The sequence below is a fragment of the Phoenix dactylifera genome, chromosome 17 (assembly GCF_051530095.1).
Source record: "Phoenix dactylifera cultivar Ajwa chromosome 17, Ajwa_hap1_PhDact_Kaust_v1.1, whole genome shotgun sequence".
Classification (NCBI taxonomy): Eukaryota; Viridiplantae; Streptophyta; class Magnoliopsida; order Arecales; family Arecaceae; genus Phoenix; species Phoenix dactylifera.
The window spans coordinates 2,436,406-2,508,494 of NC_143206.1; the positions used below are offsets into that span (position 1 = coordinate 2,436,406).

Consider the following 72,089-nt stretch of genomic DNA (forward strand, 5'->3'; position numbering starts at 1 on the left):
CTTGTCTTGGAGTCGACTCGAGCTGTCTGGGAGTCGACTCGAATCTCAGAGGCAGTAACATGGTTTTCTGTCTGTCGATGGTCGCACAGTCTCGGAGTCGACTCGCGTATTGCGGGAGTCGACTCGAATCTCAGAGTCCATAAAATGCTCTCTGACCTTTTCTTTGTGTACCTCTTGGAGTCGACTCTTACTACCCTGGAGTCGACTCGTTGAACATTGGAGTCGACTCGCGCACTTCAGGAGTCGACTCGTTGACAGGTTCTGAGATGAGGCTTTCTGTTCTTCTTTCTGTTCTCAGTCGGAGTCGACTCGTACTAGTCTGGAGTCGCCTCGAGCTCGTGCCAGTGAACTTGATACGCTTGGAGTCGACTCGTGATACTCGGGAGTCGACTCGAGTCTCAGACTTTGGTTCAGCAGACTTCTTAACTTATCCAAAATACTATGAACCAAATCTAGAGACACTTGGACAGAATTTTCACTGAAACACTCAATTGAATTCATTAGTAATCACAAGATATACTCAAATGCTTTGAGCTCATCAAAATCAAATGGGGTTTTAATCAATCACTCCACAACCCTCCCTCTTGGGTTGTCACCTTGGGCAACAAGGAGCTTTAGATATTCAATCTCTTTACATTCTGCATCTTATTCAAAAGTCACTTTCATTTGTTGCATACCTTGAATGTTTTATGTTTGATTCATGATCATTCTTGTCAATTTTTGAATTTAACTGTTTTACTTACAAAGCATGAATTGATATCAAGAGCCTTATATATATGAAAGAGAATGAATGTTCTTAAAGTTAAATCATTAAAGGTTACTCTATATAAATTTGACAAAAAACTTTTAGTATGCTTTTAATGTCTAATTGGTTTGAAACTGATATCAATTTAAGCACATTTTGGTATCAGACGTTGTGTTGAATATCTTTTGGAAGTTGGATTTCCATCTGTACTTAATTGATAAATCATTTGGTTTGAAACTGATTTCATTTATCTTAGTATCGAAAATTTACTTTGGAATCTACTAATGAGTTCTTATTGGCTTGAGCTTTAGAGTCTCAATCCTGTGCTAATTCATTTTTATATGTATCAAAAGGTGTTTCTCTTTAAATGAGTAAAAGAAAAACTTTAAAAGAGCTCTAAAAGAACTTTTAAAGCTTTGGATTTTATGTATGCTCTAAGATGTATTATAAATTGCATGAATTCATGTTTTGGTATCTATGCCCCAATGCTTTTATATCATGGAAGAACTTTAAAGTCATTAAGAATTAATGATTAACATGATCTTATGTTTTTCGAGTATATAAGTTTTGTTTTTTTATCTGCTCTTATACTATACTCTGAAAATTAATTAAATTGCTCTCATGTTGCTATATACTTAATATATTAGAAAAAAATAAATAAAAAAGCTTTAATATGTTATTAAAGATCTTTCAAAAAAAAAAGAGGTTGGATTTTTATTCGTGCTTTCTTTGAATATTATTCTTGATACTCCTTGAAATAACTTGAAAAAGATTCCATCTCCACTTGATTTGAAAACTATCTTTGGAATCTATATTTAGTGATCTCTTCTGGCTCGTATCTCAAATGTCTCATTCTTAAAGCCATACTTTTCAACCTTGATTTTGATGATATTTGTTACCCCTAAAATTATTTCAGATTTACTCTTTTTGAAAGAGAGGTAAAAGAACGTTAAAAGAATATTAAAATCATCAAATTTGATGTGATCTTATCATAATTTGTTCTGAAATTATCTTAATTGGCTCTAATCTATACTCATTATCTTGCCCTGATATTATTGCCTTGAGTTATATGATTCATATTCTTGCAATAATTTGACATGCATTGAATGAAATGTTGCTTTGTGCTTAATGTTTCATTATTTTGCAATATTTTTGATGCTGTCAAAAAGGGAGAGAAATATCTGAGTATATGCTCATAATGTTTTATGTTTTGAATTGAATATAAATCAGTTTAGATTGAAATGTGTTGATTATGTTAAGCTGATTAACTCTAAAGCATTATCATGAAGTATGTTCTTAAAGTTACATGTAATTACTTCATGAAACTTAGATATGCATTTGTCCTTAGACACATTTTATTTTTTCACTTGCATATACTTAAAGTTTTGTTATCATCAAAAAGGGGGAGATTGTTGACCCTAGAATTGATTTTGATGATCACAAAACTTTGTCGTATAATTTTTAATGTTTGTGTTGCAAGAAGAAAGATAATTTGTTTTGTAAGGAACATAGCAAGTTGGAAGAATACAAGAAGACCTCAAAAGTTCTCAAAAAAAGTTGGAACAAAGTTACACTTCATTGGCCCAAATTTCAAGTTCAAAGGATTCAAGTTGGAGGAGCAATTCAAAGAAAAATCCAAAGAAATAGTCTAGGGGATGACCAGGAGATGGCTCCTGTAGAGTGCGAGACGGCTCTTGAGAAGCATGAGATGGCTCCAGCGCGAGACGACTCCTGCAGAAGCGTGAGAAGGCTCCTGCAAAAGTGCGAGACGTCTCCTACAGGCGCGAGACGGTTCGCAGAAAGACAGAAACCTATTTTTTGGTGAATTCGTGCGCGAGACGACTCCAACTCTGCTGGAAGTGACAAAGGCTAGTTTTTTATGAAAAAGCTCGAGGGAAACCACTTTCTAACAGCTAGTTTTTGTCTCTAATGGCTAGAATCAAGTTCCTACCACATCAAAGGCTATAAATGCAAGGAAACTACCTCAGATTGAAGAGAGCTCAACTATCCAAACATCCAATTAATTAAAGAGCTCCAAAAACCAGAGCATAGTAGTAAGCAACCAAGTGAAAATCTTAAGAGTTTTATTGCAAGCATTCAACATCAAGTCCACAGCTCTGGAAGTTGGTGAAGCATCCACGACAACATTCAAACCACCAACAACTTTCTATTGCTCTCCTTATTCTGTTATATTTTTATTTATTAAGAATAGTATTTGTACTTTAATTCTTTCAATACTTATCTCGTAATAAATTTCAGTTGCTGAAACTTGGGGGATGGTTTGGCCCAAACCTTAATTGAACTTTGTGAAGATTTTGGTTGGTGAGCCTTTGGAAAAACCAATCGGATTGATTGTGAGCCCGAAAAACAATCGGTATAGAGTTTGGTTAGTAAGCCTGTGAAAACCAACTTGGGTTCGTTGTGATCCTGAGAAAACAGCGAGTTGGGTTGTGAACTCAAAAAAAACAACTATACTATAATCAGGAGGATTATAGTGAAATTCCCAAGAGAGCTTGAAGAGTGGACGTAGGTGCAGTTGGCGCCAAACCACTATACTTTCATGTGTTTGTAATGCTTCTTTAGCTTACTTGCCTATTCATTCAGTTGCAATTCTAGTTAAAATTGTTTAGCTAGTTCTAACTTGCTTCATCTTCATCTTGCTAACTTTGATTAGAATTATACTCTTGATTGTAAGTTAGTTCCTCTGTTTAGATTATCTCTCTGCTATGCTTAACTCCATAAGTTGAATTCTCTGCTGCATGTTCTAATAAGTTGCGTAAGAAGGCCAGAGAATTTTTTTTTTATTTTCCCTAATTCTAATTCTTCGGAGGGAAAAATTCAGAGATATTAAAAAAAAAACAATTGCTTAATTATAGTATTGATTTTGGGGTCTGTATATTTTGTGGTAATTGTGTCGAGTATTGTCCAACAAACTGTTTATTAATGACTGAAGAATATGAACTTTCTACTTCTGATCATCACGAATTGAATTATAATAAAATTGCTTTCTTATTATTGTGTTTGTGATGCTTCCTTTTATTGTTTGATTTCCTCACTTATTTATTTAGACAAATGTCTGATTGAATTGCTTACTTAACTCTTATTCACACATCCTTTAGTTACAAGTATATTCAAATTATTTAACGAAGTTTCACTTGATAAAACTGTATTTATTGTATTGAATTGCATACTTGGGCAAACTTAGACTAATCTTTTATTGAGCTCATTTATCTGCTGCCTAATAGTTTTAATTTTGATTAGATTACAATTAATCTGTTGTTAAGTTTTGACTCAAAAGTTTAGAAGTAATTAAAAATTTTAAAAGTCCAATTTACCCTCCCTCTTGGGCTGCCACCTAGCCAGCACTTCCCAAACAGCTGATCAATCTGGTTGGCATCCTACCTAGCCCCATCCAGGCGAAGGAGATAGCAGACTTGAAGTCCGTCAATGACCTCGATGTTGACTATGGTCGGCTAGAGCCTCACCGGGAGAGAGTCCACCCAAGCGTCCTCTACCACATCTACACTCCATCAATCACTTATCAGACCTAGAGTTAGCCAAGGTAATGGGCACATACCTACAGATCTCCTGCCAATGATATAAGCACCGCTGGCTACTATGAGGTATATCACCAGGCTGCCGCATATCGAGCAATCAACGTCTCTTTTCTCATAAGAAGAGACTGTACCCCAGTCCTCTCTCACGAGTCGGCTAATAGATCGTCTCCCAAGCTAGCAGGTGCACACTGCAACATCCCCCATGTGATCCCATAGGAAGTTTTGGAGCAGCTACTCGATCCTTTATAGCATAATTTTTGGCACTATAGTGTTGAACATGAGGTAGACTGGTATAGAGCTCAGAACCAATTTCGTTAGGATAAGTCTACCCATCATAAATAACAAGATCGCCCTCTAGCCCTGAATCAACCAGAACCCACGATGATATTCGACATTTCGCTCGTGTATGTTTCTCGGTCTCGGGCCACCACCGAGATTGACGAGATCTCCGGTATTAAAAACCGTGTCTGAGATGCCGCACAAGGGATCGGCGGAACTCGCTTGCCATCTGCGGATTCCTCTGCCTTTGAGCGGCCACGAGAGAAAGATGCAGAAAGAAGACGAAGCTGACGATACCCTCTTCTTGGACGAATCTTTCTTCGTCAATCGCGAGTAATAAAACCTTACTTTCTGGTTCCTTTTCCTTGATAATTTTTCTTTTTTAATTTATTCCACCGGAAAATGCTGAGTTTCTTTTATTTTTATTTTTATTTTTGCTTCTTCTCTGTTTTCATTTGGTTGCAGCTATGATCTCACCACTTTTACATTTGGGTCTCATGTTCTTAATCTCTTCTGCCTTCGTTCTGCTTCTAGTAAGTTTCTGTTCTTATAATTTTTTGCTTTGGAGTCATTTCTTGGAACTCTTATTTTTTGTAGTAGCATCGCGTTGGTTCGGCTTTGTTATTTGGGCCGTCAGAGGTCTAGTCTAATCTATTGGTTTAGTTATTGGCTTTTGTATAGCTATTCTATTTTGCATTGGAGTAGAGGTGGGAGTGGATTAAAAACCAATCAGTTTAAGAAGGTTTTCAAAATGTCGAAGAAGGATAAGAAATTTCTTGGTCAGTACTGTTCCTTGATTTTAGGGATTTGATTTGTTTCAATTTTTGCTTGGTTTGTTTAGGGCTTGGCTGTTCTATCCGGAAGTGTTTGTGTTGGATTTAGATTAGAAATGATCACTGTGATTTTCACACTTAGAGGTAGAGGACTTATCAAGTTAAGTTTTTGTTCATTTATGGTTAATGATCGTCAATTATAGGTATTTTGCTAGGTTATGCTTCCTCAAGTGGTATTTTATTCATGTTATCATTATGGGATAATATTGTTAATATGGTCCAATAATATTGTTCATCGGTTATTCTTTTAATTTCTGAATCGGTTGAAAAAAATCATCAAAACTTTTCGAATACCTTGTTTCTTATTTTTTTTCCTGTACACTGTGATGTTTCCAATATGTTTAATCGATTTCTCTCCACTTTAACTGATATTCTATTCAAAATCTCTAGGGTTTTTCTGATTTTTGAATTTTATATGCTGAAGCACCAAATTGCTTTTGCTTCTGCAATTGAGTTAAGTTCTTCTTTTCTTGACTCTAATTAGGCTGGTGTAATTTTAGAGATTTCTCATCTCAAGGAAGAGCAAGAACTAGGATGCTGTTTCTTGTTATGTTGTTGAGAATTGAGATCAACTATCACGTGATCTATCGTATGAAGGTTGTTTACTGTCAGCACACTCTTGATGAACTGAAAGGGACAACCAGACATCAGTTGTTTTCTGTCAGCAAAGGTTTACTATTAAAATGGAACCTTGCCCAAAGTTATTTTCCATGGATTCTGTAGCAACAAAAAGAATGTTTGTTCTTTGCTAATTGGCCACTTACCCTAATTGAGTTTCTGGAAGTATGGAACTGTGTCAGAAGTAGCTTTTCAGCCACACCACTAAGTAGGTGCATACGATAGCAGTTTGCATATGCTTAAAGAGGTGAACTGTATGAACAACTCGTATCCATCTGTAAATGGAGATTATTAACAGTATAGTTGACCTAGCATTCTGGGAGGAATCTAAGATGCTTCTTTCCCTTTTGCATGTTAGATGCAGTTTCTCAAATATTCAAGACTCATGGCTTTCTTCTAATGTGTTCCAACAATCTGCATGGCAGCTGACTACGATCTTACAGGCCAATTAGTATGGCCAGGTGCAGTGTTGTTGAACAATTACCTCTCAAAGAATGCTGAAATACTTGAAGGGCATTCAGTGATTGAACTAGGATCTGGAGTTGGTAAGCTAATGACTAACCATGTCTTCTTTCTTTGAAGTTCCCACTTAAAACCAAAAATGTCATTTTTGTCATTTTCCAGGTATTACTGGCATATTGTGCAGTCGATTCTGCCGAGAGGTTGTCTTAACTGATCATAATGAAGATGTTCTTGAGGCAAGGTCTAAGCACCATCTGACCAAATTCTCACTGTTATTTGCTTTGCGATACTTGGTATCTATTTTCAGAGTTCAAATAAGTTGTCGAAACACAATGACAAAAACTATGCTTAAATTTAGATGATAAGTCTCTACTGCAGAAATAGATTCTCTCAACCTTTTAATTTGCCAGAGTGGAAGCATTCAGTAAATGTTGCATTTATGAAAGTTCAAATAATCAGTCAATAACTAATAAAAGTGTACTATATATAGATTGCTAACATTTCAAAATATCTTCTGTGTTGAACACCTTACCAGGATTCACATTTTTATGTCCAGTGATATTGTTCTTGTGTATTCTTCATTACATCCTCTCCTTAAGTTCTTCTTGTGATTTTTATATTCTGATTGTCAATAACTGGTCTTATTCAGATCATGAAGAAAAACATAGAAATCCATTTATCTTCTTCAGAACCAAGTTCTCCAGGTACGAGGTTTTAAGCTTAAAATTGCTGCATATTTTATTGCTCGTAAGTTACAAATTTTGAACAGTTTTGGTTGCAATCAAGAGAATCTCCCAGAAGCATGGTCATCTTATAACCTGACAGGGTGATTGTAGCTGAAACTTGTTGTCTTGCAGGTTTGACAGCTGAGAAACTGGAGTGGGGAAATAGTGTTCAGATCAGTGAAATCTTACAAAAGCATCCGGGGGGATTTGATCTAGTTCTTGGAGCTGATATTTATATCCTGGTTTTTTTTTTCTTTTCATTTTCCCCCTTTAACTTTCACAAATTATATGCTTTTAGTCCTTGACATTGTGCAAGCTTTCAACAGTCCAGCATTCCTCTTCTTTTCAATACGGTGGAGAAGCTTCTCCATTTTCAGGAAGGCAAATGCAGATTCATACTGGCTTATGTGTCTCGAGCTAAGAGGTACATTTTTCAATTTCATTCTGCATCTTTAATGACCTTGCCATTTTTGATTTGCAGGAATTAGTATATATTTGTTTCTTGTTGCTAACAGTTATGTGTATGTTTCAATATATAGTTGCTACATGTTCAAAATTGTTTAAGCTTTTGGAAGGGCCATATATATAACTGTTCATTATCTATAGCATTTCTAATCTCTGAACTTTCAATAATATCTTCTGTTCTACCAATAGCTTAAATTCCTCAACTACTTGGACAAGATTTCATCTGTATGCAGGTAATTCATGTACTTTTGGGATTATAATGATCATATTCAGAGATTATGCAGTTGCAAACTGGACTGGTATCTAGCTTATCCTATTTAATTATTCAATACACTTCAAATTAAGTAGCATAGTGAATTGAAATTGAAGATCAAAAGATCTATATATTTCACTGAAAGGGATTTAACATTATTAAAGCATCTGTGGCATTGATCATTTCTAATGATGTTTGGTGGAATCTAGCTTGTTTGCTGGGGGCTTTATGAGATAGCAGATTGAGTTATTTATTTCATATTAAATCGACCAAGCTGAGCTTCTTACTCAACTAGCTCACTGTTTTCAACCTAGGATTTGCTTAATAGGATCTTTGTTTTCTGATAGCTAGTTATTAGTTAATTTAGGAATCTGTAGAAGAAAAGGGTGAAGTTACTTAGTTTATTGGTATGCTATCGGTAGGGCTGTTAACGAGCCGAGCCGAGCCCGAGCCAAATTTTAGGCTCGGGCTCGGTAGGCACAACAAAGGCTCGGGCTCGGGCTCGTAAAGCCCATTTGCCCGAACCCGAGCGTGAGCCCGAGCTCTGGGATGGCGACCAGGGGATGGGGATGGGCGGGCGGGAGAGAGAAGAAAAAAAGAAAGAAATAAAGAAGAAGAGAAGAATGAAGGGAAGAAGGAAAGAAAGAAAAAAAAGGACTCACCTCGTCGCGTGCGGCAGCCGCGGCCGGCTTCGGCCGCGAGCGCCGCCGGCACGGCGTCGGCCACAAGCATGGCTGAAGATGCCATTACATCCTACCATGGCTAGGCTGAGGGGTGCGGGAGATGGGAGAGTGCAGTGCTACAGCTGTGACGCTGTTAAAGGGGCGGTGACGTCTTTTAAGGGGTGTTTGATTGCTTTTTGCTGCGGCGAGTAACAGTGGCATATCTTTTGCTTGAGGGAAGAGGGGGGAGCGCCAGAGTTTCCCATCGCTACACCAATATCGAAGCACTGGTCCTGTACGGCAACTGGGTGTGAGCTTTTAAAAGCTAGCAAGTGCGGGTGGGCCCGTGGGGGGAGGGAAGAGGGAAAAAAAGGCCAGGGAACGTCGTTCGATGCCCAGATCAACGCCGTGTTCGCGGCCATGTCTGCCCTCAAGTACAACGATGTTAAAGTCGTGGTCTCTGAGACGGGGTGGCCATCGAAGGGGGATGCGAACGAGACAGGGGCGGGGGTGGCGAACGCGGCGGCTTACAACGGCAATCTGGTGCGGCGTGTGTTGTTAGGGAACGCCGGGATGCCGCGGCGGCCGTAGGCGGACCTGGACGTCTGCCTGTTCGCCGTCTTCAACGAGGACCAGAAGCCGGAGCCCACCTCGGAGAGGAACCATGGCCTCTTCTACCCGGAAAACCAAATCCAAAGCCGTGCGGAACTGGCTCGGCCTGCTCCGTGCTTGATACCAGGCAGTGAAGTTGCGAGCCCAAATGGGCTTGTGAGCTGCTCGGGCTCGAGCTCGGGTTTAAATGAACTTCATTTTAGGCTCGGGCTCGAGCTCGTTTGACTAACGGGCCGAGCTCGAGCCGAGCTTTTACCAGGCCGAGCCCGAGCCAAGCCCGAGTAGCTCGGCCCGTTAACAGGCCTAGCTATCGGAAATTTTCTATAGGTACCGTCTAGAATTAGGTCAACAATTACGAATAAGATTACTTGGAAACCCTCTTTAGGAGGTTATTACAGTGATCTGATTAACATACGAAATCTAGAGGACGGACGAATGAAAAAGATATGGTGGAATTTTCCATCACAAAAGGGCTATGTAAAACAACTATTATAATAGAAATGTTATGGTATTTATCACACTGCGTTCTAGCTTACTGCCATATATAAAAATATCAAAGTTGAATCAAATCCTGATTCTGATTCCATTTAAACTCATACTATCCACTTGAAAAAGACTCTTATATCTATCCCAACTTTTGGATTTTTATGTGAAACAACTAAGCTCAATCACTTCCTCTCAAGGATCGTTTTACCAGTACCGAGGCTTGTACTGGTTGCTTGGCAGTATGGTTCGGTACGCCCCCATACTGTTTTGGGCCGGGCCCGTATTGACACAATAGAGAGGGTGGGGGAGAGGGAGAATGGGAGAGAGGAAAAGAGAGAGGGGGAATGAAGGAAGAGGGATGTTGCCCAAGGTGACAAGCCAAGAGGGGGGGTGAATTGGTTTTTCTAAATTTTTAATTCCTTAATTGAGTTAATTGATGAGTGAGTGATTTAGTTAATATTGATTGAGTGCGTGTAGTGAAGTTAGAACAATACACAATGCAAACACACAAAAAGTATAGTGGTTCGGTGCTCTCCTAAGCACCTACGTCCACTTCCCAAGCGATCCCTTGGAAATTCACTATAATCCCGTGGATTACAGTTGGATTGTTTTTCGGGCTCACAATCCAAAAATCTTTACACTTTGGTTTTCCAGGATCACCAAAAATCTATGTTGGTTTTACGGGCTCACCAACAAACCTTCACCGTTAGTTTTACGGGTTTACCAACAAACCTACACCGTTGGTTTTACGGGCTCACCAACAAACCTTACAAATTGATTAAGAAGAAGAAAGTTGAAACTCCTATATGAGCAAATATAACAATTATGAGCTACAAAGAAGAATTTAGAATATAGTTATCGCTTTGATAAGGCTCTTCTCTTCTTTGTCAAGATTGCTTCACTCTTCAAGAGTTGGTGGAGCTCTTAATGCCTCTTAGAATCTGCTCAACCACTTCCTTTTGGCTCTTTGAATAAAGCACTTGATTGAAGAAGGCTAGGGCTTGCTTTTTCTTGAATGAACTTTGATTTGTTTGCAAAAGATGCTTTTCTCTGATGAATAGTGTCACTTTAAATACTTTTCCACATATTTTGGTCACTTCCCATTGGTCAGATTTGAAAAACTATCCGTTACTAGCCATTGGGAGGTCAAAAAGTACTTCTGCAGAACTAGCTGTTATGCCTCTGCCCGTGCTGGGGTCAACCTAAACTTTCCTAGGGTCGACTCAACTTACTGTTCATCAGACTTGGGGTCGACCCAACTTCCACTGGAGTCGACCCCTGCTACAGTGGGGTCGGCCTTCTCAGGAATCACAGAACCTTATATTTTCGACTGTTCTCACTGGGGTCGACTCAAGCTTTCTTGGGGTCGACCCATACTACAGTGGGGTCGACTCAAACTCCATTGGGGTCGACCCTCTCAGGGATTCCAGAGACATGGTTTTTGAGCATATATCCTTGGGGTCGGCTCATGTTCAGATGGGGTCGGCTCCATTGGGGTCGGCTCAAGTATTCCTGGGGTCGGCTCAAGGAAGCTTGGGGTCGACCCTCTCAGTAAATTTCAGAGAGTTGTTTTCTTGAGGCTTGAAGCTGGGGTCGACTCAAGCATACATAGGGTCGACTCCACTTACTGTTCATCTATGCCATTTTTGCAGGGGTGTGCCAGATGGTTCCATGGTGTGCCAGGGTCGATATGTTGGGGTCGACTCAATCCATACTTTGCTGCATCTTAAGGTTAGATTAATCCATATAATCAATGAAATATATTTTAAGCAAGTTTGAGTGTATGCCACGGTAGAGCTACATACTCTTAACAATGAAAATCACTGTTTTGCCCTTAAGAGTATATTTCACTTGAAACCTTGCTGAATTAGAATTAAGAATTCTCTATCCCTTTTCTATTACAAATTTTATCTCGTTGTTAATTATTGGAAGACATCTTGATCTCATTCTCTTAATATATCGAGGGTGTCGTATTCATTAGTGATGTATCACGTTAAATTGTATCATTAATTTGATATTTTCTCAATGGTTGTGTCAGTCATCGAAATAACACTATCATCCTCAATCTTCCCCTTTTTGATGATTACAAAACATTGAGTATGAACAGATTGATACTTATATTAAAATTAGAAGTTTTGTTTTAGAAAGAGTTCAAGTTGCTGAATTTCAGCTTTTCAAATTTGAAAGTGAAGACTCCTCTTTCATCCAGATATTGCAAATTAGAACTTTTGATTTTCTTCCCCTTTCTTTTGTATTTTATTAAGGATGAAACTTCAAAAATTTGAGATAAAGTAAGAGTTTCAGGTTATATATCGAGACATGAGAAGTATGTGCCAAATTCAGAAATTTTGATTGAAAATTCAGACTTTCTTGTTTTAAAAATTTTCATTGTTACATATTGCTCTTCCCTTAAGTGAATATTATCTCTTCTTATAATTTCCAAACTTATTTCATTGTTACATATTGCTCTTCTTAAGTGAATATTATCTCTTCTATAATTTTCAAACTTGTTTCTCCCTCTATATTGCAACTTCTTTCTTTTCTTACTTCTCCCCCTTTTTGTTATCATCAAACGAGTGTATAGCAATAGACAAGTAGAAGCAGTAAATGATAAAAATTCAAATTTTACTGATCAAAATGGAACATTGTAGTACATTAATGCCAAAAGTACAATGTTCTTCAATTAAGGTGCAAAGTACATCAACCAAGTAAAATGCATATGAGAACTAGATAAATCCTAGGCACTAGTCATGATGGACTTCTGTAGTGCTAACATCGGGCCTAGGGGGAATCTAAGGGCTATGATCTAGTCCTCATCCTCCTAGCATAAGTGGCGAGGGGAGGTCGAGCCTGATGGGACTGAGTCTAGCATGGACCTCGATGAGCTGGGTGACTCTGTGCCGAAACCTCCGACTCAGCTGCTCGGGGCACAGATGGACCATGAGCCTCTCTCTCTCTCTGTAATGCTCTCACCTAGTCTCTGAGGTCTCTAATCTCAGCAGTCATAATATCCATCCTGCTCATCATCCCATCAGAGAGAGTCCTCACCTGAGCTGACACAAGCTCAGTCATCCTACTCCAAAACTCATCTGTACATCCCGTAGGTATGGATGATGAAGGTCCAGCCTCTGAAGGTGCTGTAGGATGATCCGCAGGTATCTCATGCTCAGGGACAGAGTCTCCAATCTCTGGTGTATCACCCTCCGGTGCATGTATCCCTACACCTCCACGCACCCACTGACCGTCCACCTTCTCATAACCCATGCGAACTAAGGACCGTGCAGTGTAAATGTCAGTAAATAGCAGATGCCTGGATATCTCTCCCTCCACAGATATGTCATGCTGTCGGAATATCGGGGTGAGTATCATACCGTAGGGCAAGAAAACTCTCGATTTGCAAATGGCCTCTCTCATCTGTCTGATCATCATAGCTGGAAGATTCAGGGGAATACCCTGAATGACATGCTCCATAATGACCATATCTCGCTTAGATATGTGATCAAATCTCCCACTCTTCGGAAACAAAATCCAATCTATGAAGTTGTGCAACAACCTCATCTTAGCTGATAGAGAGCTAGCTATTACATTTTCGGAGTAGTCAAAGTCATCTCTCTCAAAGATTATCTGTAGAGCCCTCAACTTGCTCTCTGGTCTTTTTGGTGTGGCTCCTTCGCAGGGGAGATGAAGCAACTCACTTAGGCTTTCTTCGGAGACACGAATCCGCACTCCTCGGACCTCAGACACAAGCCCTCCCGGTTCAACTTTTAGGAAGGCATAGAACTCACGAACTAAGCCCGGGTAGGTCACCAAATCTAGGAGCAAAGATACTCCCATCCTTGCCTTCGGATCCAACCACCCAACCGAAATCCTTCTTGATCCAAAAACTCAGAATGGATCCTTCTTCCCGTGGTTACCGGTCTTTCCGCATATTTAGCAAGTTGAACTGAAGAGGAAGGAGGTGGAGGAGGCTCTGCACGTGTCTCATCTTGTGGAGGCACTGTAGAAGAATCCCTAGCATGCCTATCAACAATGGTTGGCCGTGAGACTCTCCCGGATCGCTTAGCAACGGCTCGCTTGGGTCCCATTTTCATCAAGTCCTTCCTTAGGTCTTGATCTAACGGCTTAGAGAAGCAATCTAGTACTGTTTGGAGATGATTGGAAGGGATTGGAAAGTGGAAAATAGGGTTTTAGGAAGAGGACAAGGAGAAACAGTGCCCTAGAATGGCTCACGGGTCTCCTTTTAAAAACGGATCCCACCGTTGGGTCGACCCCAGATTTTTCTTGGGTCGACTCAAGGAGGGGTCGACCCCATTCTGGCTCGGGTCGGCCCCAGTTCAGGCCAAAAAAATTTTTTTTTAAATTTTTTTTTTAATTTCTCCTTTCTGATCCTTACCTAATCTTTGTGGGACATTGATATATGAGTAAGGAATCTATAAATGAATAATTTTACTCATGTTTCATGGGATTTTCAAAATGGAAGGAGAGTATCATGTGACAACTTGTTCTTTTCATTTGTTTTTAATCAAAGGGATCACATATACCTAATTCCCTCCTAAGCATACAGAATCTATCTTCACTTAGAGGTTTTGTGAATATGTCAGCTAATTGTTTCTCGGTACATATATGTTCAATACATACATTCCCATTTTGTACATGATCTCTAATGAAATGATACCTTATTTCAATATGTTTGGCTTTAGAATGCTGAACCGGATTTTTGGTAAGGTTAATGGCACTAGTATTATCACACTTTATAGGAATGTTATCTAATTTAATTCTATAGTCCTCTAGTTGTTGCTTGAGCCATAGTACTTGAGCACAGCAACTTCTGGCAGCTATATATTCGGCCTCAACCGTTGACAATGCTACTGAATTGTGCTTTTTGCTAAACCATGATACTAAGTTATTCCCTAAGAATTGACATGTTCCACTAGTGCTCTTCCTATCTAATTTGCATCCAGCAAAATCTGCATCAGAATATGCAAGCAAATCTAGACAGGAGTCTCTAGAGTACGATAATCCTATGTTTGTGGTTCCTCTCAAATATCTAAGAATTCTTTTGACAGCACTTAGATGTGACTCCTTAGGATCTGATTGGTATCTAGCACATATTCTCATACTAAATACTATGTCTGGCCTACTAGCAGTGAGGTAAAGCAAAGATCCAATTAAGCCTCTATAGAGCTTCATATCTACACTTTTTCCTTTTTTATCTTTGTCTAGCTTACTAGTGGGGTTCATTGGGGTGCCTATTTTTTTGTGATTTTCATTTCCAAACTTTTTTAATATTTTTTTTGTGTACTTAGTTTGATTAATAAAGATGCCTTCCTTAGTTTGCTTGATTTGCAATCCGAGAAAGAAATTCAGTTCTTCCATCATACTCATCTCGAATTCTCCTTGCATTAATTCAGCAAATTCTTTGCAAAGACTATCATTAGTGGCACCGAAAATTATGTCATCTATATATATTTGTACTACTAGCAAATTTTTGTCTTTTCTCTTGAGAAAAAGTGTTTTATCTACATTTTCTCTACTGAAATCATTATTTAACAGAAATTTGCTTAGTCGATCATATCATGCCCTAGGTGCTTATTTCAATCCATATAGTGCCTTATGTAATCTAAATACATGATCAGAGAATTCATGATTCTCAAAAGGGTTGCTGTACATACACTTCTTCTATATAACCATTTAAGAAGGCACTTTTTACATCTATTTGATATAATTTGAAATTCATGAAGCATGCAAAAGCTAGAAGTAATCTAATAGTTTCTAATCTAGCCATGGGTGCAAATGTTTCTTCAAAATCTATCCCTTCTTCTTGATTGTATCCCTTAGCAACAACTCTAGCTTTATTTCTTAAAACTACCCCATTTTCATCTAGTTTATTTCTAAAAACCCATTTTGTTCCAATTACAGAATTATGCTTTGGTCTCTCAGTTAATGTCCAAACATTGCTTCTTTTAAATTGATTTAATTCTTCTTGCATGACATTAATCCAATTTATGTCATTTTCAGCTTCTTTATAAGTCTTAGGTTCTATTTGTGAAACAAAAGCAAGATAGTCATTTAAATTTCTAAGAGAGGATTGAGTTCTTACACCTTAAGATGGATCACTAATGATTAAGTCTTTAGGGTGTCCATGTGCGTACCTTCATTCCTTTGGCAAGTCTTAAGATTGTGGTGGCACATGATCATCTTCCTTTTCTTGATTTGGCACGTCATTAAGATTCAATTTTTCAAACTCAATAATTCCTGCATCATCATCAAAAGTATTTTCTCTCCTAGGAGACTCACTATCAGACTCATCAAAAATGATATTGACTCTTCAACTACAAGAGTTCTTTTGTTGAACACTCTGTATGTCTTGCTAGATGTAGAGTATCCTAAGAAGATACCTTCATCTGACTTGGCATCAAATTTACTTAGATCCTCCTTACCATTGTTTAAAATGAAACATCTACATCCAAATACTCTAAGATATTTAGCAGTTGGTTTCTTATTCTTCCAAAGTTCATAAGGAGTTTTCTTGGTTATAGGTCGTATTAAAACACGATTTAGAATATGGCAAGCAGTACTTATAGCTTCAGCCCAAAAGTACTTTGGAAGATTTGACTCACACAACATCGTGCGTGCCATTTCTGCCAAGGTCTTATTTTTTTTTTCAACAACCCCATTTTGTTGAGGCGTTCTAGGTGCTGAAAATTGATGTGAGATACCATTTTCATTATAAAATTCTTCAAAGTGTTGATTTTCAAATTTAGTTCCATGATCACTTCGAATTGCAATTAAGGTGAGCTTCTTTTCAGTTATGATATTTTTATAATATTTCAAGAATGCTGAAAATGCTTCATTCTTATGTGCAAGAAATGAAACCCATGTATATCTTGAGAAATCATCTACTATAACTAGTCCATACTTTTTTCCTCCTAGACTTGCAGTTTTAGTAGGCCCAAATAGATCAATGTGTATGAGTTCAAAAGGCCTAGTGGAGTGGTTGATACCATATTCTTTGATTTGAAGGATGATTTTATTTGCTTTCCTAATGAGCATGGTCCACAGATTGTCTTTTTCAAAGATCAATTTTGGCACATCTTTTATCAAAGCTTTCTTGACTATTTTTGATATTAAGTCCATACTAGCATGTCCTAGTCTACGATGCCTAAGCCAACTTGTTTCACTTTTCCTTTCTTCATTAGTAATTAAGGATAATCCATTTTTCTTGCCTAAATCATGAAGATTTACCATATAAATATTTTCATGCCTATGTCCCATAAGTACAATGCTATTATCTTTAGGATTTGTAATTATGCATACTGAGGCTTCAAATGTGACTTTAAGACCTTTATCACAAAATTGACTTATGCTAAGTAAGTTATGTTTCAGACCATTAACTAATAAAACATTTTCTATAAAAGTGGATGGAGTAATATAAATTTTACCCTTTCCAATGATAAGTCCTTTTCCATTATCTCCATAGGTTACCACTCCACCCTCCTTAGATTCCAAAGTGACAAATTGTTCTACGTCACCTGTCATGTGTCTTGAGCAGCCGCTATCTAGATACCATCGTTTATCCCTCTTATTAGCTGTAAGACACTCTTGCAATTAAAATCAAGAATGTACTTTAGGTATCCAAACTATGTTGGGTCCTTTAGGGTTAGTACTTGATGTTCCTTTTGGAACCCAATTTTTTTTGGATTTTAGCTTACTATTATCACTCAATTTGTTATAGTTAGACTTTCTAAAATTACATTCATATGCTTTGTGTCCTATTTTATTGCAGCAATGACAAGTTATATTTTCATTTTTGGCTTTCACAAATATGTTCTTTAAGTATTTTTGCTTCCTATTTGTTTTATATTCTAACCCAGCTTTATCATATTTAGCTTTTTGACTATCAAGAATCATATTTAATTTAGTTGAGCTAAGTGTAAACTTGTCCACTAAGTGATGGGGACATCAGAGCCCTTCATCCAGATGATCCTGAGCCCCCGGATTGAGTCAGACCTATTTTATTTGCATATTTATTTGTCTATTTTTATTTCTGGGCTTGTTTGCATTTTAGGGCTTATTTGTGGGTTATTTGTGTTATTTGTGGGTTTATTAGGATTTATTTCTGTGTAAGGGGATTTATGCAAATTTTGTATTTTGGCCCTATATATAGGGACCTTTTTTTTCATGATGAGGGTTTAATGAAGAATTAAAGATTTCTTTTCCCCACGTTTTCCTCTTCTTCTCTTCTCCTCCCTTCTCCTTCTTCTCTTCTTCTTCCTCCTTCTCTTCCCCTCTTCTCCTGCTTCCATTTTAAATTTGGTCCGGCATCAACTTGGTATCAGAGCGAAGGCTTTGCCCCTGCTGCCAAAGCCACGATCCAGCATCGTCTTCCATCTTTCACACCACCGCCGAGTCTGTGAAGGCCCATATCGCCGCCCATCTGCATCCGACCCTCCCTCTGTCTCGGTCTGTGTTCTCATCAGATAAAAAAAAAGAAGAAAAAACAGAGAAGAAAACCCTCCTGTTTTCCAGAGGAGAAAAGCCCGACACCTCTAGCAGGCCTGCCTTTCCACTGCTCCTGTTGTTCCCTTGCCCGCTCGTGGCCGCCCCACCCGGAAGAGGCACGCTCGCGGCCGATTCACCACAGGAGACCACCGCGACCCACGGAGACCCGCAGCCCTTGGTCCGACGGAAAGCCCTTTCGGCCGCGACCTGCCGCCACCGTCTGTGGCCGGATACGGGAGAGGAGCGCCGCCACACCACCCTGCTCGCCTCCGCCAAGCAGTACCCTTCGCCGTGCTCCACCTCCTCTGTCTCACCGCCGGCCGCTGCTTCTCCTTCCACCGAGCACCCCACTTCCCCTTCCACTGAGCACCACCGGAATGTGCCCTTCCCCCGTTAGCAACGCCGCCAAGGATTCCAACCACGCGGTCCACAGTCGGCCGGAGAAGATCCCTCGCGCCACCGGCCGCCGCCCGTCGCCGCGGAACACGGAGCCGCAGCCGAGATCACCGCCCTCCGCCACGGCCATCGGAGCCCCGCCCCGCAGCCGCCGCCGCAAGGGTCGGAGAACCCTCCCGAACCGTCGGGAGGTTTAAAGTGCTTAACGGGTAAGCTTCACACCCGTTAGCCCACAACTCGATAACCCGGGTCCCAAAAAAAAAAAAAAAAAAAACCGTAGAATCACGTGAGTTGCACGTGTTAAAAAAAAAAAAAACTTACCTCTGTCCTGATGAAGAGGAAACCCTAAGGGGTTTCCGCCGCTGCCGCCATCGACGCCGCCGTCGCCGCCTCCTCGTCGCAGCGCCGCCATCTGCCACTGCCGCCGACACGCAGCGCCGCCCCGTGCTGCGACCGCCTCCACCGCAGCGCCGTCCTCTTCCTCCGTCGGCCGCCGCCCAAGACTCCCAACCGCTTCATCCGCCATCGGTTCCCTCGCCCTGCCTCCCTTCGGTCACTTCCTCGCCCCGCCTCCATCCGAGCCGCTTCCTGCCGCCGCTGAGATCCGCCATCGCCCGAGCCCCGTCTTCTCCCTCCCCACCGAGCCGCGCCGCCCGAGTCCAAGCCACCTCCTGCCGCCGCCGAAGCTCGCACGCCGCGCCACCACCGCCTCTGCCGCACCTTCACCGCCTCCGCCGTTGCGCCCGTGCCCTCTTCCTTCCGCCGCGCTCCACCAACTACATCTTCTCCCTTCCGCTGCCGTGCTCCAACCCATCCCCACTCCCTCATTCAATTTGAGGGCCCAACAGGCCCTTTCTTACACAGGCTCCATCACCCTCCCCTCAGCCGGGCCATACCACCCCACCCCACCCCACCCTCCTTTCTTCATTACACGGGCCCAACTGCAGCCACAGGCCCGCAGACCTTTCAGGCTCACCCTGTACAACTATTACAGGCCCACAGCAGCATTCTCTTAGTGTCCATTTCAACTGAACAGCTCGGATTCAACAATCAGCCCCCACTGAGTGTCGGCACTGTCATCGTCTCCACTGCTTGGGAAGCCACGAGCAAATGATTTTGGTCGACTACTTCACGACAGGTGATAGGTTTCCACTTTTTCTGGGCTTGTTCATTTAATTATGTTCTAGTTCTCTTGCATGATAGCCATATTTTGAAAACTTATATTGCTGTCACAATTCAGAACATTGAACTTTCACTTCCCAACCCGCCCTATTACCCATTAAATCTTGATATTAAATTAGCACACCTTAGTAACAGAACGTTTCTCAATATTATTCGATCAGATTACTTTAGGATCAGAACAACTGTACTACTTGATTGCAATCTAACTTCTTAAATTGAATAATCTTAATTCTTAATTCTAAATAACCGAAGTAAAAATCAGCAACATTTAAATTTTAAGTTATTATTGTGAAGACTTGCTGATTTCTGAAATCATAATAGATTGCATTAGTAGGTTGTCCTGCATCAAATTTGGTCCTACATCATAGTTATTAGGGTTTCATTAGTGACACTGCATTTCACATCATCACCTAGTGTCATCATTGCATGTCAACCTGTAGTGATATGGAGTACTATTTCAGTCAACCTAGAACCCCTGTAACTACCATGAATTCCGACATTTTGAGGTCTATCAAGGAACAGATCGTTGCCATGCGGGCTGGATACAAGGAATTCACACAAGAGATCCGTGAGCTCAGGCAAAATTCTAGGACCCCTACACCGCCAACCCCTGTTGCAGCCCAACCTAAAATCGGTTTGGTTGCACCACCTGTAATCCTTCCCCATTCTCTTGGGCACCAAACCCAATGCTCAATATGTCAACAATTCGACCACATAGCATCCCAATGTCCTATTAGGACCTACCTGATTACTGAACCAGAAGTTAGGAGCCAAGAGGTCGAATATGTTGAAGAAGTCTATGAACCAAATATAGAAGACTATGAAGAAGACTTTGAAGACGCACCTATAGAATTAGATTTTGTCCAAAATAATTTCCAAAGGGAGACTATTGATCTAAGTACAACCAAGTCATTTCACATCACTACTGTGGAAGAGGTAGTGACAGATATTGAGAGCCAGTCACCTGAATTGGCACTTGTAGCTAAAGATACCCATGTGGAGTCCAATCTTGAATATTCCCCTATAGTAGTTTTCCTTCTAGAGGAGTTTAATGATGTAGTCCCTGATGATCTTCCGGATGCACTTTCTCCGATGTGTGATGTCCAACACGCAATTGATCTAATTTTCGGAGTATTTCTGCCCAACCTTCCACATCATAGGCTCAACCCAAAGACATATGCTAGGACCTGGGATTTAATATTACCGACAGTTGAGTTTGCATATAATAGTTCGGTTCATAAGTCCATAGGCATAAATCCGTTTGAAGTGGTGCATGATTACAAACCTAGGCAACCCATAGACCTATTTTTCATGTCTCATCAGTATAGAGTCTTTGAGTCTGCACAATCAATTGGATCACATCCACATTCATTGCATCAAGAAATCAGCAATTTTAGTCACTTTAATAACTTAAAATATAAATCCCTTGCTGATTTACACAGACGTTATAAAGAGTTAAGTGAAAAAGATTACTTCATGATAAGAATTAGGCTTGAACGATTTTCTTCAAATACGTTTAAGAAATTGCAAACTTGTAGTGCAGAACCGTTCAAAATCTTAAAGAAAATCAGTTCGAATGCATATGTTGTGGATCTTCCTGATGACTATGGGATTAGTGCGATATTTAATATTGAAGATTTAGTCCCATACAAAAAGCTAATATTCATGCCTTCTGACCCCTTTAATGATATATCTACCCATGTTGGACACCCTGACCTCTTACCTGCTGTTGAGCCACCACCTCCCAAATCTCATGCACGCAGAGAACAAATAGAACATATATTGGATGAGCAGGTTATTTCAACCAGGAATGGTGGTTACCAACGTTACCTTGTTCGGTGGAAAGGTCGACCAAAGTCTGATGTGACGTGGATTTCCAGAGCACAGTTGCAGCGCCTTGACCCCGATCTTCTGGAGAAGTACGACAGCCGGCCAGACCTGTACTCGACGGGGTCGAGTTTTTCTCACCCGGGAGGAGTTGATGGGGACATCAGAGCCCTTCATCCAGATGATCCTGAGCCCCCGGATTGAGTCAGACCCATTTTATTTGCATATTTATTTGTCTATTTTTATTTTCGGGCTTGTTTGCATTTTAGGGCTTATTTGTGGGTTATTTGTGTTATTTGTGGGTTTATTAGGATTTATTTCTGTGTAAGGGGATTTATGCAAATTTTGTATTTTGGCCCTATATATAGGGACCTTTTTTTTCATGATGAGGGTTTAATGAAGAATTAAAGATTTCTTTCCCCCACGTTTTCCTCTTCTTCTCTTCTCCTCCCTTCTCCTTCTTCTCTTCTTCTTCCTCCTTCTCTTCCCCTCTTCTCCTGCTTCCATTTTAAATTTGGTCCGGCATCACTAAGGATTTGTATTTTTCTGCATCTTTTTTTAGTTTGACATTTTCAGCAATTAGACTTTTGGTTTCATTAGTGAACCTCCTACTTAATGTTTTATAGTCATTAATGAACCTCCTACTTAATGTTTTATAGTTAGTAGATAGTTTCAGCTTTTCTTTGATAAGAGATTGATTTTCATCTTTTAGAACTTTATTTTTATTGATTAGCTTCTTGTGTTCTTCCATGAGTTCTAAAAATGCATCGTGTAACTCTTCTACTATAAAATCACATTCAAGTTCACAATCTACCTCATCGTCATTGGCCATGTAGTAGATTTGGGCCATCTCTTGTTGATCTTCCTCTTCCGAACTTGACTCCTCACTTTCACTCCATTCAGCCATGAGATTCTTCTTTTTAAGTTTTTTTGCCATCTATTTCAATTCCGGACAATCTATCTTGAAATGCCCGGGTTTGTTACACTCATAGCAAATTGGCGTTCCCTTTCTTTTTCTCTGTCCTTTCCTTTTTTTCTTGCTCGAGCTACCTTTGAGGAAGGGCTTCCTTTTATGAAATTTCTTCTTTCCTCTCATAAATTTTCTGAATTTTCTTGCGAGCATAGCCATTCCTTCATCATATTCCTCCTCATCACCAGATTCTTCTGATTCAATTTTCTGTTTTGGAGTTGTAGACTTCAAGGCAATGATATTTTTTTTCTTGACCTCATCTTCTGAATTTTGCTTCATGGTCAACTCATGGGTCATGAGTGATCCTAGAAGTTCTTCCAATTGTAGTGTATTGAGGTCCTTTGCTTCTTGAATTGCAGTTATCTTGGCCTCTCAAACTCTTGGTAGAGACCTGAGAATTTTTCGCACTAGTTCAGAGTTAGTATAAGACTTTTCTAAACTCTTTAATCCATTTATGATTTCCGTGAATCGAGTGAACATTTTAGTTATGGACTCAGTGGATTCAATTTTAAACAATTCATACTTATGTCCTAATATATTTATTTTTGACTCTTTGACTTGATTAGTTCCTTCATGTGTGACCTCTAGTGTATCCCAAATTTTTTTCGCGGAGATGCATGTAGATATTCTATTAAATTCACTTACATCTAGTGAGCAGTAAAGTACATTATTGCTTTAGCATTTAATTGTGCTAGTCTTCTATCACTCTCATTCCAATCCATTTCTGGTTTAGGAATAATTGTGCCCTCTATACTAATTGTGAGTGTGTGTGGTCCTCTAGTTATGATATTCCACAAGTCATAGTCTAGAGCTTGAATGAATATCCTCATTCTAGCTTTCCAATATGTGTAATTAGTGCCATTAAACAGAGGAGGTCTATCTGTGGATTGCCCCTCGTTCATAGAACATCCTACTTGGGTTGTCATAATCTTTGACTCTTGATTGTGAGATCAACAAATACTATGAGAGCACCTTGCTCTGATACCACTTATTGCCTAAGGTGACAAGTCAAGAGGGGGGTGAATTGGTTTTTCTAAATTTTTAATTTCTTAATTGAGTTAATTGATGAGTGAGTGATTTAGTTAATATTGATTGAGTGCGTGTAGTGAAGTTAGAACAATACACAATGCAAACACACAAGAAGTATAGTGGTTCGGTGCTCTCCTAAGCATCTACGTCCACTCCCTAAGCGACCCTTTGGGAATTCACTATAATCCCGCGGATTACAGTTGGATTGTTTTTCGGGCTCACAATCCAAAAAGCTTTACACTTTGATTTTTCGGGATCACCAAAAATCTATGTTGGTTTTACAGGCTCACCAACAAACCTTCACCCTTAGTTTTACGGGCTCACCAACTAATCTACACCGTTGGTTTTACGGGCTCACCAACAAACCTTACAAATTGATTAAAAAGAAGAGAGTTGAAACTCATATATGAGCAAATATAACAATTATGAGCTACAAAGAAGAGTTTAGAATATAGTTATCGCTTTGATAAGGCTCTTCTCTTCTTTGTCAAGATTGTTTCACTCTTCAAGAGGTGGTGGAGCTCTTAATGCCTATTAGAATTTGCTCAACCACTTCTTTTTGGCTCTTTGAATGAAGCACTTGATTGAAGAAGGCTAGGGCTTGCTTTTTCTTGAATGAACTTTGATTTGTTTGCAAAAGATGCTTTTCTTTGATGAATAGTATCGCTTTAAATACTTTCCCACATTTTTTGATGGTGCAAACCTCAACGAACCTGCCATGAGACCCAACAACAATAGTTTGGAAAATCAATTCCCAGATAGTCCAAAAAGGATAAAAGGAAAGGAATATAGACCCCGTTGCTATAAAGAGCAAGAAACCTATGTTATCAAAGGATTATGAATATTAACCCCGTGACTATAGAGAGTCAGAAACCAATATTATCAAGGGTTGGAGGTTCAAGTGGTTGTACTTGAAACTACCGTAAGTTCTACACAAGAACAATAGAGAGAAAATTCTCACAAAAAGATTATATTTCGGAATTGCTTGATTACAAGTGAAAACACCAAGTATTTATAGGCAAAACAAGCCTTGGGTGCATTGAACCAACTAGAAAAATATTAAATGAAAGTTGGTAAAGATGAAAGGAATTAATACTACTTAAAGTCTTGGCAGCAATTAATTAACCTTGGAAAGTTGCAGCAAAACTCCCAACTATTTTGACTAGGTTCATCCTTCATTTGCAAGTCTCAAAAATGTCCTTCAGCCTTCCAAAAACCTATGATAAATGCACCATAAAGTGGAGTCCGAATTTGAAAGGATTAGACTCTTCTTTTCCATGTTTAAATAATTAATTGGGCTGGATATTGTCGAAATGGACTTGCCACATATTAACCATCTTCAAGTCCAAATCTTCATGTGGACTAGAACCTTCTCCTTGGGCTTGAGTTAATAAAGTTTGGACAGCTTCTTGAAGTTTCTTGGCCCGAGCTCTTGTAATTGGCCTAATTGGAATCTCCACATCATCTTGAGCATCTTTTTTGTCCTTGTCAAAGTCCTTGAGCTGGATCATATCATTCCCCTCTTCTTGAAAAGGATTCGTCCTCGAATCAAGATCTGCATAAAAGGGAGAAAGATCAGAAATATTAAAGGTAGAACTAATATCAAACTCACCTTTAAGATCAATCTTGTAAGCATTGTCATTGATCTTTTCCAGTACTTCATAAGGACCATTCCCACGTGGATTGAGCTTTGATTTTCGTTGGCTAGGGAATCTCTCTTTGTGAAAATGTACCCAAACCAAGTCTTCTGATTGAAAAATGACTTCCTTTCTTCCTTTATTGGCATGGGCTGCAGCTTGCTCATTTCGTTTAAGGATATGTTGGTGTGCTTCTTCATGGATTTTCTTCACCTTTTCAGCTTTCTTCTTCCCATCTAAACTGGTAATCTTGTTAACAGGTAAAGGAAGTAAATCCAATGGAGTTAATGGGTTATAACCATAAACAACTTCAAATGGTGAATAAGAAGTAGAAGAATGCACAGTTCTATTATAAGCAAATTCAATAAAAGGAATGCAATCTTCCCAAGTCTTCAAATTCTTTTTAATTATAGCACGCAACAAAGTACCTAAAGGCCGATTCACAACCTCTGTTTGACCATCTGTTTGAGGGTGACAAGTACTAGAAAATAACAAAGTTGTTTCCAACTTACCCCACAAAACTCGCCAGAAATGACTAAGGAACTTAACATCCCTATCACTAACAATTGTCTTAGGAAGACTATGAAGACGAACAACTTTCCTAAAAAACAATTCAGCAATATGAACGGCATCATTAGTTTTATGACAAGGGATGAAATGTGCCATTTTAGAAAATCGGTCTACAACAACAAAAATTGAATCTTTTCCCCTTCTAGTTCTAGGTAAACCTAAAACAAAATCCATAGAAACAAAATCACGTTAAATTGTATCATTAATTTGATATTTTCTCAATGGTTATGTCAATCATCGAAATAACACTATCATCCTCAATCTTCCCCTTTTTGATGATTACAAAACATTGAGTATGAACAGATTGATACTTATATTAAAATTAGAAGTTTTGTTTTAGAAAGAGTTCAAGTTGCTGAATTTCAGCTTTTCAAATTTGAAAGTGAAGACTCCTCTTTTATCCAGATATTGCAAATTAGAACTTTTGATTTTCTTCCCCTTTCTTTTGTATTTTATTAAGGATGAAACTTCAAAAATTTGAGATAAAGCAAGAGTTTCAGGTTATATATCGAGGCATGAGAAGTATGTGCCAAATTCAGAAATTTTGATTGAAAATTCAGACTTTCTTGTTTTAAAAATTTTCATTGTTACATATTGCTCTTCCCTTAAGTGAATATTATCTCTTCTTATAATTTCCAAACTTATTTCATTGTTACATATTGCTCTTCTTAAGTGAATATTATCTCTTCTATAATTTTCAAACTTGTTTCTCCCTCTATATTGCAACTTCTTTCTTTTCTTACTTCTCCCCCTTTTTGTTATCATCAAACGAGTGTATAGCAATAGACAAGTAGAAGCAGTAAATGATAAAAATTCAAATTTTACTGATCAAAATGGAACATTGTAGTACATTAATGCCAAAAGTACAATGTTCTTCAATTAAGGTGCAAAGTACATCAACCAAGTAAAATGCATATGAGAACTAGATAAATCCTAGGCACTAGTCATGATGGACTTCTGTAGTGCTAACATCGGGCCTAGGGGGAATCTAAGGGCTATGATCTAGTCCTCATCCTCCTAGCATAAGTGGCGAGGGGAGGTCGAGCCTGATGGGACTGAGTCTAGCATGGACCTCGATGAGCTGGGTGACTCTGTGCCGAAACCTCCGACTCAGCTGCTCGGGGCACAGATGGACCATGAGCCTCTCTCTCTCTCTGTAATGCTCTCACCTAGTCTCTGAGGTCTCTAATCTCAGCAGTCATAATATCCATCCTGCTCATCATCCCATCAGAGAGAGTCCTCACCTGAGCTGACACAAGCTCAGTCATCCTACTCCAAAACTCATCTGTACATCCCGTAGGTATGGATGATGAAGGTCCAGCCTCTGAAGGTGCTGTAGGATGATCCGCAGGTATCTCATGCTCAGGGACAGAGTCTCCAATCTCTGGTGTATCACCCTCCGGTGCATGTATCCCTACACCTCCACGCACCCACTGACCGTCCACCTTCTCATAACCCATGCGAACTAAGGACCGTGCAGTGTAAGTGTCAGTAAATAGCAGATGCCTGGATATCTCTCCCTCCACAGATATGTCATGCTGTCGGAATATCGGGGTGAGTATCATACCGTAGGGCAAGAAAACTCTCGATTTGCAAATGGCCTCTCTCATCTGTCTGATCATCATAGCTGGAAGATTCAGGGGAATACCCTGAATGACATGCTCCATAATGACCATATCTCGCTTAGATATGTGATCAAATCTCCCACTCTTCGGAAACAAAATCCAATCTATGAAGTTGTGCAACAACCTCATCTTAGCTGATAGAGAGCTAGCTATTACATTTTCGGAGTAGTCAAAGTCATCTCTCTCAAAGATTATCTGTAGAGCCCTCAACTTGCTCTCTGGTCTTTTTGGTGTGGCTCCTTCGCAGGGGAGATGAAGCAACTCACTTAGGCTTTCTTCGGAGACACGAATCCGCACTCCTCGGACCTCAGACACAAGCCCTCCCGGTTCAACTTTTAGGAAGGCATAGAACTCACGAACTAAGCCCGGGTAGGTCACCAAATCTAGGGAGCAAAGATACTCCCATCCTTGCCTTCGGATCCAACCACCCAACCGAAATCCTTCTTGATCCAAAAACTCAGAATGGATCCTTCTTCCCGTGGTTACCGGTCTTCCCGCATATTTAGCAAGTTGAACTGAAGAGGAAGGAGGTGGAGGAGGCTCTGCACGTGTCTCATCTTGTGGAGGCACTGTAGAAGAATCCCTAGCATGCCTATCAACAATGGTTGGCCGTGAGACTCTCCCGGATCGCTTAGCAACGGCTCGCTTGGGTCCCATTTTCATCAAGTCCTTCCTTAGGTCTTGATCTAACGGCTTAGAGAAGCAATCTAGTACTGTTTGGAGATGATTGGAAGGGATTGGAAAGTGGAAAATAGGGTTTTAGGAAGAGGACAAGGAGAAACAGTGCCCTAGAATGGCTCACGGGTCTCCTTTTAAAAACGGATCCCACCGTTGGGTCGACCCCAGATTTTTCTTGGGTCGACTCAAGGAGGGGTCGACCCCATTCTGGCTCGGGTCGGCCCCAGTTCAGGCCAAAAAAAATTTTTTTTAAATTTTTTTTTAATTTCTCCTTTCTGATCCTTACCTAATCTTTGTGGGACATTGATATATGAGTAAGGAATCTATAAATGAATAATTTTACTCATGTTTCATGGGATTTTCAAAATGGAAGGAGAGTATCATGTGACAACTTGTTCTTTTCATTTGTTTTTAATCAAAGGGATCACATATACCTAATTCCCTCCTAAGCATACAGAATCTATCTTCACTTAGAGGTTTTGTGAATATGTCAGCTAATTGTTTCTCGGTACATATATGTTCAATACATACATTCCCATTTTGTACATGATCTCTAATGAAATGATACCTTATTTCAATATGTTTGGCTTTAGAATGCTGAACCGGATTTTTGGTAAGGTTAATGGCACTAGTATTATCACACTTTATAGGAATGTTATCTAATTTAATTCTATAGTCCTCTAGTTGTTGCTTGAGCCATAGTACTTGAGCACAGCAACTTCTGGCAGCTATATATTCGGCCTCAACCGTTGACAATGCTACTGAATTGTGCTTTTTGCTAAACCATGATACTAAGTTATTCCCTAAGAATTGACATGTTCCACTAGTGCTCTTCCTATCTAATTTGCATCCAGCAAAATCTGCATCAGAATATGCAAGCAAATCTAGACAGGAGTCTCTAGAGTACGATAATCCTATGTTTGTGGTTCCTCTCAAATATCTAAGAATTCTTTTGACAGCACTTAGATGTGACTCCTTAGGATCTGACTGGTATCTAGCACATATTCTCATACTAAATACTATGTCTGGCCTACTAGCAGTGAGGTAAAGCAAAGATCCAATTAAGCCTCTATAGAGCTTCATATCTACACTTTTTCCTTTTTTATCTTTGTCTAGCTTACTAGTGGGGTTCATTGGGGTGCCTATTTCCTTGTGATTTTCATTTCCAAACTTTTTTAATATTTTTTTTGTGTACTTAGTTTGATGAATAAAGATGCCTTCCTTAGTTTGCTTGATTTGCAATCCGAGAAAGAAATTCAGTTCTTCCATCATACTCATCTCGAATTCTCCTTGCATTAATTCAGCAAATTCTTTGCAAAGACTATCATTAGTGGCACCGAAAATTATGTCATCTATATATATTTGTACTACTAGCAAATTTTTGTCTTTTCTCTTGAGAAAAAGTGTTTTATCTACATTTTCTCTACTGAAATCATTATTTAACAGAAATTTGCTTAGTCGATCATATCATGCCCTAGGTGCTTGTTTCAATCCATATAGTGCATTATGTAATCTAAATACATGATCAGAGAATTCATGATTCTCAAAAGGGTTGCTGTACATACACTTCTTCTATATAACCATTTAAGAAGGCACTTTTTACATCTATTTGATATAATTTGAAATTCATGAAGCATGCAAAAGCTAGAAGTAATCTAATAGTTTCTAATCTAGCCACGGGTGCAAATGTTTCTTCAAAATCTATCCCTTCTTCTTGATTGTATCCCTTAGCAACAACTCTAGCTTTATTTCTTAAAACTACCCCATTTTCATCTAGTTTATTTCTAAAAACCCATTTTGTTCCAATTACAGAATTATGCTTTGGTCTCTCAGTTAATGTCCAAACATTGCTTCTTTTAAATTGATTTAATTCTTCTTGCATGACATTAATCCAATTTATGTCATTTTCAGCTTCTTTATAAGTCTTAGGTTCTATTTGTGAAACAAAAGCAAGATAGTCATTTAAATTTCTAAGAGAGGATTGAGTTCTTACACCTTAAGATGGATCACTAATGATTAAGTCTTTAGGGTGTCCATGTGCGTACCTTCATTCCTTTGGCAAGTCTTAAGATTGTGGTGGCACATGATCATCTTCCTTTTCTTGATTTGGCACGTCATTAAGATTCAATTTTTCAAACTCAATAATTCCTGCATCATCATCAAAAGTATTTTCTCTCCTAGGAGACTCACTATCAGACTCATCAAAAATGATATTAATTAACTCTTCAACTACAAGAGTTCTTTTGTTGAACACTCTGTATGTCTTACTAGATGTAGAGTATCCTAAGAAGATACCTTCATCTGACTTGGCATCAAATTTACTTAGATCCTCCTTACCATTGTTTAAAATGAAACATCTACATCCAAATACTCTAAGATATTTAGCAGTTGGTTTCTTATTCTTCCAAAGTTCATAAGGAGTTTTCTTGGTTATAGGTCGTATTAAAACACGATTTAGAATATGGCAAGCAGTATTTATAGCTTCAGCCCAAAAGTATTTTGGAAGATTTGACTCACACAACATCGTGCGTGCCATTTCTGTCAAGGTCTTATTTTTTTTTTTCAACAACCCCATTTTGTTGAGGCGTTCTAGGTGCTGAAAATTGATGTGAGATACCATTTTCATTATAAAATTCTTCAAAGTGTTGATTTTCAAATTTAGTTCCATGATCACTTCGAATTGCAATTAAGGTGAGCTTCTTTTCAGTTATGATATTTTTATAATATTTCAAGAATGCTGAAAATGCTTCATTCTTATGTGCAAGAAATGAAACCCATGTATATCTTGAGAAATCATCTACTATAACTAGTCCATACTTTTTTCCTCCTAGACTTGCAGTTCTAGTAGGCCCAAATAGATCAATGTGTATGAGTTCAAAAGGCCTAGTGGAGTGGTTGATATCATATTCTTTGATTTGAAGGATGATTTTATTTGCTTTCCTAATGAGCATGGTCCACAGATTGTCTTTTTCAAAGATCAATTTTGGCACATCTTTTATCAAATCTTTCTTGACTATTTTTGATATTAAGTCCATACTAGCATGTCCTAGTCTACGATGCCTAAGCCAACTTGTTTTACTTTTCCTTTCTTCATTAGTAATTAAGGATAATCCATTTTTCTTGCCTAAATCATGAAGATTTACCATATAAATATTTTCATGCCTATGTCCCATAAGTACAATGCTATTATCTTTAGGATTTGTAATTATGCATACTGAGGCTTCAAATGTGACTTTAAGACCTTTATCACAAAATTGACTTATGCTAAGTAAGTTATGTTTCAGACCATTAACTAATAAAACATTTTCTATAAAAGTGGATGGAGTAATATAAATTTTACCCTTTCCAATGATAAGTCCTTTTCCATTATCTCCATAGGTTACCACTCCACCCTCCTTAGATTCCAAAGTGACAAATTGTTCTACGTCACCTGTCATGTGTCTTGAGCAGCCGCTATCTAGATACCATCGTTTATCCCTCTTATTAGCTGTAAGACACTCTTGCAATCAAAATCAAGAATGTACTTTAGGTATCCAAACTATGTTGGGTCCTTTAGGGTTAGTACTTGATGTTCCTTTTGGAACCCAATTTTTTTTGGATTTTAGCTTACTATTATCACTCAATTTGTTATAGTTAGACTTTCTAAAATTACATTCATATGCTTTGTGTCCTATTTTATTGCAGCAATGACAAGTTATATTTTCATTTTTGGCTTTCACAAATATGTTCTTTAAGTATTTTTGCTTCCTATTTGTTTTATATTCTAACCCAGCTTTATCATATTCAGCTTTTTGACTATCAAGAATCATATTTAATTTAGTTGAGCTAAGTGTAAACTTGTCCACTAAGTGATGGGGACATCAGAGCCCTTCATCCAGATGATCCTGAGCCCCCGGATTGAGTCAGACCCATTTTATTTGCATATTTATTTGTCTATTTTTATTTCTGGGCTTGTTTGCATTTTAGGGCTTATTTGTGGGTTATTTGTGTTATTTGTGGGTTTATTAGGATTTATTTCTGTGTAAGGGGATTTATGCAAATTTTGTATTTTGGCCCTATATATAGGGACCTTTTTTTTCATGATGAGGGTTTAATGAAGAATTAAAGATTTCTTTTCCCCACGTTTTCCTCTTCTTCTCTTCTCCTCCCTTCTCCTTCTTCTCTTCTTCTTCCTCCTTCTCTTCCCCTCTTCTCCTGCTTCCATTTTAAATTTGGTCTGGCATCAACTTGGTATCAGAGCGAAGGCTTTGCCCCTGCTGCCAAAGCCACGATCCAGCGTCGTCTTCCATCTTTCACACCACCGCCGAGTCTGTGAAGGCCCATATCGCCGCCCATCTGCATCCGACCCTCCCTCTGTCTCGGTCTGTGTTCTCATCAAATAAAAAAAAAAAAAGAAAAAACAGAGAAGAAAACCCTCCTGTTTTCCAGAGGAGAAAAGCCCGACACCTCTAGCAGGCCTGCCTTTCCACTGCTCCTGTTGTTCCCTTGCCCGCTCGTGGCCGCCCCACCCGGAAGAGGCACGCTTGCGGCCGATTCACCACAGGAGACCACCGCGACCCACGGAGACCCGCAGCCCCTGGTCCGACGGAAAGCCCTTTCGGCTGCGACCTGCCGCCACCGTCTGTGGCCGGATACGGGAGAGGAGCGCCGCCACACCACCCCGCTCGCCTCCGCCAAGCAGTACCCTTCGCCGTGCTCCACCTCCTCTGTCTCACCGCCGGCCGCTGCTTCTCCTTCCACCGAGCACCCCACTTCCCCTTCCACTGAGCACCACCGGAATGTGCCCTTCCCCCGTTAGCAACGCCGCCAAGGATTCCAACCACGCGGTCCACAGTCGGCCGGAGAAGATCCCTCGCGCCACCGGCCGCCGCCCGTCGCCGCGGAACACGGAGCCGCAGCCGAGATCACCGCCCTCCGCCACGGCCATCGGAGCGCCGCCCCGCAGCCGCCGCCGCAAGGGTCGGAGAACCCTCCCGAACCGTCGGGAGGTTTAAAGTGCTTAACGGGTAAGCTTCACACCCGTTAGCCCACAACCCGATAACCCGGATCCCAAAAAAAAAAAAAAAAAAAAAAAAAACCGTAGAATCACGTGAGTTGCACGTGTTAAAAAAAAAAAAAAACTTACCTCTGTCCTGATGAAGAGGAAACCCTAAGGGGTTTCCGCCGCCGCCGCCTTCGACGCCGCCGTCGCCGCCTCCTCGTCGCAGCGCCGCCATCTGCCACTGCCGCCGACACGCAGCGCCGCCCCGTGCTGCGACCGCCTCCACCGCAGCGCCGTCCTCTTCCTCCATCGGCCGCCGCCCAAGACTCCCAACCGCTTCATCCGCCATCGGTTCCCTCGCCCTGCCTCCCTTCGGTCACTTCCTCGCCCCGCCTCCATCCGAGCCGCTTCCTGCCGCCGCTGAGATCCGCCATCGCCCGAGCCCCGTCTTCTCCCTCCCCACCGAGCCGCGCCGCCCGAGTCCAAGCCACCTCCTGCCGCCGCCGAAGCTCGCACGCCGCGCCACCACCGCCTCTGCCGCACCTTCACCGCCTCCGCCGTTGCGCCCGTGCCCTCTTCCTTCCGCCGCGCTCCACCAACTACATCTTCTCCCTTCCGCTGCCGTGCTCCAACCCATCCCCACTCCCTCATTCAATTTGAGGGCCCAACAGGCCCTTTCTTACACAGGCTCCATCACCCTCCCCTCAGCAGGGCCATACCATCCCACCCCACCCTCCTTTCTTCATTACACGGGCCCAACTGCAGCCACAGGCCCGCAGACCTTTCAGGCTAACCCTGTACAACTATTACAGGCCCACAGCAGCATTCTCTTAGTGTCCATTTCAACTGAACAGCTCGGATTCAACAATCAGCCCCCACTGAGTGTCGGCACTGTCATCGTCTCCACTGCTTGGGAAGCCACGAGCAAACGATTTTGGTCGACTACTTCACGACAGGTGATAGGTTTCCACTTTTCTTGGGCTTGTTCATTTAATTATGTTCTAGTTCTCTTGCATGATAGCCATATTTTGAAAACTTATATTGCTGTCACAATTCAGAACATTGAACTTTCACTTCCCAACCCGCCCTATTACCCATTAAATCTTGATATTAAATTAGCACACCTTAGTAACAGAACGTTTCTCAATATTATTCGATCAGATTACTTTAGGATCAGAACAACTGTACTACTTGATTGCAATCTAACTTCTTAAATTGAATAATCTTAATTCTTAATTCTAAATAACCGAAGTAAAAATCAGCAACATTTAAATTTTAAGTTATTATTGTGAAGACTTGCTGATTTCTGAAATCATAATAGATTGCATTAGTAGGTTGTCCTGCATCAAATTTGGTCCTACATCATAGTTATTAGGGTTTCATTAGTGACACTGCATTTCACATCATCACCTAGTGTCATCATTGCATGTCAACCTGTAGTGATATGGAGTACTATTTCAGTCAACCTAGAACCCCTGTAACTACCATGAATTCCGACATTTTGAGGTCTATCAAGGAACAGATCGTTGCCATGCGGGCTGGATACAAGGAATTCACACAAGAGATCCGTGAGCTCAGGCAAAATTCTAGGACCCCTACACCGCCAACCCCTGTTGCAGCCCAACCTAAAATCGGTTTGGTTGCACCACCTGTAATCCTTCCCCATTCTCTTGGGCACCAAACCCAATGCTCAATATGTCAACAATTCGACCACATAGCATCCCAATGTCCTATTAGGACCTACCTGATTACTGAACCAGAAGTTAGGAGCCAAGAGGTCGAATATGTTGAAGAAGTCTATGAACCAAATATAGAAGACTATGAAGAAGACTTTGAAGACGCACCTATAGAATTAGATTTTGTCCAAAATAATTTCCAAAGGGAGACTATTGATCTAAGTACAACCAAGTCATTTCACATCACTACTGTGGAAGAGGTAGTGACAGATATTGAGAGCCAGTCACCTGAATTGGCACTTGTAGCTAAAGATACCCATGTGGAGTCCAATCTTGAATATTCCCCTATAGTAGTTTTCCTTCTAGAGGAGTTTAATGATGTAGTCCCTGATGATCTTCCGGATGCACTTTCTCCGATGTGTGATGTCCAACACGCAATTGATCTAATTTTCGGAGTATTTCTGCCCAACCTTCCACATCATAGGCTCAACCCAAAGACATATGCTAGGACCTGGGATTTAATATTACCGACAGTTGAGTTTGCATATAATAGTTCGGTTCATAAGTCCATAGGCATAAATCCGTTTGAAGTGGTGCATGATTACAAACCTAGGCAACCCATAGACCTATTTTTCATGTCCCATCAGTATAGAGTCTTTGAGTCTGCACAATCAATTGCATCACATCCACATTCATTGCATCAAGAAATCAGCAATTTTAGTCACTTTAATAACTTAAAATATAAATCCCTTGCTGATTTACACAGACGTTATAAAGAGTTAAGTGAAAAAGATTACTTCATGATAAGAATTAGGCTTGAACGATTTTCTTCAAATACGTTTAAGAAATTGCAAACTTGTAGTGCAGAACCGTTCAAAATCTTAAAGAAAATCAGTTCGAATGCATATGTTGTGGATCTTCCTGATGACTATGGGATTAGTGCGACATTTAATATTGAAGATTTAGTCCCATACAAAAAGCTAATATTCATGCCTTCTGACCCCTTTAATGATATACCTACCCATGTTGGACACCCTGACCTCTTACCTGCTGTTGAGCCACCACCTCCCAAATCTCATGCACGCAGAGAACAAATAGAACATATATTGGATGAGCAGGTTATTTCAACCAGGAATGGTGGTTACCAACGTTACCTTGTTCGGTGGAAAGGTCGACCAAAGTCTGATGTGACGTGGATTTTCAGAGCACAGTTGCAGCGCCTTGACCCCGATCTTCTGGAGAAGTACGACAGCCGGCCAGACCTGTACTCGACGGGGTCGAGTTTTTCTCACCCGGGAGGAGTTGATGGGGACATCAGAGCCCTTCATCCAGATGATCCTGAGCCCCCGGATTGAGTCAGACCCATTTTATTTGCATATTTATTTGTCTATTTTTATTTCTGGGCTTGTTTGCATTTTAGGGCTTATTTGTGGGTTATTTGTGTTATTTGTGGGTTTATTAGGATTTATTTCTGTGTAAGGGGATTTATGCAAATTTTGTATTTTGGCCCTATATATAGGGACCTTTTTTTTCATGATGAGGGTTTAATGAAGAATTAAAGATTTCTTTCCCCCACGTTTTCCTCTTCTTCTCTTCTCCTCCCTTCTCCTTCTTCTCTTCTTCTTCCTCCTTCTCTTCCCCTCTTCTCCTGCTTCCATTTTAAATTTGGTCCGGCATCACTAAGGATTTGTATTTTTCTGCATCTTTTTTTAGTTTGACATTTTCAGCAATTAGACTTTTGGTTTAATTAGTGAACCTCCTACTTAATGTTTTATAGTCATTAATGAACCTCCTACTTAATGTTTTATAGTTAGTAGATAGTTTCAGCTTTTCTTTGATAAGAGATTGATTTTCATCTTTTAGAACTTTATTTTTATTGATTAGCTTCTTGTGTTCTTCCATGAGTTCTAAAAATGCATCGTGTAACTCTTCTACTATAAAATCACATTCAAGTTCACAATCTACCTCATCGTCATCGGCCATGTAGTAGATTTGGGCCATCTCTTATTGATCTTCCTCTTCCGAACTTGACTCCTCACTTTCACTCCATTCAGCCATGAGATTCTTCTTTTTAAGTTTTTTTGCCATCTATTTCAATTCCGGACAATCTATCTTGAAATGCCCGGGTTTGTTACACTCATAGCAAATTGGCGTTCCCTTTCTTTTTCTCTGTCCTTTCCTTTTTTTCTTGCTCGAGCTACCTTTGAGGAAGGGCTTCCTTTTATGAAATTTCTTCTTTCCTCTCATAAATTTTCTGAATTTTCTTGCGAGCATAGCCATTCCTTCATCATATTCCTCCTCATCACCAGATTCTTCTGATTCAATTTTCTGTTTTGGAGTTGTAGACTTCAAGGCAATGATATTTTTTTTCTTGACCTCATCTTCTGAATTTTGCTTCATGGTCAACTCATGGGTCATGAGTGATCCTAGAAGTTCTTCCAATTGTAGTGTATTGAGGTCCTTTACTTCTTGAATTGCAGTTATCTTGGCCTCTCAAACTCTTGGTAGAGACCTGAGAATTTTTCGTACTAGTTCAGAGTTAGTATAAGACTTTTCTAAACCTTTTAATCCATTTATGATTTCCGTGAATCGAGTGAACATTTTAGTTATGGACTCAGTGGATTCAATTTTAAACAATTCATACTTATGTACTAATATATTTATTTTTGACTCTTTGACTTGATTAGTTCCTTCATGTGTGACCTCTAGTTTATCCCAAATTTCTTTCGCGGAGATGCATGTAGATATTCTATTAAATTCACTTACATCTAGTGAGTAGTAAAGTACATTATTGCTTTAGCATTTAATTGTGCTAGTCTTCTATCACTCTCATTCCAATCCATTTCTGGTTTAGGAATAATTGTGCCCTCTATACTAATTGTGAGTGTGTGTGGTCCTCTAGTTATGATATTCCACAAGTCATAGTCTAGAGCTTGAATGAATATCCTCATTCTAGCTTTCCAATATGTGTAATTAGTGCCATTAAACAGAGGAGGTCTATCTGTGGATTGCCCCTCGTTCATAGAACATTCTACTTGGGTTGTCATAATCTTTGACTCTTGATTGTGAGATCAACAAATACTATGAGAGCACCTTGCTCTGATACCACTTATTGCCTAAGGTGACAAGTCAAGAGGGGGGTGAATTGGTTTTTCTAAATTTTTAATTTCTTAATTGAGTTAATTGATGAGTGAGTGATTTAGTTAATATTGATTGAGTGCGTGTAGTGAAGTTAGAACAATACACAATGCAAACACACAAGAAGTATAGTGGTTCGGTGCTCTCCTAAGCATCTACGTCCACTCCCTAAGCGACCCTTTGGGAATTCACTATAATCCCGCGGATTACAGTTGGATTGTTTTTCGGGCTCACAATCCAAAAAGCTTTACACTTTGATTTTTCGGGATCACCAAAAATCTATGTTGGTTTTACAGGCTCACCAACAAACCTTCACCCTTAGTTTTACGGGCTCACCAACTAATCTACACCGTTGGTTTTACGGGCTCACCAACAAACCTTACAAATTGATTAAAAAGAAGAGAGTTGAAACTCATATATGAGCAAATATAACAATTATGAGCTACAAAGAAGAGTTTAGAATATAGTTATCGCTTTGATAAGGCTCTTCTCTTCTTTGTCAAGATTGTTTCACTCTTCAAGAGTTGGTGGAGCTCTTAATGCCTATTAGAATTTGCTCAACCACTTCTTTTTGGCTCTTTGAATGAAGCACTTGATTGAAGAAGGCTAGGGCTTGCTTTTTCTTGAATGAACTTTGATTTGTTTGCAAAAGATGCTTTTCTTTGATGAATAGTATCGCTTTAAATACTTTCCCACATTTTTTGATGGTGCAAACCTCAACGAACCTGCCATGAGACCCAACAACAATAGTTTGGAAAATCAATTCCCAGATAGTCCAAAAAGGATAAAAGGAAAGGAATATAGACCCCGTTGCTATAAAGAGCAAGAAACCTATGTTATCAAAGGATTATGAATATTAACCCCGTGACTATAGAGAGTCAGAAACCAATATTATCAAGGGTTGGAGGTTCAAGTGGTTGTACTTGAAACTACCGTAAGTTCTACACAAGAACAATAGAGAGAAAATTCTCACAAAAAGATTATATTTCGGAATTGCTTGATTACAAGTGAAAACACCAAGTATTTATAGGCAAAACAAGCCTTGGGTGCATTGAACCAACTAGAAAAATATTAAATGAAAGTTGGTAAAGATGAAAGGAATTAATACTACTTAAAGTCTTGGCAGCAATTAATTAACCTTGGAAAGTTGCAGCAAAACTCCCAACTATTTTGACTAGGTTCATCCTTCATTTGCAAGTCTCAAAAATGTCCTTCAGCCTTCCAAAAACCTATGATAAATGCACCATAAAGTGGAGTCCGAATTTGAAAGGATTAGACTCTTCTTTTCCATGTTTAAATAATTAATTGGGCTGGATATTGTCGAAATGGACTTGCCACATATTAACCATCTTCAAGTCCAAATCTTCATGTGGACTAGGACCTTCTCCTTGGGCTTGAGTTAATAAAGTTTGGACAGCTTCTTGAAGTTTCTTGGCCCGAGCTCTTGTAATTGGCCTAATTGGAATCTCCACATCATCTTGAGCATCTTTTTTGTCCTTGTCAAAGTCCTTGAGCTGGATCATATCATTCCCCTCTTCTTGAAAAGGATTCGTCCTCGAATCAAGATCTGCATAAAAGGGAGAAAGATCAGAAATATTAAAGGTAGAACTAATATCAAACTCACCTTTAAGATCAATCTTGTAAGCATTGTCATTGATCTTTTCCAGTACTTCATAAGGACCATTCCCACGTGGATTGAGCTTTGATTTTCGTTGGCTAGGGAATCTCTCTTTGTGAAAATGTACCCAAACCAAGTCTCCTGATTGAAAAATGACTTCCTTTCTTCCTTTATTGGCATGGGCAGCAGCTTGCTCATTTCGTTTAAGGATATGTTGGTGTGCTTCTTCATGGATTTTCTTCACCTTTTCAGCTTTCTTCTTTCCATCTAAACTGGTAATCTTGTTAACAGGTAAAGGAAGTAAATCCAATGGAGTTAATGGGTTATAACCATAAACAACTTCAAATGGTGAATAAGAAGTAGAAGAATGCACAGTTCTATTATAAGCAAATTCAATAAAAGGAATGCAATCTTCCCAAGTCTTCAAATTCTTTTTAATTATAGCACGCAACAAAGTACCTAAAGGCCGATTCACAACCTCTGTTTGACCATCTGTTTGAGGGTGACAAGTACTAGAAAATAACAAAGTTGTTTCCAACTTACCCCACAAAACTCGCCAGAAATGACTAGGGAACTTAACATCCCTATCACTAACAATTGTCTTAGGAAGACCATGAAGACGAACAACTTTCCTAAAAAACAATTCAGCAATATGAACGGCATCATTAGTTTTATGACAAGGGATAAAATGTGCCATTTTAGAAAATCGGTCTACAACAACAAAAATTGAATCTTTTCCCCTTCTAGTTCTAGGTAAACCTAAAACAAAATCCATAGAAACATCAGTCCAAGGGTGACTAGGAATAGGTAAAGCTTTATATAATCCATGAGGTTTCACTCTTGATTTGGCCTTTTTGCAAGTGACATATCTGTTGTAAATTCTGTCAACATCTCTTTTCATGTGAGGCCAAAAGAAATGTTCTTTCAAAATTTTCAGAGTTTTAAAAATACCAAAATGTCCCATTAATCCTCCCTCATGAGACTCCCTGACAAGAAGCTCATCTAAAGAACACTTTGGAACGCAAAGCTTATTTTTCCGAAATAAGTACCCATCTTGCTTGTAAAATTTTTCAAAAGGTTTTGTTTCACAAGCTTCAAAAACTGTTGAAAACTCAGAATCTTGTGGGTACAACTTTTTGATATGTTCAAACCCCAAAAAATTTGCTGAAAGAGTAGATAGAAGAATATACCTTCTTGATAAAGTATCAGCAACAATATTATTTTTACTTTGCTTGTATTGGACAATATATGGGAACATCTCAATAAACTCAACCCAACGAGCATGCCTTCGATTAAGCTTACCTTGGGTCTTCAAATGCTTCAAAGATTCATGATCGGTGTGAATAACAAACTCCTTTGACCATAGGTAGTGTTGCCACGTCTCTAATGCTCTCACCAATGCATAGAGTTCTTTGTCATAGGTGGAATAGTTCAAGGCAGCTCCGCTCAACTTCTCACTAAAGTAAGCCAAGGGTCTCTTGTCTTGTATTAGGACAGCACCTATACTAATACCAGAGGCATCACATTCGATTTCAAAAGTTTTAGAGAAATCTGGTAAACGTAATAAAGGGGCAGAACTTAGCTTTTCTTTCAAGGTGTTGAATGCTTTCTCTTGTGCTTCACCCCATTTGAATTCAACACTTTTCTTGACGATTTCTGTCAATGGAACAGCTATAGTGCTAAAGTTTGGAACAAACCTTCGGTAGAATCCCGCCAAGCCATGGAAGCTCCTAACTTCGGTGATGGTAGTTGGTGTAGGCCAGTCTTTGATCGCCTTTACCTTTTCTTCATCAACTTCTACACCTCTAGCATTTACAACAAAGCCAAGAAACATAACTTTGTCCAAACAAAATGTACACTTCTTAAGGTTAGCGCACAATTGCTCTTTTCTTAACTCAAGTAAAACATTCTTTAAATGCCCTAAGTGTTCATGCAAGTTCTTGCTGTAAATCAATGTCATCAAAGTAGACAACCACAAATTTTCCAATAAACTTACGCAAGACATGATTCATTAAGCGCATAAAAGTGCTGGGTGCATTAGTTAATCCAAAGGGTATAACTAACCACTCATAAAGTCCATGTTTTGTTTTAAAAGCAGTTTTCCACTCATCTCCCTCTTTCATTCGAATTTGATGACATCCAGATTTCAAATCAATTTTAGAAAAGATAGTGGAACCATGGAGTTCATCAAGTATGTCATCAAGACGGGGAATAGGATAACGATACTTTACCGTTATTTTGTTGATAGTACGGCAGTCAATGCACATCCTTCAAGTTCCATCTTTCTTTTTCTCACTTTTCTTATCAGATTCTTTACTCACAATTTTTTTTGAACTCTCATTTTCATCCTTACTTTGTTTAGCACTGGTTGCTACAGATTTCTTGATTTGATTTTGCTCTTTAAGAACTTGATGAGGGGGTAAAGGAGCCAAAGTGATGTTTCTGCCATTCTTGGTAAAGCTGTACTTATTTTTGTAATCATCATGGAGGGTACGCCTATCAAATTGCCAAGGTCTTCCAAGCAATATGCGACTTGTTTGCATTGGAACCACATCACAAAGAACTTCATCAGAATATCTTCCAATGGAAAAAGATAGAAGTACCTGTTTTGTGACTTTTAATTCTCCACTATCATTAAGCCATTGAAGTCAATATGGAAAAGGGTGCTTTTGAGTCTTCAACCCTAGCTTGTCCACCATCAGCTTGCTTGCCACATTCACACAACTTCCACCATCAATTATCAAACCACAAACTCTTTCTTTGACATGGCAGCGAGTGTAAAAGATATTCTCACGTTGTTGTTCATCATTGTCTGTTTGAGCTTGAACATAGAGGGCTCTAAGAACAACTAAGGCTTGACCAACAACAGCCTGTTCTGTATCACTAGCATCTTCAAGTTGTGGCATAGACTCTTTATCATTTTCTTCTTCAGAAACAATATCCCCATTATCTAGCAAGATCATGGTTCTCTTGTTTGGGCATTGAGAAGAAATATGACCAAAGCCTTGACATCGGAAGCATTTAATATCACGATTTTTTTGAGTTTGGTTGGAAGTACTTTTTTCAGATTGTTTGGTCATAGTTTTCTCTTCTTTAGGCCTAGAAGTAGGCTTTTCTTCTTGTTTTGGAGTAGGACTCCATTTGGACTTCCAATTAGATGAACCAGTAGCTTCATGCTTGGATGATGATCTTCCTCCTCTTTTAAGTTGCCTCTCAACTTTCATAGCCATGTGGACCACATCTTCAATTTCCATATAATGTTGTAGTTCTCCACAACATTCGCAATCTCACAGTTGAGACCACAAATGAATCTAGCCATTGTTGTCTCTCTTTTCTTCTTCAACATTGGCACGAATCATGGTTATTTCTATCTCCTTATGGTATTCTTCAATAGATTTTGTTCCTTATTTAAGACTTTGCAACTTCAAATGTAAGTCTCTATAATAGTGTGAAGGAACAAACCTTCTCCTCATGGTAGCTTTCATGTCATCCCAATTGTCAATTGGAATCTCTCGGTTTCTTTTTCAACTTAGAACCAATTGGTCCCACCAAACAATTGCACAGTCAGTAAAAAAAACAGCTGCAAGCTTAACTTTCTTTTCCTCCGAATAGTTATGACAATCGATAACAAGTTCCACTTTTCTTTTCCATTCAATGTAAGCATCAGGATCATTTTTACCTTGAAAAGGTGGGAGAGAAAGTTTAATCGAACCTGTGTTGCGATCGACAACATCTCTATTTTGATGCATGTGCTGGCGATGTCGTCTTGGTCTATGATATCTTTGTCTTCGTATGGAAAACTTTTTTGAATGATATTCAAGAGAAAAATGTTCTAGAAAGATTCATAGAATTGGAAGATCAAATTCTTCATTTTCACCTTTATAAGTATCAACATGATCAGCTGGAGGAATGGAGGGACATCTGTTTTGCCTTCTCCCTCGTGGCATAGTGCCTTGCTGTAATTGATTCACTTGTTGGTCATTATGATCTAAACATTCTCAGAATTCTTCAAGTTGGGCATTCATCCACTGGAATTGTTGTTGCAGAGCTTGAATGTTCAGTTTGGTATCTATTGGTGCTTCCTCACTTCCGCCTTGAGACATGTTGTAAAAATGAAAAGAACCTTACCACTCCCTCACGTGTTTCACTCAAATATATTTCACTCAATCACTCGTATTTGCACACAATGATTTGGCTTTTTCCCTCTGATATGATCTCACACACTCTTGCCTTTTACCACTCAATTTTCTCTTAAAAGTTCTTGAGAAAACTAAGGTAAATTTCAAAGCAAAGCAAATGAAAAACCAACACACTTAAAAGTACAGATTTTTGAGTGGAGTCAATATGGAAACAACAAGTGTGAAGAGTTTAGAAACATAAATGATGAGAAGAAATGGATATGAAAAGAAAAGCAAAGAATATGAAAAGAAAGCAAATGGATATGAAAAATTGAATGATGGATATATAGAGATGAAATATGAGAAATAGATGATAATAAAAGGCAAACTTCTCCTTCTTTTCTTTCAAAACATTTGACCTTCTAACTCTTTTTGATCTCCTTTTTTTTCTTTTTTTTTCTCTTTTTTTCTTCTTTTTTTTTCTTTTTCTTTTTTTTTTACAACTTCAGTCTCCTCTTTTTATGTTTTCTTTTCGATAATAGAACCAATAGCAATATCAACAGAGATGAAGCACAAAAAGAAATGGTAGAGAATAGAAATGAAATGGTTATGGATGAAATGGTATCAAACGATGCAAAAGGATGGAAAAATATAAATGATAGAATATAAAAGCAAATAAAGGATAGGTAACCTGATTGGAAACCTAGGCTCTGATATCAAATGGTGCAAACCTCAACGAACCTGCCGTGAGACCCAACAACAATAGTTTGGAAAATCAATTTCCAGATCGTCCAAAAAGGTTAAAAGGAAAGGAATATAGACCCCGTTGCTATAAAGAGCAAGAAACCTATATTATCAAAGGATTAAGAATATTGACCCCGTGACTATAGAGAGTCAGAAACCAATATTATCAAGGGTTGGAGGTTCAAGTGGTTGTACTTGAAACTACCGTAAGTTCTACATAAGAACAATAGAGAGAAAATTCTCACAAAAAGATTATATTTCGGAATTGCTTGATTACAAGTGAAAACATCAAGTATTTATAGGCAAAACAAGCCTTGGGTGCATTGAACCAACTAGAAAAACATTAAATGAAAGTTGGTAAAGATGAAAGGAATTAATACTACTTAAAGTCTTGGCAGCAATTAATTAACCTTGGGAAGTTGCAGCAAAACTCCCAACCATTTTGACTAGGTTCATCCTTCATTTGCAAGCCTCAAAAATGTTCTTCAGCCTTCCAAAAGCCGATGATAAATGCACCATAAAGAGGAGTCCGAATTTGAAAGGATTAGACTCTTCTTTTCCATGTTTAAATAATTAATTGGGCTTGATATTGTCGAAATGGACTTGCCACATATTAACCATCTTCAAGTCCAAATCTTCATGTGGACTAGAACCTTCTCCTTGGGCTTGAGTTAATAAAGTTTGGACAGCTTCTTGAAGTTTCTTGGCCCGAGCTCTTGTGATTGGCCCAATTGGAATCTCCACATCATCTTGAGCATCTTCTTTGTCCTTGTCAAAGTCCTTGAGCTGGATCATATCATTTGGTCACTCCCATTGGTCAGATTTGAAAAACTATCCGTTGGGTGGTCAAAAAGTACTTCTGCGGAACTAGCCGTTATGCCTCTGCCCGTGCTGGGGTCGATCCAAACTTTTCTGGGGTCGACTCAACTTGCTGTTCATCAGACTTGGGGTCGACCCAACTTCCAGTGGGGTCGACCCAACTTCCACTGGGGTCGACCCCTGCTACAGTGGGGTCGGCCTTCTCAGGAATCACAGAATCTTGTATTTCCGGCTGTTCTCACGGGTCGACTCAAGCTTTCTTGGGGTCGACTCAAACTTCATTGGGGTCGACCCTCTCAGGGATTCTAGAGACATGGTTTTTGAGCATATATCCTTGGGGTCGGCTCATGTTCAGATGGGGTCGGCTTCATTGGGGTCGGCTCCAGCTGGGGTCGGCTCAAGGAAGCTTGGGGTCGGCCCTCTCAGTAAATTTCAGAGAGTTATTTTCTTGAGGCTTGAGCTGGGGTTGACTCAAGGTTCTTTGGGGTCGGCTCCACTCCTGGGGTCGACTCAAGCATACATGGGGTTGACTCCATTTACTGTTCATCTGTGCCATTTTTGCAGGGGTGTGCCAGATGGTTCAATGGTGTGCTAGGGTCGACTCAACTTATGTTGGGGTCGACTCAATCCATACTTTGCTGCATCTTAAGGTTAGATTAATCCATATAATCAATGAAATATATTTCAAACAATTTTGAGTGTATGCCACGGTAGAGCTACATAATCTTAACAATGCAAATCACTATTTTGCCCTTAAGAGTATATTTCACTTGAAACCTTGCTGAATTAGAATTAAGAATTCTCTATCCCTTTTCTATTACAAATTTTATCTCGTTGTTAATCATTGGAAGACATCTTGATCTCATTCTCTTAATGTATTGAGGGCGTCGTATTCATTAGTGATGTATCACGTTAAATTGTATCATTAATTTGATATTTCCTCAATGGTTGTGTCAATCATCGAAATAACACTATCATCCTCAAGGGAGAGGAAGGAATGGAAAGGGAGAGGAAGGGCCAGAGAGGAAAAGGGTCGGCGGAGCATGGCCAGACACGGCAAAGAGGGCGGGGGAGAGGGAGAATGGGAGAGAGGAAAAAAAAGAGAGATGGGCAGGGAAGAAGGAAGGGAGAGAGATAGAGGATGGTGGGTGGCCGGTGGAGGCTGGCGGAGGGTCAGGGAGGGGCATGGAGGGCTGGAGAGACTCTGCTCTCTGGTTTCCCTGTTTTGCTCGAAACAAGGGTTCCAAAGAAGGGGGCTTTTTCTTATTTTTAAAAAATAAGTGGAGTCGGTAAGGTGGTTGCTAACTTTATTTAAATTCTTCAAAATTAAAAGAAGCTCCCCTTTGGATGCTTTGTTTCAAATGAAACAGGGGAACCGGAGGGCGGAGCCCCTCCTCTGCCCCTTTTTGGCCCTTCGCTGACCATCTGCCTCTCCCTCTCCGCTCCCTCCTCCCTCTCCCTCTCCCTCCCCCCTCTCTTTTCCTCTCTTCCTTCTCCCTTTCTCCCTCCTTCGCCAATGTCTCTATTTGAAGGTCGGAACTGTCCCTTATTGTTACCAGTACTGCTCGGTACGCCCCAAAACGACAGTTCCTAATGGTTCCGTTGACGTTTTTCCTCCATTAATGTTTCTATTCAAAGCATGGTCTTAAGATAACATGGATCGGTGTAGGATGGGGTAATGGCTGCGCATAAGTAACAATAGTCTAGTAGTTGAAGATTTTCTAGAGTTTAAGCAGTATTAATGATTTGTTGTTCTGGGGCAAGAAAGAGGACTTGCATATGGGGTTTGGAAATGAAAAAAAGAAGAATGACCTTCCTAGAATTTCTATCATTAGGATATGATAATCATAAGTAGGATTTAGGTTGAGGAATAAATTTCATGGACTTCTAGTCTTTGATTTTGAAAATCAGGTTTTCCACAAGCTGTTATGTACTATTATGGAAAGAATGGGTAGATTTATCTTATATCTGATATGACCTTTAATTTCAGGTATATATGAGTGTTGAACACTCATTGCAATAACAAACGATGATGTGAATTGAGCCGACAATCAAGGTTTGCCGTACTATACCAAAAAGGGCATACCATACCAGTACTAAACCGGTACGTTGTCTAGTACTGTGCCGATACTTGGTATGCTTTGCAATCTTGTATCGTACCATGTACTGACACTATAATTAGATGATATCGATACGTTGTCTGGTACCGTAATGGCGAATCTTGCTGACAATAGTGATTGCATGCATTAGTAATCAAAGCAAAAAAAAAAAAAAAATTTGCAGAGTAAGAAGGGAAAAGAAAATAGAAGAAGAAAGAAATAGTAAAAGGAAAGAAGAGGAAGAATAAGAGAATGAGAAGGATAAGTAGTCAAAGCTTGATCCTCTCTCTCTTTTGATCAAAATTCCAATAATTTCTTGAAAAGACTTATCCTTATACTATATACAAAAGTACCAATAAATTTCTGTCGGAGACAATCTTGACCCTTAATCTAAGTTCAGATCCCATTTGAAATTTAAACCTAATGGAACTTATCATCAAATCCTTCAAAATTAATTTGGATTATCTCGGTCATTCAAATTAGTCCGTCTTTTTCTATCATTCGAACTCTAAATCATGTTACTTCACCTCGCTTAAAACATTGGTTCTACCAAACCTCCAACATTATTGCTCCTATTGTCTCTTTCCTACTTAATAATGCCTATCTTTTTTGTTATCTATCTCTTCTCTACCTGTCCCTCTCCGTCTCTCTTTCTCCCCTATTCTATTAGTCATAAAACCACAATAGTTTCTTTTTTGAGGGGAATCAAAAACCAAATTCGGTCCAAAAAAATCCGACTTTAAAGCCTGTTCCATGTTTGGTCTTTAGAAGTCTTCAAATTTTTATAGATCACTAGAAATACAATTAACTTAGAGGTTTTAGATGCCTAGACGCTATTGGTGTCTTGTAGTTTGCTAATATGAGCTCATGGCAGTCTTCATGTCTTTCCAAGATATGATGGCTAGGGCTGTCAGTTGATCTGAGAAGCTCTAGCTCTGCTCAAGCACAGCTTGACATAAACTTTAATCAGGTTAATTCGTGAATCTACCTTGAACCCAGATTATAGGCTTGAAATTTATTATGAATTGAGTTGGAAATGAGCCTGGCATGATTAGGCTTCGGTTTATAAGTGTAGAAGTAGGTTAGATATATTATAGATTTTTAATTTAAATATTATGCATAAGCTAGTATATAACTACTCATTGGATTTAATCCAATGGTTTAATCAAGCTTTAATTCAAGGTTAAGTCGAGCTTGATTGAAGTTTGCTGCAAGCTCGAATTCTCATTTCAACTCAATTTAATTTTATCAAGTTAATCAAAATAGACGTGTGTATAGCTTAGTTTGAAATTAAGGTCCAGTTAGGTTTAATCAGGTAACAAATCAGCTGAGCTTGATCTCAAACTTCAATCTTGAAAATAATGTCAAGCAGAGATTGATTAGACACTGGCTCCATCATGCTTAGTCTCTTACACCCCCAATGATGGCGGCCCACAAAAATCTTTCTATACCCGTCCATTTTCGCTTTGCAAAAAATGACAAGCTTCCTATCCTTCTTCAGTCTATATCATTTGAGGAAACCAAAATTATGCAGCAGATTGTTGAAGATCTTTGGTTTATGAATCTCCAGATTTTCCAGAAATTCTTGAAAATACTTTTCCAGATTTCCTAGAAAACTAAACTTTTTTTTTGTTCTGAACTTTTTCCAGAAAGTATATTTCCTGAGTTCTTCTATCAACCTTACTTTCCTCATTCTATGGAAACTGTTGTCCTTTTATCTTGTTGGCTGTCACCCCCACCCCCTCTTGAATTGAAAGGGTACCTGACATTGACTGCTGAAATCCAACCTCATCTCTACCAAACCTATTGCCAGCAACTAAATCCAGCCTGTTCTCTTCATGATATTCCTACATCTACCAGATCTGGTCCCATGATCAACAAATCTAATCAGGTTAAGCTGTTTTTGTCTGATCTGTTGCAAGTATTAACCCTATTTCTCTCAAGTCAAGAAAGAATACGCCCTCCTGACATCCCATTTCTAGTTGACCTTGTGCATCATCATGCTGGCCTCCACTAACCATGTAATCACCACCATCTCTGCCCTACAGCCAGATTGACCAACAGCACACCATCATCACCATCACCACTGCTAGGGTACCAAGTGATCATGTTGGCAGGTTTTATGTTGGATAGCATGTACCCAATAGAATGTTGAGGCCACCGTGAGATTCAACCTTCATTTATTTTCTGTGTTCATCAATTGGTATTGTCACCACTTTCTGAGGAGAAAACAGGATCCTAACTTGCTTCCATTTCAAACTGTAGAAAAGGAAAGGAAAATATTTCCTGCTTCCATTTCTTGTATTTCAAACAGTAGGAAAGAAAAATCATGTTTCCATTTCTAATGAAGCAAAGCACTCAGAAATTTAACTTTTCCATGGAAAACTTTTTTCCTTTATTTTTCCACAAGTTTCCTTGCAACAAAACACACCTTAAGTGGAGGAGTATTTTGGTCATCGCAATCATGACAGAAACTCTCAAACAATTTGTTGGGAGGAACATTGCAACCTGTAATGGTACTAAGGAAAGAGAACGAACTGAAGTGAGGAGAACAAAGCAGGCAAGTTGCTCTAATTCGAGACCAATGTTAGATCCTAATAAGTACTGAATGCATAAAGTTGATGGTAGGCCAACTAGGGAAGGGCTTAATTAGAGTTTATATGATATTGGTGGTTTGCTGTTCTGCTGCAAGAAGAAAGATATGGATAGATATATGGGTTTGGGAAAACTTAGAAAGATATTCCTGGGATTTTGAGGATCAAAGTATGGTAGCAGTCAGAGGAGGAGCTAGGGAGGCTGTCGGCTCCGCAAACATAAAGATTCTATTTTATTTAGTGGTATTGGCATATTTGGCCTCTAGCCACACTAGGCCGGGGGGGGGGGGGGGGGGTGTCGCAACCATGATTAGCCTCTTTGGCATGCATCTTTGTACTGTAATTTTGCACCTCTCTCCAAGAAAATACTTTAGGAATTCTTAACAGAATACACTCTGTTTGATCTTAGCCTAATCCCATTATTATCCCGGGAAAAAGAAAACTAATGGCCACACCATCATTTTGAAACTCTCATTATTTGACAATTTGCTAGTGCTAAAGTATCAAGTCTTGTTCCTAAAAAGAAATACCAAGTCTTACGCCAGCTTTGGCTTGCATTAAAATATGTTCTTTATGATTCACTAAATCATGGATTATCAACCAAAGGATATAGGTGAGTGGCTCCCTGATACAATTGCATTTTTTTTGAAATTATGTACTATATTTGATAAAAATTAGAAAGATGGGCACCAAGATGTTATTTACTTGTTAGCTTTGTGTTATTTACTTATTAGAAAAAACTACTTGCACTCGTTTATATAATCATACTTTAGTTTATTCCTGCTCAAAAAGTCTTAAAATTTTTGATCAATGTAGCAAATAATTTTTTTTTCAGATGTAGATCGCAGACCAATACATCGTCTAACCTAAATTACATCTCTGAAATCTGTCTCAAAGAATTAGGATTTTTTTTTCTTTTTGGTGAGGCACAAAATTAAGCTTTAGGTAGCTTGTTCCCAATCCATGATTGAATCCTGGTTTTGGTAGAAAGAAATAGGATTTGTGGTTAGGGAACAAAAAGGTGGGTCTCTAAGGTACAGTTATTTAAATAAGATTTCCTAATAGTTATTGTGCATTGGTTTTAAAGAACTGCTTTGAATTGGGTGGAAAAGTAGGTGAGTAAAAGATAATAAGGTTTTAAGATGGTCTGAAATTAAATTTCAGGCTTCTAGAAACCTTATAAGATCAATGCAATGGCAAATAATAATCCAGATAAACTCAGCTGTATATAGGTTTTTGTGCTATAGGAAAGCGTAAAATAAAATTTACAAATGTACTAGAAATTGAAGAATTTGTGCATGAATGATGTTGGGATGTACTAGAGAAATTTGCTCATTCATTAACGAGAGTGTAAATTCATAAAATTCAAATAAAGGTTGGTCATGGTAAGATAATTAACATTTTGGTTCAATCTGATTGTTGTTTTTTGGTTGTCATGAATCCATGAAATTGATGTCCTAACTGCTCATTACAGTACACTCAATGTTATCTTCATGATCTAAAGTTCATCATGTTTTATACATGTATCTCTAGACTAGAATACCCAGTATAAAGGATGCAAATTATGTTTAAGATATAGAAGAAGAGAAAACAAAGAATTCAGTGTATATCTTGGAATTATGAATCTTTGTAGGAGAAAGTTTAGGGTGATTAGGAAGATGGATGACACAAACATTATAACTTGAAGATGGTAACTTGCCACTAGGTAGATGACGGCAATCTTGTTTTCCATCTTGGCATAATGTTTCACAAACGTTTCCAGTTTTCTTTCATTCATGCAAATAAATTATCCAACTCCCTGCCTCTTTTATCTTTTTCTTCTTGGATCAAACCTTTCGTTAATTTACTGATACATGGATGAGATTAGGGTAGTGTGGGATGAATCCATCATATTAGAAAAGAAATTGCTATATATCATTTGGTATAGTTGATTAATGGGTGATGTGTAGATCCAATGAGCACACTGAAGAAACGACCTAGATAAAATATGGATGATAAATGTCAGAATTAGGTATATTGTGAAATTCTCTAAAATAAATGATAAGATTACAATATTTGAATATTCCAATAAAAATCCTACTTTTATTGCTTTACGTGTAAGATTATAATGATACACAAAGCAGTTGAACCATCAAAGGCTTAAATAAATCCTAATTTTTTCTTTAACTAAAACATTCCTATATAACATTTAGATGTTTATCCCATGAAGAAACACTTCTGTACCAGTTTAACTCTAGGACTTCTACATAACTGAAAAAAAAAAGGTAGAAATGATATTTCGCTAGATAAGCTTGATCATATAATCAACAATTTTTACTTCATTGAGAAATAATATATAGGGTCTTAATCGTATGTCCTTTGATAAGGTATAAACCTTGGAGATTGGCTCTATTTTTTCTCCTTTTCTTTTCCTTCTGTGAGAAGCAAGGTAATTGTAGGTTTGACTATGTTTTCATTTGAACTTCTAGCAAATTTGATAGTCAACTTGACCTGGGATCTTGTCTTTTATCCCATCAACTCTTCATACGGTTTTCAGGCATTTATAAATAGGTGGGGTGTTAAGGGCCTGCAGTTGGGACGCTTCATCGTTTTGAAATGAACAGTTATCAACAATGGCCTGCAGTCCCCATCTCTAAGGACATTTCTATTTTCTCAGATAAGTCGAGGCTCCGCAATTTGCACTTTTTGTGAGTTGGAGTCATGTCAGGTCCAGTTTGATAGTGGTATCATGCTGCTTGCTGAGTGAAGACATTAACATGAGTTTAGTTCTGGATGTTTTGTCCTTGTATTTTCCGCAGTTTGTTTTGGCTAGCAGCATTGTCTTTCCTTGTTCCCCTGCATGATGCTTGTTTATGTTATTATTACCAATTTTTGCTGCTATGTATAAGCAAAGCTTATGCCCACATATGCATACTCTTACTTGCATTTAGATTTAATGAGCAAACCTTGAAGAATGACCAAGTCTAGTCATATGTCAATGAGTTATTTTGTGTCATTATTATCTGCTATCAACATGGCATTGTTTTATATTAGTATTCATTGTTGCGCTGTCAACTCATTTTTATAGATAGAGCTGATTGTAATGAGCCCCCCGGCACTCAGGCTTCACACTGTCTAATATGCTTCTACCCTTTATGAGCAGAATGGATGCATTGGTTATCGATGAAGCTGTTCGTCTTGGAATGCAGGTCAATGAAGTACGTGGGACAAGATCAAAAATTGCAAACCTTGAAGGAGTCATATTTGAAATCACCCTTAACCGATGTTCAGGATGTACAATGAGCACCTCCATTCTTTCCTAGTAGTCAGACATTAAAATGATGAATCAATCCTCAAAATAACTTGGCATGAAAATAGGAGATGCTTGCTTTCTTTGGTTGCTTACGTTGTAAAACAAGGAAGCTGAATGGTGGGAGCAAAATGCCTATGAAAGCTACAGAATATAATCTCCTTTTTATCAGGTTGTTTTTTAATGCTCACCAAAATGAGCAAATATGGTTCTCTGTGTTGCAAGATACACCTTGTAATGATTTGTAGCATCAAGGCAAGAAACCATAAAACAAATGCAGTGCACCATGTTCAAGCATTTTGACTTGATTCAATTAGCTATAAATGTTTTACTGAATGGATTTATTGGTTCTTATCCCCAAAAAATTAAGAGTTTCTTTGATGTGAAATTTAAATAACCAATTCTTTCCATCAAAAAAGAAAGATAATCTATGCTTTTTCATTTTCATAGAAAATAAAAAATGTACTCATTTAATTTTTTTGGTCATTTTAGGAGTTTCATTATTTAAAAGTTATGAATTTTTCTACATTATATATTGTGCTTCTTAGAATATTTTTTTTAAAAATGATTTGTAAATATTATCTATTTATATTGCAACTGATGACTAGTTTAGACTGTAGATTCATGTGAAGAGTAGATGTAAAGTACACTTGTTGATATTTATTCATATATTTTTTATATTATAGTATTTTTATTTTTATTTTTTTAATTATAACCTTGTTTGATGGATTGACCTGGCAGTTGGATTAGTGACCCGGTGACCTGGCAGTTGGATTAGTGACCCGGTTAATTTTGCAACCTAGAGGAGAGTTATATTTTACTCTTGGGCTCTCTATCACCCAATTCGGTTACTGGATTGGTACATCTATGCCAGCTCAGATGATGATGGTTTATTAGATAATTCTTCTTCCAAGACCCTCAATGTAGAGCCCAACTGTCTTAGTTTCTCATCCAGAAAATTGGAGATAGATTTGGTGAGAACTCAAGATTTCGTTAACTGAAGGTTATGAGCTTAGAGGTGCTCTGTAGTACCTATGGTTTACAGTCAAATTTCCGAGGCTTTTGTTCTCCAAATTTAGCACCTATGATAAATTGGCTGTAAGGTGGTAGCCCTAGATTTGTGGGGCACATCTCACATGTATACGTCTGTTATTTTTGGGCCAAATGCCTATTCTTTCCTGACCAGATCAAACAAATGTAGCAGAGTGGATGGACAACTAGCAGTAACTTCTACATGGCAGCACTTATACATCTGTTATTTTCGAGCTTCACCAACCCCCTTCTCCCTTTCTTTCTCTCTTGTGTTGTTGTGCCCTATTATTGTCCTGCTGGAATCTTGGTGAAAACCTCACAAGAGTCGAGCTAAATGCTCCTCCCTTCATGAATCTCTTTTCTCCTTATCCACCACAACATATGGCCCTATCATCTGCTAAGATTTAGACCCGATAAGTAACAAAAAATCCCCCTCGTCGTATCCCTTGTTCTGCCATGTTTTCTATTCTTTTTTCTCTTTCCACCACTAATGCCACTACTGCTAGCTATTGGCACCTCCATGATCGTACCTCCCAATAGGACATCGAAGCGCCAGACATTAGCAAGTAAGCTAGAGCCTGATTTACTGACGAGACATTTGATACCCCTATACTGGCTGAACTCTTATTTACTCGATTTTTTCTATATTTTCTAGCCTCTTGCTGATCATCTACTACTTATAACGGGTTGTGACCACCAGTGTCACCAACCACCCGAGTTGGCTTTTTCCTCTTATTAAGAGAGAAAGAAAACCGTTATTTTCTAGCCCTATTATTCGGTCATGTTTTCTTTTCTTTTCTCGTCGGCCACTCATTGCCACTATCTAGAGATTGAGCCACTTATCTAATGTAACCACTATAAATCCTATTTTAATTTTTTTCTTCTGAAAATTGAAGATCCCTAGGTTGGATTTAAAACTGGAAATTGATAGAAAATTGAGACTTAGAAGGGTGCTACATTCTACAGATTTAAGATGATGAGTAAGATTAAGGAAGACAACCTAATGAGTTGATAAATTTTTGTGGAGAGCATGATTAGTTTTACGAGAAGGAATTTTGAATCTGGTCAACTTACATTGTAAATTATCTCTGCCTCTAGTGTTTTTTCGTGCACATGATTTGATATGTAATCTATATCGCCTTATAGTTACCTACATTATTTGAAATTTAAACTGTTGATATTATCTATGCATATATTATGTTTAAATTATATGTTGTGCATATAATGATTTTTTAAAATATTTGATCAAGGATGACATGATTAACTTAGGCATGAACTGAAATTTTTTGCAATGATAAATGTGTTGATTTAATCATGTTGCTCTCTAGTCTAACTATGAGCATATGAGTTCTGGATCTAATCTCCTTTGGGCCTTCAATGGTGTTGCCCAAGGTGACAACCCGAGAGGGGGGGGGGGGGGGGGGGGGGGGTTAATTGGGTTTTTCCAAATTTTTAGTGCTTTAAAAAACTTCCTTAGTTGAGTGCGGTGGATGCTTTCTTAAATTACTTCAATGAATTAAACTATAGCAAAGATAAAAGATAATGCAAGAATAATCACAAGTGAAGCCACAACACAAACACTACGATGTATAGTGGCTCGGTGCACCCCAAGGCACCTACGTCCACTTCCCAAGTGTCCCCTTGGAAATTTTACTATAATCCCTTGGATTACAGTAGGATTGTTTTTCGGGCTCACAATCTAAAACCTTTATAGTTTGGTTTTCCGGGATCACCAACAACCTAACGTTGGTTTTGCAGGCTCACCAACAACCTAACGTTGGTTTTGCGGGCTCACCAACAATCTATGTTGGTTTTACGGGCTCACCAACAACCTACATTGGTTTTACGGGCTCACCAATAAACCTTACAATGAATAAGAAATCAAAGGTATAAAGCTTCTAAATGAGCAAATATATCAAATATGCACTAACGAGAAGAAAAGAAAAATGTTATCTCTTTGAAGGCGCTTTTCTTTTCTTCGTTGAGATTGCTTTACTCTTCAATGGATTGGTTGAGCTCTTGAAGGCACTTAAATTCTGCTCAACATATTTCTTTGGGGTTTGAACTTGAAGCAATAAATTAAACTCTCTTGGATTTTTCTTTTCTCTTGAATGCACACTTAGATCCTCACCAAGATTCCTTTCTTTGATGAATAGTGGCTCTTAAATACTTCTCCAACCTTCAAAGATGACTTCCTAGCCGTTGGAATGGAGAAACTAACCGTTTATAGCCGTTGGGAGCTCAAAAAGTACTTCTGCAGAACTAGCCGTCATGCTGTCAGCCGTGCTGGGGTCGACCCGAGCAAATCTGGGGTCGGCTCAAGTTACTGTTCATCAGGCTGGGGTCGGCTCAAACTTTTTTGGGGTCGGCTCAAGCTTTTCTGGGGTCGGCCCTCTCAGGAATCCAGAGACTTGCTTTCTTGACGTTTCAATCTGGGGTCGACAACTTTTTCTGGGGTCGGCTCAAACTTTTCTGGGGTCGGCTCAACTTGGGGTCGGCTCCAACTTTCTTAGGGTCGCCCCTCTCAGTGAATTTCAGAAGGCTATTTTTCTGATATCTGAAGCTGGGGTCGGCTCGAGCTTTTTCTGGGGTCGACCCGAGCTGGGGTCGGCCCGAGCTTTTCTGGGATTGACCCGAGATCTATGCCATTTGTGCCAGAATGTGCCAAAGTGTGCCAAATTGTGCCAGGGTCGACTCCATCTCTTATGGGGTCGACTCTAACCCTGTTTTTCTGCATCTTTAGGTTAGATTTGCACATTAAACATATAAAAGAAGTAACAACATTGCAAATCATTTCTTTCTCCTTAGGATGCTTGGCACATTAAAGTTTAAGCTCATTAAGCATGTAAATGACAGAGTTAAGCCTCAATTAAAATAACTTGACTCTATGGCATATTAAACTGTAAATTAGTTCTTTTCTCAAGTTCTTCCAATATAATTTGTTTTTAGATGTACTCTTGAAGGTTCTTTTAAATGTATCAAGCAAAGTGTATCAAGGATGTATCAAATCTTTCTTCCTTACTCACTTATGTACTGGATTAATTGAGTTAATAGCATTAGCACTTTCATATGGCCTCAATGGCTTTGTAAGCATCAAAATAACACTAGGATCCTCAATCTCCCCCTTTTTGATGATTACAAAATATTGAGTATAAGCAAATTGATATTCATGTGAGAAGTAAGGTTTAATGTATAGGAAATGCTTTTGGTGTAAAAGTTTCAAATAGTCCAATTTAGAGAATGTATCAATGAACCAAAAGCTCCCCCTATCTTATCCAAGTAGAATGCCTAATGAATTTTAGCTTTGCTCCCCCTTAAAGCAAGAGTTTCAAGTCATGTATCGAGGCAAGAAAAATCTCTATTATTATGTGCCAGAATTTAGATTTTCTCTTTTTTTTTTTTGGTCACATGTCTCCCCCTTAAGTATATAATACATGTCTTCCCCTTGAGTATGCAACATATACCTTTTATATTTTCTCCCCTATTATATTTTATCTCCTATACAGTTTTTCTTATAAAATTTGCTTCTAGTTTCTCTCTTATATTTTCTCCCCCTTTTTGTTATCATAAAAAAGAATGAATAATAATGAAATGGATAGCATTGTAATGACAATCACAAAGATCATAGCTCAAGAGAAGCATTGTATTTCAACTATGCCAAAAGCACAAACTACCACAAAGTGCAAATACATGTCAAAACAAATACATAATCTAGGAGATACTTTAAGAACACACTTCATGATAATGCTTTAGAGTTAATCAGCTTTAACATAATCAACATATTTCAATCTAAACTGATTTATATTCAATTCAAGGCATAAAGCATTATGAGCATATACTCAGATATTTCTCTTCCTTTTTGATAACATCAAAAAGGTTGCAAAATAATGAAACATTAAGCACAAGACAATATTTTATTCAATGCATGTCAGAGTATTGCAAGAATATGAATCATGTGACTCAAAGCAATAATGCCAGGGCAAGATAATGAGTATAGAACGAAGCCAATTAAGGTAGTTTCAAAATTATGATAAGATCATATCAAATTTGATACCATTCTTTTAAAGTTCTTTTACTTCACATCAATATCATTAAGATCAAGCATGAAACATTTGGCTTTAAAAATGAGACATACGAGCCAGAAGAGATCTCTAAATATAGATTCCAAAGATAGTTTTCAAATCAAGTGTAGATGGAATCTATAAGATAAAGATCAAAACTTATATACTCGAAAAACATAAGATCATGTTGAATCATTAATTCTTAATGACTTCAAAGTTCTTTTATGATATAAAAATATTTGGGCACAGATACCAAAACATGAATTTATGCAATATATGATACATAAAATCCAAAGCTTTGAGAGTTCTTTTAGAGCTCTTTTAAAGACTTTCTTTTACTTCTTTAAAGATTATAGCATCAAAATCAATTAGAATGAATTGGCTCAGGATTGAAACACTAAGGTGCATGCCAATAAGACTCATTAGTAGATTCCAAAATAAATTTTCGATAATAAGACAAATGGAATCCTTTTTAATTAGTTTTCAAAACAAATGATTTACCAATTAAGTGCAAATAAAAATCCAACTTCCAAAAGATATTCAATAAACACAAAGTCTAATACCAAAATATGCTTAAATTGATATCAATTTGAAATCAATTAGACATCAAAAGCATACTAAAAGTCCTTTGCCAAATTTACATAGCATAATCTTTAATGATTTAGCTTTTAAGAAAATTCATTTCTCTTTGATTTAAATTAGCCTCTTGAGATCTATTCATGCTTTGAAGGTAAAGCAGTTAAGTTCAGAAATTTACAAGAATCATAATGAATAAAACATAAAACATTCAAGGTATGCATTAAATGTAAGTGACTTTTGAATAAGATACAGACTATATTTAGATTGAATATCTAAAGCTCCTCCTTAAAAGATGCATTTTTTTTTAATCATTCTTTTTCTTTTGTTGAATTTCAGACTTTAACAATAAGCTGAAATTCTATGATATCAAAAATGTAGAGTGATCTAGAGTTTTTCAAAATTTACAGCAATCACCCTTTTTAATCTTTCAAGAACAAGTTATGTTCCTCTTAATTTTTGAGAGTATGCACTGAAATATTAATTAGAAAATAATTCTTTTGAAGCTCAATTTTTTTTTTTGAATCAATTACATTTTCTTTCCTATAAGAATTATTGGAGTGAGTTGAAATATTTTAAGCTTTAGGATCATTAACTCTTCTTAAGAATAGGTTTTCTTTTTAATGATAAAAGTATGTAATTATGTAGGAGGGTATATTCAAAATATTAATTTCTTAGTCATAGTTTTTTAGCAATGTATATATGAAGCACGATAAATCTTTTTAATATCAAAATAACATCATATGTTTAGAAACATTTGCTCGCAATCAAGATCATTGAAAAACACATCATTTAGTCCAATTTCAGTACACTTATAAGATAAAAAATGATATGTTTCAGATGCGTATCGGAGCAAACAATCAAGGTATCAAAATTAATTCTATTTTTCTTAAGCTGTAGTTTTTTTCTAAGAATCATTGTAAATTATTCTCCAGCATGATGCAATCTTTGATGCATATAATGAAAATTACAAAAATGCAAAGATATAAGCATTTTATATGGAGTTTAAACTTTTATACTAGGTCATATTCTGAATTTCATAAGAATTTTCAAGGAGGCTTTCAAAATTTATAATTTGAGATATGTATCTTTTACATTGTAGCTCATCTCAAGTCATTAAGATTAAAAATACATATTTTAAGCACATCAGAGCACATTCAGCATCTTTATTTTTAATATTGAGTTTTGGTACAAATTGGAGGACATTTAACATGTATCAGAACATTATGTGCCAATGTTAGGCAAGATGAAAGATAAATCAGAATTAATTCATTCTGCCTAATTTGCAAATTCAGATTATTTTTTTTATTTTTTCAGAAGATATTTACTAAAACAAAATAATGTTGTTGTTGGTAGAAACATGTTTCAATTAAATTATCTAGGCATAGAGCATTACAAATTATATTTGAATAAGATCCTCAATTTATCTGAATATTGAAAACTCACAATTCAAAACATCATGCCATATGCGAAACATAGTATGTATACCATTAAAGTATTAAGAACAAGTATGTCAAGGATCAAAATCAATTCTTTTCAAATAAAATTTCTCCTATTTAAATACAATTTAGCACTGATTTTATCCTTAAGGTGTGTTTTCAAGTGATTGAAACTTCATTTGGTTTTTCACAACCTTCTTATATATTTTCATTTATTTGTCATTCATTCCCCATTTTTTTTTAATTTCTTTCTTTAACCACTCAATGAACATTTTGATTATCTTCATTTGTTTTTCAGTTTTACTTTTCTATGCTCTATATTCTATTTGCTCCCTATCCGGTGAAGTTGGAAGAGGCACGAGGTACTACCACTAGACTCCTTCTTGTGCCGTCCCTAATATGCCCTACACCGAATAGTTGGGTCAAATAGTGCCGAGTACTACCACTAGCCTCCTCATTGACACCATCCCTATGATGAGCAATATAGAAAGGTTAAACTGTTTTCTTTAAAAATATTCACTCCAAACTATTCCTATTTAAATATAATTAATTACGAATTTTATTCCTTCCAAAAGAATGCTCACACAAGTCTCACAAATGTGCCGAATATATTATGCTTGTTTTGCTTTTCCTTAAGATTGGAGTATTTGCCCTTGAATAATATTTATTTTCTTTTCTTTATCTCTCTCTCTTTTTGTTAGTATCAAGTAATTTACATGAAAGAGCAGAATAAAGAAATAATCTAATGTATCATATAGATGTATATCATGCAAACAATATTTTAATTATGCTCAAGAATTCATAGTTTATCACAAGTTATTTTAAATCAAAATTTGAAGCATAAACTTGTGTATTTCATGGTTATGCATTACATAGGCAAAGGTATATTTCAATTTAGGCAAACCATAAAATAATTTCCAAAAGCATAAGTTAGTCAATACATCTGTAGGCATGATATCAAAAAATTAGTAATTAAAGACTTTAATCATACCACAATCAGATTTAAGTTATTGACTTTGCCCAGTTAATTTACAAGAGAGGTATCTGAAGTTGCCGATTCATTCTGCATTCTTCAAGTCAAATACCTACTAAATTTCTTATGTGTAAAGTTTTTGGCTGAAGAAGATCCTCTTTCTTGTTTGCATGTGAATGTTTATTGTACCTTACGTGGAGGTGTCCTTCAAGTTGAAATCTCTCATTTCTTGCTCATAGATCCTGCATTATTAGCAAAATCTTTTTCTTTCTTGAAGGAAAGTTATTAGTTTCTTCAAGATACAAAATATTCATACAACATATGTTTTTTTTTTTAACTAGATGACTCAAAATAAGATATGACAATAATTGAATATTGAGTCATTCTACTCAAGAGATTGCTTAAATATAAGCAAGCACAAGTTACTTAAACTAAAGAGATAGTTTCATTAAGTAAGATGGTTCAAGGACAAGCGTGTGAGGCAATCGGAAGATTCATCAAGGTCAAATCAATTTCTTGTTTTCAAAATTAATTTAGCTTAGATTTTATTTGCTTAAGATAATTATCAATAAGATAAACAAGTTAGATTTTAATCAAATTATCTTAAACAATTGCTTCTATCAGAATTCTGATTATGTTTCAACTTTCAACACAAGTAATCATATTTCAGAGAGATATCTTCTTTTAGAGCAGATAAGATTTTATTTTTGACTTATGAGAGATAGTCAGTAGAGTTCGAGATAATTTTAGAGAAAGATATTAATCATGGATACAACGATTATGCTCAATGAAATATTTTGGTGATCAGATTTATTGATTTTGAATTTTAGAATAGTCTTGAGCATTACTTGTAAGAGGGAAGACAATTTGTTATTATAAAAATTTTTAAGTAAGTTTCTTATTATGATCATAACACATTAATCATTTATGATTGAACCAATTTGAGATGATTATGGTTTAACCTATGATGCATATATGAGACTTATAAAGCAAATCATAATATATTTCAGATAATCATATAAGGAATGAATGGTATAATAATAACATGATGAATTACATTCATACCTTCACAAAGGATAACATAAGATTTTATAAGTATTATGCTCAATAAAGTTTTAATATGAAATCAGCATCAAACATTTATACTAGAGAAGAAATTTAGATTTTAAAAAACTTAAAGGGGAAGGTTATACATATTCATTCATTGTTTTCTTATTATCATGCAAGCACTAGAAAAATTTTATGCTAAGATTGTTGAGATAAAAATTTAACATACATATAAGGCATTTAAAGCTTTGATGTAGAGAGAATCGTAATTTTAATATATAATGTAGAATGTTAAACCTAATACTAGATGTTGACCCCCTAATGGATTTTGATGAATACAAAACACTAGAGTATAATTCCCTTTATCTTAACAATTTAATTGAGGATTTCATGTGCTTAATTAAGAATATTGTTAAGAAATGTCCAGGCAAGTTCCCATATTTTTTAAGGATTTATTGAAGAATTTTTGAGATGAAGAAAACAGATCAGGGACAGCCGAGACGTCTCCGGGTTGTCTCAGAGACGTCTCTGGCACGAACAGGCAGAATTGGCACGTCTGGAGACGTCCCCGGCACCTGGCGAGGCGTCTCGCAGGGTCGGAGTCGACTCCCGACATTGCGGAGTCGACTCTCTCAGAGGCGGCAGAAAGGCCGATTTCAAGGGATGCGCGCGAGTCGTCTCCAAAGGACGCGGAGTCGTCCCCACAAGTAAAAAGCAGACTTCCGGAGTCGTCCCCGAGGTAGCGGAGTCGACTCTCTCAGGGTATTCCAGAGGATATATTTTTTGTTGACAGAACTGCCGAGACGTCTCCGAAGTAGCGGAGTCGACTCTCTCAGAGAATTCCAGAAGACTTGTTTTTCGGAGATAAATCAGCGGAGTCGTCCCCATGCAAAAAGCATAAACATCCCGAGACGTCCCCGTAAAGTGCCGATGCGACTCTCTCAGAAAAACAGAAAAACAAGGATTCAAACTGTTCATCCTCAGAGTCGTCCCCGTAAAGCACCGAGTCGACTCCCAACATCGTCAAAAGTAATTTCATACAGCCGAGACGTCTCGCGTTGAAGCGGAGACGTCTCCGGAGCGCCTGGGACGCGACTGACACACTTTTACAGGTTTGTTTGAATTTCAAACTTCCATATCTTTGTGTCTAACGGATCTATTTGCTTTTTGGGCTATAAAAGGGAGCTCTTAAGTGCCTTCCAACAACTTCTCACCAACCCAACACAAGATCATTCAAGAGAGAAGAAAGAAAAAGAGGTTCAAGGGAGTTAGAGCTTTCAAGAGGAGAAATCAAGTGCATTCAAGTTTTCCCAACTGATTTCGTGCTCAACCACTCACTCCCACTTGGCATTCAAAGCTCACATTCAAGCCAACGCGATCCACATCGGAAGAACCATCATTCCCCAAGCTTCCAACGGCCAAAAGGGTTCTTCCGGGTTTTAATATTTCTCATTTCTATATTTGCTTCATTAAGAGCTTTTAAATCCTTGTAAAACTTTTCATTATTGTGCTTGTTCCAGTCAAGGGACTTGGAACAAGGGAAAGGCATCCCAAGCCTAGGTGAAATTGGGAGATTGTAGGGTTCGTTGTTAGCCCGGAGTAAAACAACGAGTTGGGTAGTGCACTCGCAAAACTACCGGACTGTAATCTTGGATTATAGTGGAAATTCCCAAAGGTGCTTTGGGGAGTGGATGTAGGAGCAGTGGAAGCTCCGAACCACTATAAAACCTTGTGTTTGCGATTGACTGTTCTCATACCTCTATCTTTACTCTAGTTCATACATTTGTGTGTTTTATTTTTAATTAGACAAAAAGTTTTAAAACACCCAATTCACCCCCTCTTGGGTGACCATCTCTGGGCAATAAGTGGTATCAGAGCAGGTGCTCTGTGTATTTCTTGAAGACCTAACCGTCTTAGCCAAAGATCTAGATGGCAACACCCTTCAATAATGTTCCTGCTGAGGGGCAGGCAACCAATAGACCTCCACTCTTCAATGGGACAAATTATACCTATTGGAAGACTAGAATGAGGATTTTTATTCAAGCACAAGATTATGCCTTGTGGAGGGTTATAATCAAGGGACCACACGAACCATCTCACATGGTTAATGGCATTCAAGTTCCCAAACCTGAGGAGGATTGGGATGAGAATGATAATAAGATGGTTCAACTCAATGCTAGAGCCATGAACTCGTTATTCTGTGCTCTAGATGTGAATGAGTTCAATAGAGTTTCTACCTGTACTTCCGCCAAGGAAATATGGGATAGGCTTGAAGTTACCCACGAGGGTACAAATCAAGTCAAAGAGTCTAAAGTGAACATTCTAGTTCACAAATATGAGTTATTTAAGATGGAACCCAATGAAACAATCTCATGCATGTTCACACGCTTCACCGATATAATAAATGGTCTAAAGAGTTTGGGTAAATCCTACACTAATCCAGAACTTGTGAGTAAAATTCTCAGGTCTTTGCCGAAAGCATGGAAAGCGAAGGTCACGGCGATCGTAGAAGCCAAAGACCTCAACACATTGGGGCTTGAACAACTATTGGGCTCATTGATGACGCATGAGCTCACAATGAAGCAACATGAAGAAGATTTGCCAAAGAAGAAGACAATCGCACTCAAGGCTACTTTGAGTGTGTGTGAAGAAGAAAGTAGTGAGAGTGAAGAAGAAAGCGAAGATGAGGACTTGGGTTTAATAGTAAGGAAGTTTAAGAAATTCATGAGAAGAAAGAAACCCTTCCCAAGAAAGAAGTTTGGAGGGAGAAATGATTGGGAAAAGGAAAAAGAAAAGGAAAGAGACCCAATCATATGTTATGATTGCAAAAGACCGGGACACATCCGTTCCGAATGCCCTCAACAGAAGAAGCACTTTGGAAAGAAGAAGAAGAAGGCGTTGAAAGCAACGTGGGATGATAGTGACACATCCTCCTCCGAGGAGGAGAAGGAAGAGACCGCCAACTTATGCTTCATGGCATTCGAAGACGATGAGGTATGTCAAAGCTCAACTACAAATTTTACATTAGAAGAGTTATATGAAGCTTTTCAAGAACTCATGAGTGATTGTAGTATGCTAGGAGCAAAGAATAAAGAATTAAAAGCCTCCAATCAAAGACTAAAGGATGATATTAAAAACCTATTGATTGAGAAGGAGAGCGTTAAAAATGTTAACACCATTGACCTAGAAAATGAAAATTCAAAACTTAGCATTGAAAATGAAACGACAAAAACACTAATTAAGGAATTGAATCTAAAAGTAAAATCCTTACTCAATTGTAATGCCTCACTTGCACAAAATGTTGAAACCCTTAAAAATGATAAGGAAGAATTGGCTAAAGAAAATTTGGTTCTTAAAAATGAGGTACATAAGTACAAACCAATTGTGGAGAAATTTACACAAAGCTCTAAAAAATTAAATCTTATTCTATCAAATCAAAGAGCTGTTTTTAATAAAGCCGAATTAGGATATAAAACTAGCAAACAACAAAAGTATCTAAAGAATTTCTTTGTGAAAGCAAAAGATGTCAAAACTGAAAAACCTACATGCTTTCATTGTGGAAAAAGTGGACATAAAGCCTATTCTTGTATTCAAAGAAAGATTCAAACTAACAAGAGTACATTTGTAAAAGGTAAAAACACAACTAAAGTATGGGTGCCCAAGGGAACAAACTACACTAACCAAGAAGGACCCAAGAAAACTTGGGTACCTAAGAGCTTCACATGATTATTTCGCAGGTATGCCTTGCAGCCGGAAATAAAAAGAGAATGTGGTATCTTGATAGTGGTTGCTCAAGGCATATGACCGGTGACAAGAGTCTCTTCGTCACCTTGAAATCAAAAGAGGGAGGAGTAGTCACATTTGGAGACAATGCTAAAGGTCAAATCATTGGTGTTGGTAAAATCTCCATATCACCCTCCTCATTTATTGACAATGTATTGTTAGTTAATGGACTAAAACATAATTTATTAAGTATAAGTCAATTTTGTGACAAGGGCTTTAAAGTGTCATTTGAATCTTCACTATGCATAATTAGTAGTCCAGTTGACAATGAGATCATACTTACAGGACATAGGCATGGAAATGTTTACATGGTAGACCTTGATGATCTCACCATGAAGGATGGCCAATGTCTTGTAGCCATGGATTCCAAAGTCAATGAGACTAGTTGGTTATGGCATCGTAGGTTAGGGCATGCTAGCATGGATTTAATTTCTAAATTGATTACAAAAGATCTAGTCAAAGGACTACCAAAAATAGACTTTGAAAAGAACAAAATTTGTGCTGCATGTCAATTAGGAAAACAAACAAGAAGTTCTTTCAAGTCTAAGAACATAGTCTCAACATCAAAACCCCTAGAACTAATTCACATAGATTTGTTTGGACCCACTAGAACTGCTAGTCTAGGGGGTAAGAAATTTGGTCTTGTAATTGTTGATGATTTTTCACGTTTTACATGGGTTTCATTTCTTGCACATAAAGATGAGTCCTTTCCCGCTTTTATCAAGTTTCATAATAAGGTTTCGAATGAACTCAATCTTAAACTAAAAGCAATTAGGAGTGATCATGGTACCAAGTTTGAAAATCAGCATTTTGAAAAGTTTTGTGAAGAAAACGGTATCAATCACAATTTCTCGGCACCTAGGACACCCCAACAAAATGGGGTGGTAGAAAGGAAGAATCGCACACTTGCAGACATGGCTTGTACCATGTTGTGCGAATCGGATCTACCAAAGTACTTTTGGGCTGAAGCAATAAATACTGCTTGTCATATTTTAAACCGTGCTTTAGTTAGATCTATCTTAAAGAAAACGTCTTATGAGTTAATGAAAAATAAGAAGCCCAATATAAGCTATTTTCATGTTTTCGGTTGTCGCTGCTTTATTTTAAACAATGGAAAGGACAATCTAAGTAAATTTAGTGCTAGATCAGATGAGGGGATCTTCTTAGGTTATTCCTCATCTAGTAGAGCATACAGGGTCTTCAACAAGAGAACTCTCGTTGTTGAAGAATCCATTCATGTTGTTTTTGATGAAGCTAATGGAGATTCTTCTAAAAAAGAAGAAGATAGTGATGCAGGTATACTTGAAGACAGAATGAAGGAGTTCTCCATACAAGACAAACAACTTGAAGATGAAGTCAAAGAAGATACAATTCAGCAAGATGAAGAAGATCAACCCCAAGCAAGAAATCAAGATCTTCCTAAGGAATGGAGGTATGCACACGGTCACCCAAGGGATCTAATCCTTGGTGATCCTTCACAAGGGGTAAGGACAAGACCTCTCTAAGAAATACTAGTAATTATCTTGCTTTCGTTTCACAAATAGAGCCTAAATCACTAAAGAAAGCCGAAAAGGATGAAAATTGGATAAATGCTATGCAAGAGGAATTAAATCAATTTGAAAGAAATCAAGTTTGGACTCTAATGAAAAGACCCCCTAATGTTTCAATTATAGGTACCAAGTGGGTATATAGAAATAAACTAGATGAAGATGGAATAGTTATAAGAAACAAAGCTAGACTAGTTGCCAAAGGCTATAATCAGGAGGAAGGAATAGATTTTGATGAAACTTTTGCTCCTGTTGCTAGGTTAGAGGCTATTAGACTACTCTTGGCATATGCATGCTTCATGGACTTCAAACTCTATCAAATGGATGTAAAAAGTGCATTTTTAAATGGTTATATAATGGAGGAAGTTTATGTAGGACAACCTCCAGGTTTTGAAAATCACTTACATCCAGATTACGTTTATAAATTGCACAAAGCATTGTATGGACTTAAGCAAGCCCCTAGGGCATGGTATGAAAGATTAAGTAATTTCCTAATTGAAAATAAATTTAAGAGAGGAAATGTAGACAAAACCCTCTTCATTAAAAGAAAAGGGAATGACTTATTGCTTGTGCAAATTTATGTGGATGATATAATTTTTGGTGCTACTAATGATAGTCTTTGTCAAGAGTTTGCCAAGCTTATGCAGGGAGAATTTGAAATGAGCATGATGGGTGAGCTCAACTTCTTCCTTGGGCTACAAATAAAACAATCAGAGGAAGGCATCTTCATCAGTCAGTCCAAATATATCAAGGAAATGTTGGAAAAATTCAAGATGAAGGATGCAAAGAAAATCAGCACACCCATGGGCTCAAGTTGCAAGCTTGACAAAGATGAAAAAGGTAAAAGTATAGACTGCAAATTGTACAGAGGTATGATAGGCTCTTTACTTTACCTTACTGCTAGTAGACCAGATATATTATTCAGTGTTTGCATGTGTGCTAGATACCAAGCATGTCCTAAGGAATCACACTTGCAAGCTGTTAAAAGAATTTTCAGATATCTAGTAGGGACATCTAATGTAGGCTTATGGTATTCTAAGCAATCTGACATAAATTTAATTGCTTATTCCGATGCTGACTTTGCCGGGTGCAAACTCGACAGAAAAAGCACAAGTGGCACATGTCAATTCTTGGGTGCTAATTTAGTTTCTTGGTTTAGCAAGAAACAGAATTCAGTGGCCTTATCCATAGCTGAGGCTGAATACATTGCAGCTGGAAGCTGTTGTGCCCAAGTGCTTTGGATTAAGCAACAACTCGAAGACTTCGGTATCAAAATGGACAACATACCAGTTAGATGTGATAATACAAGTGCAATTAATTTAACAAAGAATCCTGTCCAACACTCTAAATCAAAACACATAGAAATTAGGCATCACTTTATAAGAGATCATGTGCTGAAAAATGATGTGATGATTGAGTATGTATGTACTGAAAATCAATTGGCCGATATCTTTACAAAGCCCCTTTGTAAAGATAGGTTCAACTTCTTAAGGAATGCTTTGTGCTTATTTGATCCTAGCAAATAAATTGAACTTGTAATGCAATGCTTTGCTACTCAAGCTAGTAATCCACCACAAGGTCAGAAATAGCAAACCTAGCATCTATTAAGTGAAAGCATAAATCTATCTAAGTTAAATGACGAATTGTTTGACTTTCTGGAGGATGGTTACCCTCCCTTGGACTCTTCATGGAGATATTTTCAGAGCCTATTTCATAGGTATTCGAAATTTGGTCAAACATTCCTCATTTCAATATTAATAATTCAAAAATCATTATCAAACTTTTATAGGGTGTATTATTAAAGGGGAGGATCACAAACAAACTCACTCTATATTCACCAAAAGAAATCATGTTGATTAGTGTGGTTAAATAAAATAAATTGGGAAAAGATAGAAATCATTCAGAAAATTTTCAGTGCCGGAGACGTCTCTGGCAAATCACAGAGACGTCCCCCCGGCGAGACGTCTCGCGCTAGTCGTGGAGACGTCTCGGGGACCGAACGAGGGTTTTTAAAATAGGTGAAACAGCTCGAGCCGACCCGAGCTATCTTCTTTCGTCCCCGACAAAAACAAAATACCCTAGCCTCCGTTTGCTCTCCACCTCAAACCGAACCAAAATCTCCCCATTTCCCTAGGGTTTTCGATTCATGGCACCTAAGAGAGCTAGGAGAACGGGTGGGAGGCGTCCTAGGGTAGCGACCGACGGCGAGGAACGGAGGGAAGAGCCTTCCGCGCCATCTCCTCCAGTTGCTCCGCCAACCACGACCCTTTCTTGTGCAAATCGCACAGTAACCACTGGTAGGTACATCGACTTTCAGTTTCTAGCAAATGAGGGGTTCTCTATTGGAGAGAAACTCCGAGCCCAAGGTTGGGAATACCTTTGTACCCTAAATACATCAACCTATCCCGGCCTAGTTAGGGAAATGTTTAGCAACATGGCCTTAGGGGACTCGGGGTACACTGGATATGTCTGAGGGACATTGATAGAGATTAATGAGGATGTTCTATCTAGTGTATTACAAATTCCTAAATATGGTGAGGCTCCGACCTCACACCCTCAAAGGAAAATTGCCCTAAACTTAGTTTTAGACGAGAGGACTGCGGCCCTCTTGATGTGGTTAACTCCCAAGACCTCAATGCCGAGATGAGATTACTCTTGAGCATTGTTAACCGGGTCCTATTCCCAAAAACCGGCCGCTTCGATTTCGTTTCGGAGCGAGATTTAGTCATCATGCACCACATCCTACTAGGGATTCTCCTAAACCTTCCTAGACTTATGTTGAACTACATTTCCATATGTCATAGGTATTCTAGGTTTAGCATACCATATGGGATGATCTTTACCCTACTGTTCAAACATTTCAAAGTTTTCATTCCAGAAAATGAGCCTGCAAAACCTTTGAGAAACACCGACTACTATAATGAAAGCACAATGCGTAGAATGGAGTTTCACAAGGTAGATGGGTCTTGGGTTAAGGTACCTAAAAGAAAATCTCAAACCCTAGAGCCTGAGATCCCACATCAGGAGCCTGACCACCACTCTCCTCCACATAGTCATATGGCCTTTCCTGATGTACCCTCCAGCTCAGCTGGACCTTCCACCTCTATGCCTCCTCCTCCTCCTCCAGTCAGTGGATCCCTCTCCCTATCAGATAAACAGATGCACACACTAGCATCTGTGATATGCCAGCAGATGAGGGAGGAAATGAGATCGATGATCACTGCTGAGTTGGCCCCCATCCGAAGATCGACTCCTTTCTTTCCATCTCCTCCCTCTGATGCACATGAAGCACTTCTACAAGAATTGAAGGAAGTCAAAACTCAGGTAGAAGCTACAGCATCAGAGTTGGTTCATGTGAGCACCATCCAAACTATAAGATCAATTGAGCTACAGGAGAAATTGAAGATCATATCAGATGGTCTTCAAGAGTTAACAAGCCCTGGAGGCAGTATAGGCACCGTGGCTGCCCAACTTAGAGGAAAAATTGAAAGGGCGAGTCTTGAATTTGAAGCACTAGTAGCAGCCTTCCATCAATCTCAGGGAGATCAGTTTAAGACTCTACTAGATTCAATAAATGCATTTATAGAGGCAGCGGCAAGGGCTATTGAGCAACGTCGCCGATGAGGGACATTTTGTAAACATCAAGGGTTCTTCTTTTTGTAAACCCTAGGCTCATTTTGAAACTTCTTTTGTATAAGAAATCAATACTTGTAATGATTTCCTTTTTTTTTTAACTTTGTAATGACTTCAAATGATTGCAATGATATATGACAATACTTGTCATACAATTTCTTTTGAAACCTTGTGTATGTTTCAAATTCTGTGGAATCATACTTTGTGTATGTGATTCTGTGATGTGCCATAAAAATCTCATAACATACCTTAAGTGTTCAAATTTGATACAACTTATCAATGCATATGAAATAGGGGGAGCACAACTACTTTTAAAAAAAAAGTCTGAAATGAATTCATTAATAGAAATAACTTGGACAGAGGGAGCATAACTTGAATATCCTTGAGTGATTCATGGTAACATGCTGAATTTCACTAGGAATTGTGTTTTAAGTACCTAAGGATAATTTGTCCCCTTCATTGTTGATGACAAAAAGGGGGAGTAGATATATAGAACCTATATATGGAGTATATGGAGTAAAACCTAAATATGGAATGCAAAATTTACACTCATACTTAAAAGTTGAATTAGAAAAGATAAAATTGAAGAATATTGGCTTTAAGATAATTGCCCTTCTGGAAAAGAAAGGGGGAGTCAAAAAGTACTTAGCTTTCAATTGTCTTTAGCATCAATTTTCAGTAATTTACAATTTAACTTGATTCAAATTTAGTTGATATACCAAAGTTGCTCAAGAGCTACTAAGACCAATACTTATGCATAAGGGAAGAACTGATCAAAACACTATACTTGTACATCTGATCAAATACTG

The 72,089-nt window shown here is 38.2% G+C and overlaps 1 protein-coding gene across 7 annotated transcripts; it reads left to right on the forward strand.

Annotated features, from left to right (window-relative positions):
• Positions 1-4,430: 4,430 nt before the first annotated feature.
• LOC120109559 (Putative methyltransferase family protein) lies at positions 4,431-53,525 on the forward strand. Of its 7 annotated transcripts, XR_015974437.2 has the most exons (11): positions 4,431-4,914; positions 5,047-5,114; positions 5,899-6,084; positions 6,458-6,577; positions 6,657-6,730; positions 7,144-7,198; positions 7,352-7,453; positions 7,535-7,643; positions 7,918-7,983; positions 47,198-47,311; positions 53,043-53,119. XR_015974437.2 is itself a non-coding variant. In XM_088713637.2 (9 exons), exons 1-9 carry the CDS (start codon positions 4,709-4,711, stop codon positions 53,200-53,202), a joined length of 1,077 nt encoding a protein of 358 aa, XP_088569763.2. In that variant the 5' UTR covers positions 4,437-4,708; the 3' UTR covers positions 53,203-53,525. The 7 variants fall into 7 exon arrangements, 4 of the variants coding, with proteins under 4 accessions (XP_088569763.2, XP_088569762.2, XP_088569765.2 ...); XR_015974435.2 differs by lacking the exon at positions 7,918-7,983; XR_015974436.2 differs by lacking the exon at positions 47,198-47,311 and having other exon boundaries at positions 4,432-4,914.
• The last annotated feature ends 18,564 nt before the right edge of the window (positions 53,526-72,089 follow it).

Bases quoted from the DNA above. Each gene is read 5' to 3' on its own strand.
- LOC120109559 (XM_088713636.2), top strand. From the start codon at position 4,709: ATGTTTCTCGGTCTCGGGCCACCACCGAGATTGACGAGATCTCCGGTA. The intron at 5,115-5,898 runs GTAAGTTTCTGT...GACTCTAATTAG, and splicing joins CTGCCTTCGTTCTGCTTCTA to GCTGGTGTAATTTTAGAGAT. The intron at 7,644-53,042 runs GTACATTTTTCA...CTTTATGAGCAG, and splicing joins TATGTGTCTCGAGCTAAGAG to AATGGATGCATTGGTTATCG.